The following is a 72,089-nucleotide window of genomic DNA, read 5'->3' as shown; positions in this document are numbered from 1 at the left end:
AGGATTAAAAGAGTAGAAAGTGGATAGAGTATAATAGTATGAGGTCAGGTAAGAAATTGTGGGGACTGAAAATACATAAGAAAAAGAAAACCTGTATTAGCAAGTTACTGCACCAAGAAGACTTATCTATATGATGCTATCACATAAAACAGGTATCAAGACATACCATGTCTATTCTGTCCACCCAGGGAAGGACAGAACAGAATAAGATGTCAATATTATTTCAGTGAAAGTATTGGTGGTACTTCGTCTTTGTTATTTTTATCGGTTCTGTCCTCTCTTGTTCAATAAAGATAAATTCAGCTTGTATAGGTGAATTGAAATGTATGAGACAATCAGGGAAATGAAGAGTGTATAAAGGAAAGTAAAAGCATTTGGCTAGTTTACTGTAGAAAAACAAAGGCTGAGAGAGAAATAGTTGTTTGTTTTCTATTAATATGGCATAAAAGTTCTCAATAGGGAGAGAAATAATATATCCAAGTTAAACGACAATTTTAGTTCCACAAATAAAGCCCACTATAAATTAGCAACTAATAAGCAAAAACTTAAAACTATATTAAAAAAAAAAAAAAGCTTGAACCACAGAATTATTATAATGTGATAAGATGATAAAAGAGCTTTATTTTAAGTGTTGGGTTCAATGAACTTTTGAGAACATTGAAGTCATGTTCCCATGAATTCCTCAGTATTGAGTAGCTTCAAGGCTAGAGATCCTGAATGTGAGAAAGAACGTGAAGGCTGGCTGGCCATACACACAGTCCTAGGAAAAATAAATCTACAGATCCAGGATCCAAGAAGTCAGGAATACAAAAGTTCTGCTTAGTGTGGTCCTACCTGAAACCATCATAAGTTGATTTCATCAGTTGAAGTGGATATCTACACCGAGATATTCTGTCTTCATTCTCATTCTATTTAGTGGAGATTAATGAACAATGTTGTGGGCTGAATCATGTTGTCCAAACAGATGTCAAAAAATAACATGCCTGAACTGTGCACTAAAAATTATGTTTCCGCTCCCATGATTATAAGGGGATGCTAAAGGAAGAAGCTCAGAAACAGGTATCTCCACTGTAGTCTTCTAAAGTTAGGTAAGATAAATTCCTTCCCAGCAGACAGCTGTCCTCTATCCCATTGCACAGGAATAATAATAGGAAAGGCATACAGTAGGGAAAGAGAACTGGTGTAGTCAAATATATGAAGAATAACTGGAAACAGGGTATAACAGTGGAAAAAACTATATTACAGACAGAAACATGGAGTGAAGAATACAGAGAGGGAAACAGACAGGAAGAAGAGTACAACATTTGGTTATATTACAAAACATTTTTATTTGGTATAAAGACAAGTACAAAATTATAATTACATATGTAAAAATGTTTCATTTCATGCAGATGTCTATGCATATGAGTAACATGTCCAACTCTAACAGCCACACACACATACACAGTCATTATTTAATCAAACGTGCAAATGTAGCTGTGTTCATATGGGTGGGAACAAAACCCCATGAATTTTAATTTATTTTCCATGGTAAGATCATCTTGCCATTGAAAAGAAATCAGTCCTATTGCACTGTGTTAGTTATATATAGAAAGGAAAATAGTGGAGGAAGAGAGTAAAGAGGGCTGACACAATGCACTAGAAATATCACTTTCTGCTAATGCATTCTTTGGCAGTGCACCAAGATTAATAAATATTAGTTCCCAGGTCTGCATAATTATTTGAAATTATATTGGTGTTAATGTGCCTAATTCTCACCTCACTGTTTTCTGCTGGCTTTAAGGCCACTAAAATACAAATGGTTTGCTTTATCTCCCTCCCATAGGAGATGCCTGGTCAGTTCCTACTTCCTGAATTGCATCCAGTTAGGCTGTTTCCCAAGCCCATAATGTTCTATAGCTATGCCTATACAAGCGTGTCCTGAAACTCTTAAAATCATCTCATGATTTTGAACTTGAAACACCTTCAGAACACTTGACCATCCAGCTTGATTGTTCAGCACAGGTGAACTTTAGCACTTGAAAAGTTTAGCACTTTAAAAGCTGCTTCCAATTAGGCATACTTAAATGAAGACACCCAAAATCAATAGTCTCTTTTGAAAATTCAGTACACAATGTCAAATAGAAAGACAGGCTAATTTATTTAATCTCTCTGATATACAAGGTTTTATTTAATTTTCTAGGGTTTTTACCAAGTTATTTTCCCTCTAAAATTAGAAATGATAAAAGCAATAATTTCTATAAAATTGGTCACTTTTAGAGATCAGAAATTGCTCAGCCTCTCACAAGCAGGCTGGGTGCAGTTATGTAAGACAAGCATGTTGATTCATACCAATTATGCTGTGTGTTACTTAGAAGAGCCTGCACAAGTTCTCCCCTCCCCCTCCGAAAACATTGAGATGTGGGAAAGAGGCTTCTGCATGATATGAAATGATCTTCCTGTTGTAAGGCTGGCAAAATTCCCGCTGCTTAAGGAGTGAATGAGCAATCTCTACAAACTTCAGTTCTACCCATTCTCCATTTCTCGCCTACTGAGCATAATACTTACCAACAGAAAGGGTAGTGGGTCATTTTATTTCACTCCATCCTCATGTCTCATGTTATATAACAGCATTAAAATAGATTTGCTTTTGACCATGCTTTGATTTTAAGGGGAGTGATGTATAATTAAATTGTCTGCAATTATCAGGTTTCTTTGGAAATCCTAGAAGAGAATAGTGTTGATAAGTCCTGGAAGTATGATAAAGCCCTGATTTGCTTTCTGAAGGGAAGATTATTATCTGTACTACAGAAGCAGGCAGAGCTGCCTGATTTATTTCTTATAGAACATTGGCTTAATTGAAGTTCCATACTCTCATACCTACCTAAAAATCTCTCTCATTAACTTCTTCAAAGAATCAGGTGTTCATGGTGCTTCTCCTTGTTTCTGCAGTCATCCAGACCCTCTCTCCCCTATCACAATCATTACACTAGCTTCACCTGTTTGCTCACTGATACTGCTTCCTACAAGTCTAACCCCCTGCACATCATTTTCCCCTCACCATTTCATTTTCTCCCACATACTCTTGCTAGTGCTAACACATTGTTTCTGGTCTGCTCAGAAAGGAGCAACTCTAAGTCCACCTGTGGGCCATTCTTCTTTCCTTGTCTGAGACCAAGGGCTCCCAAGCACTGTCTTAGATCTCCACCATCTCCCCATTCCCCCATCACTCCACCTGCAGCCCCTTATAACTCTCTACCACTCTGCTCCCTCCTTATGAATTTCTCTCTGGAAAGACCTCTGAACATTTACCAAACTTCTTTCAGCTTTATCCCCAAGACCCATCTCCCCATCTCTCCCTGATGGCAAATTAAAAGCTGGCCGTTTATTTAAGGTATTTAACTTCATGAAGATTACACAGAAGGGATTCCCTGATGTTTTTCATGGTACTTATCAAAGATGAAGAGATGGTTGTGATAGGGTCAAGTGACATCACATGAGGGATGATCCCAGAAGTAGTTCAATTAGTGTGTATTTGAATTAGGTAATAAGGCCATGTCTTATTTCAAGAGTCTTAGGATGCCATGGAGCACACTGATCATTCTTGAACCTTATTCTCCCAGGCAAACTCTCCCAGTTCAACCCTCCCTCTGCTGAGCTTTGAGCAAATGAAGCTGTTCCAAAAGTCCCTCTTCTGCTCCCCCTCCCTGCCAGGATTTGATGCCAGGGACCAGCCTCCCTCTCCAGCAAGAGCATGAGCACACAATCCTGCTTAGCAGGTGCTCTAGTCACACTGTACTCTGGAGGAATTGGAACCCACTAAAAAAAGAACCGGGAAATTCAAGCCCCCAGTGCCTCCTCCCTTCCGTAAGGAAGCACCCGGTTGTTTAATTAGGTGTGAAGTTGAACAGATACAATGCAGAGCCCCCGTGCACCTGACTTTGCTCAGGCAAGGTTTTGTCACCCAGACCTGCACGCCCATCATGAAACAAGGTCTTTAGGACCTGAAACAGCAGACAGCAGCTGCTTGGTGCTATGAGACCTTGGGCAGGGACAGGGGACAGAATCCCTACCCCACTAGCACCGGGCAGGTGGGTGAACCTGACAAAATAAGGCGGTGGAGGGAAGCAGAAAGTTCAGCACTTAAAACACACGGAACCACATTTCAGAGTATACACACACACAAAAACTATAGACACGAGTGAGAAGAAAGCCACTTTATTTCTGGTTGCAGGGCACTGGGTGAGCAGCCGAGAGGATGGTGTCCCAAGGATGCTGTGAGCTCCCACACCTCACAGCCACGCTTTAACCAACTTCTTTCTTCCTCCCAGACTTTCGGGCACTCTTAGCTTCTGGTATTTTAATATTTTAGCTCCACGAAGACTACATAACGCCTCATTAAAAGCCGCTTAATGACCTGCAACGCCTCCTTAAGTGCCAGGGCACAGCACAGCTGGGCAGGGCTGAGCTCCCTGCGCACGCTGTTTGCCCCGATAGAGGGGAGGCTTTGGGGACCCCTGGGCTCCCGCTGCCCTCTGCCGGGGGCTCGACCCCTTCCTTACCTGAGTTCCTGAGCTTGCGGTTCTTGAAGACGGAGACGATGACCAGCAGGTTGCCCAAGATGTCCACCACCGTGGTGAAGATCAGCACGCTGGAGAGAGCCGACACCACCCAGGCGGGCCGCGGGGAGCCCGCCGCCTCCTCCTCCCGTTCGGCCGAGCCGAAGCGACCCCTCCCGCCCGGGTCGCAGCAGTTCCTCAGGGAGCCATTCTCCAGCATCGCCGCCGCCCGGCGCGCAGAACCCCCACCTGCCCCGTGCCGCCCTCCCTCCGCTAACTGGGCAGGCGGCGGGGCGGCAAGGCTTTTAACGGCCGCGCCGCGCGCACGGCCCCGCCCCGCCCCTCCCCTCACGGGGCTCGGGACAGGCGGGGGGCGGGCACTTCGCTAGGCCACGCCCCCGGCTCCTGAGGGAGGGGAATGGAGGAGAGGGAAGGGAGGGGAGACAGGTATTGGGATGGGAGGTGGTGGAGTCACCACTCCTGGGGGTGTTTGAGGAAAGGTTGGACCAGATTATTTTAGAATCACAGAATCATTAGGGTTGGAAATGATCTCCAAGATCATCTGGTCCAATCATCCCCCTCCACCAATGTCACCCACCGAACCGTGTCCCCAAGCACCACGTCCAACCTCTCCTTAAACACCCCCAGGGACGGTGACTCCACCACCTCCCTGGGAAACCCGTCCCAGTGCCTGACTGCTCTTTCTGAGAAGAAATGTCTCCTCATTTCCAATCTAAACCTCCCCTGGCTCAACTTGAGGCCATTCCCTCTAATCCTATCACTAGTTATCTGCAAGAAGAGGCCGACCCCCAGCTCCCCACACTTTCCTTTCAGGTAGCTGCAGAGAGCAATGAGGTTTCCTCTGAGCCTCGTCTTCTCCATACCAAACAACCCCACTTTCCTTAGCCGCTCCTCACAGGACTTGTGCTCTGAAGGTCTTCTGCAACCTTCATGATTCTATGAGACAACTGCAAAAGTCAGAGACAGGACATGCAACGTAACAGCTCCAAATGTATCAGCTTTGAAAAATACATGCATTTCAGTTTTTCCTTTCAAGCTGCGGGGGTAGACAGTGGAGTGTGAATGAACTTTTTTTTTTTTCAGAAATTAATTTTGAGATGTATAGCTTGGTCTGAGGTCCCACAGTGGCAGGTGACTCTGTGTGATTCTGTAATACAAGGAAAATGCATGGGACAGAGGAGGACAGGCCCTGCATGTCCCTGTGCCTGGCTTCCAGCATGGCAAGCACAGTTACCAGGTGCCACTGATGGTGTATCAGTTAGGTTCACATTGAACATGCTGACAATTAGGGCTGCTCACAGTGGACATAACTCCAAAGGGTCTTGTGCTTTGTATTTTTTTTTCAGGGACAGACCAACTGGGCTACATTGGGTCCTTCTGCTTCAAGGTTTTGCCCCACTTTCCAAAATGATGTTGAAGCTACATCTTCAGAAGAGGTTACCGTGTAGCTATATTCTTCCTCTCTGTGTTTCCTTAACTCAGAGGGAGAGGTATACCCCATCGTTTTTCAGGAATTAGGTCTTGAGTTAACCCGCCTATGTTAAATTAATCTGCAAAAATTGTGGAGCAAGTTTCTATCTATTCTAGCAGCACATATATGGCATATTGCTTCTTTGAGACTTACCTCTACACAAATGTGCACTGGTTTATTTAAAACACTATAAATTATTCTAGGTACTTATTTTTCCAGTTTAAAATGGATGTCAAATTATAATCACTTAGATACACTAAAATAATTTTGGTTGGAATCTTCATAAAAGTGCACATGTAGATTTTTTGCACCAGTCTTATCTGCACCAATTAAAAAAAAAAAAAAAAAAAAGCCATACCTCAGATACATTTTTTTTAATGTAGAAAGGTATGTAAGATATGTGGGGTGTTCTGTTTCTTTTCAAACTACAGATGATTCATGGCTTGAACCAAAGAAGGACTGTCTTCTGAGAAGTATCACTTCTGAATAGTTATTTTGCAGTTCTGTCATTGCCATAGGAAAGTATTTCACATTTGCAGAGCAGACTATTTCTTGATGTAAGCAGAAGTTTACTTGATTTTTCTTTTCCCTCCTCCAGAAATTTAAAAGGAAGTTTATCCAAGGAAATGCCCATTTTCTATATTGATCAGTGCAAAAACATTTTTTTTTCCCAGTGAATAATAATCCACCTGTAAGAAGAGTTTTTGCCCTATAGTGTCTTCCTTTATCTGCCTGTGTTCCAATTTCCCTTTTCAGAAAGTTGTTATCCTCAGTGACCATTATCTATGTACTACTCTAGTCTTATTAATGAGACAGTACAGGCACTGTCTTATTTTGAAGAACATATAAATATTATCATTGGTTTACATGCCTTGGGCTCTTTCTGGGCATCTTTCCAGGGTCTACATAAGTGCTTTTAGGAAAAATGTGCCATTTTGTTGTCCTCGTGTTATTACTGCAGGATTTATCTTTAAATGTTTGTTAAAGGCTTAAACTGTCCCTGAGCATAAATGTGACTTTTGAAGATAGGCTGTACTCCTGGCAATCTCCAGGTTTTATGTTTATCCACCCAAGAGGAGTGCTGTACATCTTTGCCTGCCACACACAATTGTTATATGTCATCACTCATTTTGTTTTATAGCTCCCCAAAGTGTGCCAAGTGATTTAGAGAAAAATTAGAAAGCTACAACCTGGACTTGTCCTGAAGTACAAGCCTGTTGCAAAATATGAGATGAAGTAAGTGTTGCTGGCTTTGTAACAGCAGCCTGTCTTCCATGGTTGCCCTGCAATTTGACAGTGACAAAACAAGTAGATCGGAATCAAAATGGTAGCCCTTCTGCCTCAGCAATCTGTAAAGAGCAGGTTCTTCATCTCATATGAATTCTCACTCTGTTCATTTGTATCAGTAGCATAAGTCAGAATGCTTATTTAGGGTTATCTATACAAGGATATGTTATAAAAGTTAATTGGATTTGCTTTTTTAAATGAGTGATTAAACTGCATTAAAACCCTGTGGAAGTTCTTAGTCAGCATTTTAGTGACCTTATTTCAAATTAATTCAGTTCTTTTCAAAAGTGAAATGTGTGTTTAAACATATTGATTATTACAGTTAATATTATCATAGAATCATAGAATGGCCTGGGTTGAAAAGGACCTTAAAGTTCATCTAGTTTCACCCCCCCTGCCCTGGGCGGGGTTGCCAACCACTAGAGCAGGCTGCCCAGAGCTGCATCCAGACTGGCCTTGAATGCCTTCAGGGATGGGACATCCACAGCCTGTCTGGGCATCCTGTGCCAGTGCCTCACAACCCAATATGATTTATTTCATTGCAGAAAGCATTCCATGTCAAAGAAAGGGGTAGAATTTTAAGACCCTTCTAAGTTTGGGGAGATTTTTGTATAATTCTTTTTCTAGGAAAAGTAACTTTTTTGTGTTTATTTCTGACAGCAATCCCAAAAGTTTCCTAAAGCAAACTGTACTTGTGCTGTAGGCTGAGACTGGGAATTGCCTAGATGGTGGAACAATCAACTATTCCATACATCACTCTGTGGCCAGAGGCTGTGCTCTTATTTACCTTTTTTTTTCCCCCATTCTAAACACAAGTGGTTGCTTCCTAGAGATATGTTCGTGCTCTTTGTTTTCTGGGTTTTGTTGATTTGATTTTTTGAAGAGACTTATCTTTAATTGGTTACAGAAGTCAAAACTCTTCATGAACATGAATGAAATTTCAGAAGACAGAAATTCCTATTGGCATCATCTCTTGAATTTTGAGCAGCAGAAGAAATTACGTCTCTGCTATGCTTATGTTATCACACATTTCAAGAAGACCAAAGGACACTCAGAACTAAAAAAACACATTCTAGAAAGTGATCCTACTCTTAATTTTATCAGCTTGAGTTAACTAATTTTATAGTGTACACCATGGCTGAAGCCGGAGTTTGGTTTCCTGTAACACTTCCATTTCTATCTTTTTTTTTTATTATTTTTTTATTTTTTTTTATTTAATAGTTCTATGTAGAAGTTTGAGTGAATTCAAGCCAAAGTACCATTGTTAAAACAAAACCTGTTTCCCATCCATTGCTGGTTTACTGATTGTGAGCCTGAACAGAAAATTTGTATTTCCTTTAAGAAAGGAGTGGCTGTCTTTGTAGAAACAGAAGATTCACTTGACAACATTTTCCACTCTGAGTTCAATTTCTTTCACTGTGCAATGTTAATATTTTTAGGTAGAAATCTAAGTCTTAGTGGGGCTTATTTTGTTGTCCATAAATTTCCATCCCTTTTTTTCCTGCTAGAAATTTCCTCCTGTAAAATGAGATCTGCCATCTAATTCTCAACAATTTGTTGGTATTTTAGTCAGATTGATTTTCCATTGCCCATAACAGGATCCTTTTGCTATGAAATGTAATAGAAAGAGTCTCCTAGTTTTGAAACTTTCATCTAAATATTTTGGGCAAAAGAAAGATGGGGAGAGTGAAGGGGTTCAGGATGGGTATATCTCATCGCTTCACTTCAGCCACTTAGTAGTAAATTTGTCATCTGTCTTGTCTGTAAGTCAGCTTGGGAGAGTTGTGGGGGTGAGGAGAAAGTAGGAGAGAGAGAGGTGAGGGGGCTAGACAGAGGGACGGGTAGAGAGTGGGGAAGAGAGAGAGACATCCAAAGGGAAGTGCATGTCTGTCACTGTTGGATAGGTGTTGAATGCAGTTGGAATGGAGTGTTGGAGGCACAACCTAGGGCCTGCCTTTCTGCAGAAACTGAAGAGGAGCTCTGATGACCAACTTTAACTAGATACTTCACTGTTAGGTGATTAAAAGTGAGTCTTTCTTTCTGAAGATTACTCTAAGGAGTCTCAGCAAGGCCAAAACAAAAACTTGGTCTCCTGATTCTGATCCAGTGTCATCATTTCAAATATGCTCATCTATTCTGCCTTGCCTATTCTTTAGTGTAAGCATATATATACATAGTGTAAGTATATATATCTATGTATGTATATACACTTCCTCTGTATACCTGTATACAAGCTACTGTTGCTATTTCACTCCCAGGACTCTTCTGCCAGATTGTGTGGTGCTTTTCCAATGTGCAAGCATTAGGCTTGGAATGAAAGAAACTGATTTTCATTTCTGACCCAACCTCATATTCCAATTTATATTTTGTGGGGGTGAAAGGCTTATTCCATAATCCCACAGAACCCTTTGGCTAATCCCATTTAAGATGGAAAATGGAGGCAGAAGAAATTAATTGGTTTATATTATTAAAGTGAGCTACCACAATCCCTTGTTTGTATAGCATTCAGGAGTTGTTATCTCTATCCTTATAGCAGCTTATTTTGCAAGCAGCTGCTAGTTTTTCACAGCCAGCAGGCCAAGATGGGCTGGAGAGAGCTTTGCACCAGCAGCCAGGAGCTTCTGAAGTTGTAGCAGTGAGTGTACCATGGATTTGCCACAGCCATGGCAAATCTGTTTTCATTTCTTTGTCTCTTGTTGCATTAAAATGAGGCTAAGAAAACACTCTAATGTATGTCTCAGAAGGGAATTGAGAGTTAATTAGTTAATTACTTAAAATGTACTTAATTTTGGTGTGCAGCGTATTGTATTTTGCTTAAGTTAATGCAGAGAAGCCATGGATGACCTCTGCTGCATTAAAAATAGGCTGTCTTTCTCTGCCAGTACAAGCAGGAACAGATGATTTGCTTCACAAATTTGACCATGAGTTCAACAACAGCTGAAATTTCCAACCAGGGAAGAACTGGGTTTGGTGATTCAAACTAGGTCACAACTAATATAAGTTTTTTTTATGAGGAGGTGGGTCAAGTTTCATCCTTCACAACCTGTTTCCATCAGTGTTGTCCCAAAGACAGTATGAACTGTGCTGTCTTGAGCTCTGCAATGGTGGCAAGGTATCAGCTGAGAGAATGGAATGAAGCACTCATCCTTTTGGGTGTCTGTGAGACTCCTTTTTATTGGGCAGTGAGTTTACCCCTTCAATTCATGCTGTTGAATATGGGAGAAATAACCATTAGCTAAGGATTAAATGTAGATATGACCTCTGGAGTTATAATAGTAATCAAGCTGGACAATGCTTCGGTCGGGTATTTGATGCCAGATCTCCCTAACAGGAACAAAGAAGAGTAAGAGAAATTTCATGCAAAGTCTTTATCAAATACAGGCTTGGGGAAAACAGTAGCAAGTAACTGTATTCAAGATTTTATTGAACACTAAAGATGTGTTGTTTAGAACATAGAGTGGGCATTTGAATTGTATGCTGATGACACCAAGAAGGACTGAGGTGTAGGAAATTTCCTGGGGCTTAAGGGTCCCTAGGGCTGAATGGGCTCAGTTGCAGCCTGGGACCATTGATTCCTTTTTAATCTCCAAGAAATACTCTGTCCATAATTGCTTATTGCTTTTGTTAACATGTAGGCTGAAAGTTTCATCTTCATTCTTAAAGATAAAATGTTTTAAAAAAAGAAAAACAAAACACAAAAACGTGACATATTGAGTTTTATCTTTGTGTCAGAAAGCCAGGGTGCAGATTTCTTTCATTTGAAGAATATGGGTAGTATCTATGGAACTACTATCCTGTATATTTCCTCGTCAGGACCCTTAATATCATCTTCCAGTATTTTTAAATGCAACTGTTATGCATTGTGCATCAGTTAAGAAAATCAGCAAACGATTAGCTGCTGTATCCGTAGAAAAAGTCATCCACATCACACTTTCTATTGTTAAAACTCAGGATAAAAGGAAATGGGGAGAGGCAAGAATAGAATTACAGATCCCTTTCCTTCTAACCAAGTTTTAATGCAAAACTCCAAGGCTGTTCCACAATCTACTTTCTTACTGTGTCTTTCCCATGTGTTTCTTTATCCCATGGTTTTCTGTTCCATATCCCTAATCTTCTAAGGATAACTCCTTATGTCCACAGATACTTTTCCTGTTCCCTCTCCGCTTGGCATGGCAAACATGACAAGTTCCTATAGGCTTTGTATGTTCAAGTTGGTCTGGCTGTGTGCAATGTAGACTGACCAGGTGGCTGATGCAACAAAAACAAGGCATAGAGTTATAACTGCCTTTTTCTCAAAGGAGTGGAATTTTGGCTCTTTCACTTCTAGCCAGCTCCTGATCTTCACAAAACCACTTGGAATATAATAACCTGGAGTCAAAGCCATGACTCAAATCTGGTGTGCTTTAGCTAATGTTTAAAAGTGATTGGGAAAGACTAACAAAAGAACAGATGTGTTAATAGAAGGCTTGATTATCATAAATCCCATTTCCCTGGGAAATTCAGGTTACATGTGGTTGGTTACTTAGGGTTCTTCTATGCAGATTACCAGGTGCTGTATCCACTTGGTTCTTGTATGCCAGGGAAATAAGGACTGAAATTGGAGTGGGAACATGATGGACTGGTGGGAATAAAAATGAAGCCAGACTTGGCAATTGCTTGATTAGAACAGATCATTTTCTGACAACCAGCTTCACACTGACCAAATAACATGCTTAGCTGGGTTTGTTTTTTCACTGTTACCGTATGAGTCAGAGGCAAGAGTCTGCGCTTTCACTTTGATAAATAACTAGAGTACCAGTGAGTCAGCAATGGATGATCGTACGGTGGTATTCAGTTGAAGTAAAAGATGACAACTCTCAGGGTTGGGAGACAGAACAACAGATTATGTAAATTGAAAATTATTGTCTGGATTAATTACTTTGCTTGAATAACAAAAGCTGACCCACTAAATTATCTGCCACCCTAGTTACGGTTACTGTTTTGGGGAAATGCATTCATGTGACACTTTCCAATGAAAGTTAACATGAAGTCTAAACACTGCTTCAGTTACTATAATAGTGTTTGAGACAGAAACTGAGACTACTAAGGTTTCTCTCTCAAACACTATTATACTGACTGAAGTGGTGTAGTGCTCTTGTGAGCACTTCATTCCAGGTGAATTTCATCTGTTGAAGTGGTTGAGGTGGGGTGTGGTTTTATGGGTATGGGGTCATTCACTAAACTAGACTCTTTCTACTTACTGTTGAAACTATACATCTAGTTTAGGATTTCAGTATGTCAGTTTCAGAAAGGACTGAACAGAATCTCAAACTATTTTTTCATCTAGGGTGCAGAAATAATTATGCATTTCTTCTGGCACTCTCATAGCACAGAGGACAAAATCAAATTAGAGGACAAAGTTATATTTATGGTAGATGTTAACTATTCATGCATTGACTGGAATTCATTAACTGGACAAAAGGCCTGGAGGTATGTTTGCGGAAGTGGTTCAGAATTGTTTTTTAACTCAGTATGATTATTAATTCAATAAGAAATGAAGTACTTCCAGACTTCGTATTCCTGACATGGAGGATATGATTGAAAGCAAAATATCAAATGAAGACAGAACCATAGAATGCAGAATGCATTTGGAACATGGTATAATGGCACTATGTTTAAAACTAACAAAAAGGAAAAAGTCAGAACAGCTAGCTTTATAAAGTGAAGCTTGGCTGGCAGGAGGTGAGGGTTGCATGGGTTACAGAGAAATGGTACAGGATATGGATGAAAGATAGGAAAGGAACAGATGACAAAACTACTTTTCCAGTTTTAAAATTTAATTAGTACATTATTGAAAACAGGATACTTGAAAAATTACAGAATTCTAAAGTGGTTTGGGTTGGAAGAGACCTTTAAAGATCACCCAGTTCCAACTGGGAGTGGGATTGTATCAAAGGTTTTGTACAAATCAAGGTATCTGACATAAGTTGCTCTCCCCTTATCCACCAATTCTGTCACTCCGTCATAGCAGGCCACCAGGTCAGTCAGGCACAATGTGCTCTTAGTGAAGTTATGTTGGCTCTCCCCAGCCACCTTTCAGTCTTCCATATGCCTTAACACAATTTCCAGGAGAGTCTGCTCCATGATCTTACCAGGCACAAGAGGTAAAGCTGGAAGGTCTGTAGTTCCGCAGGTTCCCTTCTTAACCTTTTTAAAAAGTGGGTGTTAAGTCTCCTCTTTTGCAGGCACTGGGGAGTAAGATAAGCTCTTATTCATCAAAATAGGATCTTCTTGTCTTCAGTGAGACTGGAAAGGCTTCAAAAGGAAAGGAAAAATAGCCCTGCAGTACTGTGTCATAGGACTTTCCCATTTTTGTAACTTGAGCAGAAATACTGAATGTTCAGTAAACTTTACTGATGTTGTGATGAGTTTTCAGTTCTTAGAGTGCCCATGACCCATAACTTGTGTTTTGCTGTGTGCTGCCTGCTTCTACTTCTGGTATTTAAAACTGGATTGTTACAAGCTTTATTTGTTTGGAAAAAAAAATAAAATCAAATGTAGTACCGAAATAAAGTATGTCTTTCTAAAATTTGTGTTGTGTCAGCAAAGCCTTTCTGAAATTCATGTTTATATAAAATAAAGGTTTTGTTAAGAAGATTCCACTAATAGTTTAAAATGCTATCTGTAGCTTGAACTATTTTTTTTTTCCATGTTAGTTTTACTGCACTTGTCCAGCTTGTTCTTCAGTTTTAAATGCTCTACCTCTTCTTAGTTTAGGTATTCTCTTTTTCTTCCCAAACCTGCTGGAATGCATTAGGAGGGGCCTCAAAACTGATGCTGCGCTTTTTTTCCTTTTATTTTTTTTTTCTTTCTACTTCTGGGGTTCATATCGTGTGTGGCTCTCCTATGTAAACCCTGCTTTACTCTTATCCCTCTTTTTCAGGTCTGATTGCTGCTGATAGTTATCACTGTAAGTAACTCATGAACTCATTCCTGTGTCTATTATCCTTTTGAGTCTTGTTCATCTCTCAGAATTATCCTTGCTTGTTGGAACCTCTGTGCTAATTCAACCAAAGAAATGGTTACCAATCTGATTCAGTGGCTGCTGCTCAAGCTAGGTTCCCATACTGTTGCTATTGGTTTTCTTTGCGCGGCTGCCTTTATTGCAGAACTGTTTTTTCAATACTGCACTTTGTGGTTCAAAACTCTTCTGTTCCAGATTCCCCAGCATGATCATCATTATCAGTACCCAGTGTGGATGAGTCTGGATCATTCTAAGATGTTGATAAGCTTCAGGCAGCTCTATGCAGTCCTGCCTGCACTTAGTCTCACAGTCAGAACAAGTAAATGCTACTTTCTTGCACTTGCACCCTCTCAAACATTTAGATTTCAGTTTTGCCTCTTAAAAACACATTCCAATAGAAATGGCTATGTGGAAGGTGTGCAAAGAGGAGCTAGCATTTGATCTAAAAGAAATGATGTAAATGTGAGCAAAGGGCTGTTTTTGTCTCCATCAGCCTTCTGACTTGCTTCTTTCCAGTCAGTGAGGTCAGCAGTGGACTCTAAGGATGCGAGTAGGGGGAGAGATTGCCAAGTTTTGGAAACTGATTATAAATGGAATGCTTTCACATATTAATATTAATGCACCCTGCCTACAAATAGCAAAAGAAGGTTAATTTTAGATGACTAAGTCCTATTCAGTGGAATACAGATCTGAAGAGGTGTTGTATAACTTAAGCATCAGAACAGATATGAAAAAATGAGTTTTGTGTCTGACCATTAGGCCAGGAAGTTTTATCATATTAAACCTGTAGGTTTTCATGAATGGCTGAAGGTACATGAATTCCTTCATCAGTTTCACAGCAGTTTCATATCCCTTCCTAATGAATTCCCTCATCAGTTTCACAGCAGTTTCAAATCTGTTGCAACCAGATTTTAGTGAAGTTGGTTACTTTGCTATTAATTATTAAATGAGACTATATTATCCCTAATGGGCTACTGAGCCACAGTTCCGTCACCAAAAAATGTTTTGGCTTCCATTTCAACCATGCTAATAATAGCCTCACCTGTCTTGTTGCGTGCTACAATTACTGTAGTGTTTTACTTGCTGATTACTCTAGAGGCAACAAAACCTATTTTCGTAGCATTGTGGTAGAATAGATACAGTAGCAGTACAATTTTGTTTTTTTACTGCCTTTTCAATGCCATCACATGAAATCTATTAAGTGCTTACAGTGGAAAAAGAATGACATATTCATATGTCTCAGTGACTCAGCGGCAGGTGTATTGATTTCACAGAAAAAATCTAATTTTTAATCCTGCAAACTCAGTTTTGATTGTGATCATTAACTGTGTTCTTGACTTCCCTATTATCTCCATAATTAATAAAGAAAACATTTTGAAGTGAATACACTGCGCTTTGTTCTTTTTGTCACCTACGAAATTGTTCTGACAGCTTCCTATCTTCTCCACAAAGGTAATTCTGAATTGATTGTGAGACTATAATTAGAAGAGGCAAATCTTACATTGATTTCCAGAACCCCTGCTGAATAAACAGGATTTACAATTAACCAACCAACCAACAACAACAACAAAACAACTATGCTTTTTAAAATTTGAGACTCAACAAATTTGATACTGAAATCAGTGAAAGAGTAAATAAAGAACTCCAATTCACCTTGTAGATTTTTAGAATACTTTAGTTGTTTTAGCACCAATTCTGATCCAAAAAAAGAAATATTTAAGTTTGAATGTGTTTTAGTTCAACTGTGTGACTGACTATCTTGACCAAAGGCAAGTGGTAATCTTGGTAGTGATCTCAATTTGTCAAAGCAGAAACAAGAACTCCAAGAGCTCTTCATTCATGAAGTTGTTTCATGCTAAACTTCAAATCACATATTCTGAATTGGTCTCATATATTTCAATAAATTAAAAGGATTTTTTTTTCTTTAATAAGCTAATTACCTTTAAACAAGGGATCAATCAATATTGTTAATAGTAGAATCCTTGCAATACATCTACTTAATCATACCCATTTTCACATAATGATGCATCTACATGCAGTTTGTTTAATAAGACCTTTTCCCTGTCTACTAGATTAAACAGTAGCTGAGTAACAGCTTTGTCAGAGGAAAAGCACTTTTCAATTGCTATTTCTTCAGAAGCTTCCCTTCCACTAAGGATTAGGAGGCTGAACTCTGAACAGCAATGAATTAGATAAAAATTTGGAAAGGGCACTGCATGGTGGTAGAGTTTGCAACAGTGTGACCAGCAGGGCTAGGGAGGTGATCGTCCCCCTGTACTCGGCTCTGGTGAGGCCGCACCTCGAGTACTGTGTTCAGTTTTGGGCCCCTCGCTACAAGAAGGACATCGAGGTGCTTGAGTGGGTCCAGAGAAGGGCGACGAAGCTGGTGAGGGGCCTGGAGAACAAGTCCTACGAGGAGCGGCTGAGGGAGCTGGGCTTGTTCAGCCTGGAGAAGAGGAGGCTCAGGGGCGACCTTATCGCTCTCTATGGGTACCTCAAGGGAGGCTGTAGCGAGGTGGGGGTTGGCCTGTTCTCCCACGTGCCTGGTGACAGGACGAGGGGGAATGGGCTTAAGTTGAGCCAGGGGAGTTTTAGGTTAGATGTTAGGAAGAACTTCTTCACTGAAAGGGTTGTGAGGCATTGGAACAGGCTTCCCAGGGAAGTGGTGGAGTCACCATCCCTGGAAGTCTTCAAAAGACGTTTAGATGTAGAGCTTAGGGAAATGGTTTAGTGGGGACTGTTAGCATTAGGTCAGAGGTTGGACTCGATGATCTTGAGGTCTCTTCCAACCTAGAAAATTCTGTGATTCTGTGATATTACTTCTCCCAAACTAGGAATGCTTTTTTGAGGTTATCTATCAACCTACAGTCTCTTCTCATTCAAATACATCACTAAAAGTTATTTCCATTCTTAAAGAAAGTCAACCAACTAACAGTGAGTGGGAAACACTGAACAGTCACTCCATATAACAAAAAGATTTGTATAAGCAAAAAAGTATTTTGGTCATTCTCCCCTCCCTCTCCATTCCCTTTCCTTACTGTTTTGTTTTTAGAGTAGTAATCACTATGAATTCTTTACAGAGGTTACAGCGAGCAGCTGGACATCCCACCCGTCCACAAGGAAGCCTCAGTAAGAGTGGCTCCTTACAAAGGGAGTGGCATCTTACAAAGGGAGAAGTCACTCGAGGAGAAACATGAGGGCAAGGTCACCTTGAAGAAAGACTTTCAACACTCTATCTTCCATCTTCATTTTCTCTTCCATCCTCATGGAGATGATGGTGAAGTATGGGCTGGATGAGCAGAGAGTGTGGTGGATTGAAAACTGGCTGAATGTCTGAACTCTGAGGGAAGTGATGATGGCAGGAAGTCTAGCTGGAGACCAATAACTACTGGTAATCCCCAGGGCTCAATACTGGATCCAGTCCTGCTCAACATCTTCATTACTGATCTGGATCTGGGCAGAGTGTAATCTCATTGAGTTTGCTCATGACACAGAACTGGGAGAAGTGGTTGATATGCCATGCTGCCATCCAGAAGGACCTCCAGAGGCTGGGAAAATAGACGGACAGGAACCTCATGAAGTTCAACTAAGAGAAGTAAAAAGTCCAGCACTTGAGGAAGAACAACCCTAGGAACTAGGACATGCTGTGAGCCACCTGGATGGAAAGCAGCACAGCAGAAAAGGACCTGGGTGTCCTGATGGACAGCAAGCTGAACATGAGTCTGTAAAGTGCCTTTGATTCTAAGAAGATTAACAGTATTCTTGGCTGCTTTAGGCAAAGTATTGACAGCAGGTCAAGGCAAGTGATCCTCCCCTCTGTTCAGCACTGGTGGAGGCCACACCTGGTGTGGTGTGTCCAGGTCTGGGCTCCTCAGTATAAGAGAGACCTGGGCATGCTGAAGAGAGTCCAGCTCAGGGCCACCAAGATGATGAAAGGACTAGAGCACCTCTTTTATGATGGAAGGCTTAGACAGCTGGGACTCTTAAACAGGACAAGAGGATGCTTGTGGGGAGCTCATCAATGTGTATAAATATCTGAATGAAGGGTGCGAAGAGGATGGATCAGGTCCTTTACAGAAGTGCCTGATGCCAGGATAATAGGCAATGGGCACAGACTGGAACACAGGAGGCTCTTTCTGAACATAAGGAAATACTGCACTGGAACAGGCCACCCTGAGAAATTGTGGAAACCAAGGATGGGGTTTGTTGTAAGTTTTCAGGATTCAGTGGGATAAAGGCCTAAATAACCTAGTCTAATCTTGTAGGTGATGCTGCTTTGAGCAGGAGGTTGGACTAGAAACCTGCTGGAGTCCCTTCCAGCCAACCAACCAACCAAAATAAAACCAAACCACCAAAACAAACAAACAAATCCACCAAGATAGTTTCATTAGAATATTGGAATATTGCTTACAATCCAGGAGAGCTCAGTGTGGTTCCCTGCTCCTTAGCGCACCAGAGCCAATATAACTTGATTAGAAGAGGAACTTGTTTTGCTTAGTTAAGTACTCCGCCATCTCAGAAACATGGGGGGAACAGCACTGAAAAAGAGAAAGTGACATAATAATATATCTGCTTGCCTGATGTTGGTTGCATTTTAAGCATGCTAGAGATGAGATATATGTTTTAGCTGGTTACTGTTTCATTGTGATAACAGAGCTAAATTTCACTTTAAAAGCCTGGGAATGATGCTCTGAGTGTGTCCATGTTATCTGTATTGGTATTTTCCACAGAGTAACAGTGAATTAAAGGACCAATGAAGAGGCACATATAATTGATACTACAAAATAACTGAGGTACACAGTGCTTTGAGTCAATAAAAAAAAAAAGGAATGTTAACTGTGACCAGATACTTAAATGAATTTTAATGAAGAGATAGAGGTGCAGAACAAGATAGAGCAGGGAGGCATTTAAGACCATTTAGATAAATTAAATGGATTAAATTTCTTGAGATCTGCTGAATTTCATTCTGAAGTCAATAAGAATTCAACTATTAAAAACTACCTCCAAGGATTTCCATAAGGGAAGAGATCTGAGCAGGCTGCAGAAAGCAAAATTTAAAATCAACAAGACAAAATTAAATAGAGACTGTTAGGAAGAGGAAATTTAAAAATGTGAATAACTCAGCTGAAGAGCTGCAGCAAGTGATACAATAATTCAGAGACAAACCCAACAAGTTAACATGTCAGAGAAACTGAGGTACACTGCAATGTTGTTTCCAGAAATATAAGTTCTGTGATACATTAGCACAGCCGGATTGTATTGGTCATTGAGCAACTGAAGAGGAGATGCCCCTGCCTACAGCATCTCCTGTGGTGTTGGAACTAGTTGATCTTTAACAGTTCCTTCCAATACAAACCATTCTATGAGTCTATAAACAGAAGACTGTTTCAGACTGTTTTCTCAGAGCTCCCTCCAAGAAAAACAAAAGGATTGGATAACATGATGTGAGATGAAAGGTCTAAAGGAACTGAGTATATTTAGTCAAGTAAAGAAAGCAGGAAAACAAGTATAAAAATAGCATTTTGGAATTTAACAAGTTGTTATAAACAATGAGCAATTGTTCCCCACATTCACCATGATTCTGGAAGACAAGAAGAAGAATTCTTATTAATTGCAATAAAGAAAAATGAGTTTCTATTTTAAGAAAAGTTTTTAACTGGAGGTTGGAAGTAGCTTTTTGTGGGGAGATAATGAGACATCTAGTTTAAGAGAGGAAAACCAAGCTCAGAGAAGAGGCTTAAGGTTTGTTGCCAGAGAGCTAGGTCCTAGGAACAAGGTGAATGTGGACTCTAATACAGAATTTGTGGAAATTCTTGAATACAAGTCAAAGAAAGTCATAACTCATTCATGTCCTCCCATAGACAGACCTATGAAATAGGTAATTAATTACTGAAGTGCCATGCAATGCTATTATTAAAGAGTGTCTGTACAAGACATGGCATACTGTGTGAAATGTGCAGTCTTGATATGGAGCAGAGTACATATTAACGAATGAATGAAAATACAGAATGCAAGACAGTACATCACTTCTGAAAGACAATGAAAATATTTTAACATCACTGCTTCTCATTTATGTATTGTAATTGTGTTCCCATTTGTTCTATTTCCAGTTTACACCAGGAGTCAGCCCTAGAGTAGGAGGGGGAAAAAGGTGGAGGAGCAGGAAGAGAAACTATTGGAGAAGTTGACATTGTAAGGCTACATTCAATGGCAGTGTGTATGCCTGTGAAGGGGTGAAAGACTACAAAGCCATTATAGTGTTCTTTAATTGGAAGTGATAATAATACAGCTGCTGTCAAACTGAACACTCAACCCACCTCTTGTGCCTGTGTATGAATGCCAGTAGGGATGAAATATTACTCCTGAGGAGGTTTGTGTGACAAATGATGTCTGCTTTTATCAAGAAATGCAGGGATGTAGGAGCAAAGAAGAAAGGAATAGGCTCTATGTCTTACCAGCTGTCCACATTTCTATTCTTTAAAGATGGATTATGTAGGTGAAAATGCTAAGGGAGGTGGTGGGTGGGGTGGGGTTATTATCATCTGAAGATGAGGCCTTGTGATCTATGTGGAGGTTTACAATAAGCCACTGTGTTTGTATGTCCAAAAATCTGTATTCCAATGTCAAGCTGCTTGATTGCCCATGCATCTAGAATGGATGAGCAGTACATCTGAGGTCATTATAAGTAATATCTTTCCCTTAATGAACTTTGAGGTTATGAACTCAGAGTTAAGCTGAGGAGCAGAATAATTCTTCAATTATATCAGAGGTGGATGAACTTTCTCCTTTTTTTTTTTTTCCTCATCTGCTTTTACCTTTTACCGATAGAGGCAACAGGTTTTACATGGCATGCTGTACATAAACACAGAGAACAGGCCAGGAGGCATTTTTGTTAATATTTTTGTTAATTCATCACTTCAGCTCAAGATAATTCCTTGATGCCTTTAGGGGCTGTTCTTTCAGAATATCTGCAAGGTGATGTAGAGTGTTTATGAATATTTGCAGAAGGTATCTTGCTCACTGTAATTATTCTTACACTAAACAGCTGAGAGAAGCAGATTAGTCTTCAGTATCATCACTGTGCTGATGAGTCACTCAACTATTATTCCAAAGGAGACTGGGCAATTTATTTTGCTGCCCCATTGTCTTCCAAAGGCTATCAATATTACCTGGTGTCTGTTGAGCATTGATAGTATTTAATGTTTTTTAAGATATAAAGCACAGTTCTTCCTGTTAGAAGTTAAAATCCTACAGGAATCTGGTATTTGGTATGCAATCTCACTGTGAAACTGCAAAATAAAATTGATCGCAATTTTTAATCATTAATTGTTACAGATTTAATTGACCATTTTATTGAGGACAGTATGGAAAAATATAATGAAGCTAGGATAAAGCTTAAGTGAAATGTATAATTCCATACATATATATATATTTATAAGGTCATTCTTAAGCACAACAGGTAAAATCTTCCACAATGAAAAAAAACATATCAGAGAAACAGGGCTGTTTCTTTTGAATGAGTGTGTCGTGGTTCCGCTCGAGTGGGCAGCTGAGCTCCACCACAGCCGCTCTCTCACTCCCCCTCCTCAAACAGGAACGGGGAGAAAATACAATGAAAAGGGCTCAAAGGTTGAGATAAGGACAAGAAGATCACGCAGTAATTATTGTAATGGGCAAAACAGACTCTGCATAGGGAGATAGTAAGATTTATTGCTTATTACTAACAAGCTAGAGAAGTGAGAAACAAAAAGCACCTTCCCCCCCCATCCACCCTCTTCCACCTCCTACCCCCGAGTGGCGCAGGGGAACAGGGGAATGGGAGTTATGGTCAGTCTACAGCACTTTTTCTCTGCCGCTCCTTCTCGGTCACTCTCGTCCCCTGTGCTGTGGGGTCCCACCCACGGGATGCAGTCCTTGATGAACTGATCCAGCGTGGGCTTCCCACAGGCAGCAGCTCTTCCAGAACTGCTCCAGATATGGGTCCATACCACGGGGTCCATCCCTCAGGAGAAAACTGCTCCAACCTGGCTCCCCCACGGGCAGCAGCTCCTGCCAGGTCACCTGCTCCTGCGTGGGCTCCTCTCCACGGGCTACAGGTCTGGCCAGGAATCTGCTCCGGCAGGGGTCTTCCACAGGCGGCAGCCTCCGTCGGTGCAGGGCCACCTGTTCCACCGTGGTCTCCTCCATGGGCTGCAGCATGGAACCCTGCTCCACCGTGGTACTCCATGGGCTGCAGGGGGACATCCTGCTTCACCATGGTCCTCACCACAGCCCGCAGGGGACTTCTGCTCCAGCGCCTGGAGCACCTCTCCTCCTCCTTCTAAACTGACCTTGGTGCCTGCAAGGCCATTCCTCACTCCTCTCACTCTCCCAGCTGCTGTGTGGCACAGCGTTTTTTTTTTCCTGTCTTAAATATGCTCTTACAGAGGTGCAAAACAACATTGCTTATTGACTCAGCTCTGGAAAACAGTGGGGACCTTACCAAACATGGGGCAGCTTCTAGATCTTTCTCACAGAAACCACCCCTACAGCCCCCTGCTACCAAAACCTTGCCACGTAAACCCACTACAGTGTGGGATATTTTCAACTACTTGTTCATAATCCTATTAAATTTAAATTAATGAAGTGGGCATTTCTATGGTAAAACTTCTTTCTTGTTGAAATAGATATTTAAAATAGCTCAAGAGAGCCACAGTTCTTTCACCATAAATACCTATAGTTGAGTTGAATTAGATCCTTGATGAGTTTCTCATTACGACTTCTTGCTTGCTCGGCCTGGGCCAAGAAGAGGTTTTCTGGACAGACCTTCGAAGAAGCAGATAAATGTGAAAATTGAGAAATAGGTTGGCTTTTTAATAAGAGTTACATATGGGATGTTGCTAAAATCAATTATATGCATTTAACTACTTTCAAACTGTTATGGAGATACTATATAAGAATCCAAGAATAGTTGGTCTCTGATAGGGCAGCAATATAGTTTGAAGAACATTTTGCCCAGATTAGCATCTACCATTGAAAATTCACTTTCTCTCTTAAAAGGAAACCTAACCTCACAAGCTCAGAGGTGGATATGTAAAGTTAGACAAGATGAGTGGCTCAGAGTGCACTAAGAGATTACTGCAAATTTGTAAGCTTTGCATGACTGCAATGATTAAATTCAAGTTAGGTAAGGCAGGGCTGAAGTGGAAGTGGTGAGAAAGGCAGCATCTGGAGAAGTCGAGGGGAGAAGCACACCTCCACTGAGTAGAAAAAAATGCATGTACCTTTGCTAGCTTTGCTAGCTTAGTTCAGTATTCTAATTGCAGCACTTCTTGTGTGATCTGAGGACACAGGAAAAACCACTAAGGAGTTTTTTTTCTTTCTTTTTCCTAATGCTTCTTCTTCTGGAAGCATATTACCCCAGACATTTCTTGCTCCAGCACTCCAGCATAAGAAGCACTTTTTTTTTTTTCTTTTTTTTTTTTTTCCACATAGCACACACAGCATGCAAGAATTTATCAGTCTCCACATATTCTTGTTTTCTGAAGTGTGAAAGGAAACAGTGACACAATTCTGTGCAGTTCCCCTCTTCCTGTAAGGCCTACAGCCATGGTCTGGAGGTGGATAATTCTCAACCTTAGACCATCTTAGTCAGATTGATGGCATGGACTCTTGCCTTCAGGCATGCTCACACAGCACCTGTTTTTACTTCTCAACTCTCTCCAGTGGGGTTGAGAATTTTTGGTGCTCTACCTCGTAGACATAGAGAAGAAATTAAAAAAAATATTATGGTCAGAGCCCAAACATTCATCAGTAGATATGCTCAGGCATTGTGTAGGAACACAGAACTGGGGTAATGAAACCCTATCCACGTGTCACTGAGGACAATCATGAATAGAAGTTAAACTGAGAAGTTGCCACAACATGGGTTTGTCCCACAGCATTCCTCTCTCACACTGCAAAGATCTGATAGTAGATCAAATGCTCAGTGTGTCCAGGATAATTCACCAGAACAGGAACAGTTTGCCAATATACACCTGACACAAATCAGTGTTTTCACCATGGTCCATGTGATTTGGCAGTTAGAGCTCCAGTAACATTTACTCCTTGAAACAATGATGAGAAAAACCTCTCACACAACACAACTTGCTTTATCATAAATATGCATTAGCTGAAGTCCATTCTGTCAAATTATAATTATAATTCAAGCTATGTGGAAGACAAAAAGTTATTTTCTTTCAAGACTTACTAATTAACTAAGCAGACAGATATGTACCACAGTGAAGAGGGTATCTGACTTGCAATTTATTCTTGTCAAATAGAAATGTTTCTCACCCTCTTTTTTATTTTTCTTTTCATATCTTTTAGTAGAAATGAATTTTCTAGTCAGAACAACAGCTAAACAATGCAGTTTGCAGTAGATAGTGAATAAAAGCTCATGTACTGTCTTCACCAAGGTCTAATGACTCATACAGGTGTTAACGATGAGTGAGACATGACTCTTAATGCAAGATCACTAGGTCGTTGGGTTCATTTATTTCACATTGTCTTCCTCAGGTTGTCAGGAAGAGTTTGGCCACGAAGTGCAGTCACCATTGCTCATTCCACTGAGTGTCATTGCTCTTCGTTATACCATGTAATGGGTATGAGTGTAACTCATTTTCTCCCTTTTACTTTAAGCATCATTGACTGTTTTGGGTCGCTCCACAGTTTTCTGAAGTTGGCTGATCTCATTTGTGGCATTTGAATACACCAAGCTTGGTAAAATGCCACACCAGAATTACCACAAAACTGTGACGGATTCAGTTTGAAATTAAGATCTTTAAATCAGGGTGTCTTCTGTAACATATGTACTATGTTTATTCCTCTCCATTTCTTAGGAAAAATTGGTTCAGTGATGATGTGCTCCTTATAATTTCTGGTGTGAACTCCACCAGGTCTCACTGACTCATATTCATTATTTGATGTGTCCTTTTTGTGTTCCAGCCTGCATTTGTACCTCCCTGTTGAAGTTCATGTGAATCATTAAGTCTTTTTTTCCAAATAAAAATCTAAGAAGCTACTGAAAACTTGACTATTATCTATATTATCTCTCATTTGCTCTGCAAATAATATCAGGTGTTACTAGACCTGTCCTATCCTTTGTTCTTCTAATTTTCAAACATTATTTGAAGGAATATTTTCTTATTGCTTTTATGTTACCCACTAAGCAAAACTCACTTTTTACCCTTTTATTATTATTATTATTCACATAAGCTTATGGCATTCTTTATATCTTTCCAAGTCATGCTCACTATTTCCCAGTTGTATGATTCTCTATTGATTTTCAAGTCTTTAAAGATCTCTGATGCAGTCACAACAGCCTCTAGCTACATTTTTCTTCTTCAGTAGGATGGTTTGCTATGTTTCATCTATTTCAATAACTTTCAAATCTTCTGCTCTCATATTTCTCTTAGATTATCCCAGGAAGTTTTCCTAGTTCCCAGCTAGTGGTACAAACTTTAAGCTCTTTGAGTTTGACAAACTGTGATTCTCTGAAGTTGACTGTTGATTGCAAGAAAACATGGCAGAATCATTCTGGTTTGGAGGGATGTAAGGAAATATCTTATCCAACCTCTTGGTAAGGCAGGGTCAGCTGTGAGATCAGACCAAGTTATTCTGTTTTGTCCAGCTGGGTCTTGAAAACCTTCAAGGACAGAGATTCTAAACCTTTATGGACCATTAAATTATGATAAGCCCCTTCTTGAAAGAGCATATCTGAGAGCTTCACCACCTGGCAGGAAAACAGTAATGTAAAACCAGAGGATTAGGGGGTCATGTTGTCTGATGGAGTCATGTCCACATCACAGATATCACCTTGAGAGAACTTTTTAAAAAAATAGCTATAAGAACTATATTATTGCAATTCAAATGCATCCAGAATGGGAGGGAAGGGAACTGGAAATTCATCGAGTGATCTCTGATCTTTCTTTTTTTCACGGCTGCTTTAAATGCAAGAGTTGGACACACCCAAGGATGGATCCATGACTTCCAGAAAGGTCTAATTGGTGGAAAGTGACATTAAGGACTGAAGAAGCATGAATCAAAAATGAGAGAAGCTTTAATGCTAGCTACTGGGACCTACTATAGCAGATAGAGAGATCGTAATTTTAGATGCAAAATTAACCCAGTTTTCCCATGTCAAACAACACTGTGCTTCTCTTTAAAACAGCTCTATAGATTCTTGCAAAATATGTTTTCTTGTTTACAAAAAGAAATAAGAAATGATGTATCACAGGGGGCATAAAAAGGATAAACTCTTTTTCTCCCAGATGAGACTCTATAAAAAATGCAACAATCATGATTGAATTTAAACTTTCCACTCACATAGTCCTTAGTGTAGTTGATGCTAAAAAACAGAGTTGGGAAAATGGTAGTAAGGGCACTGAGAAAAGGCAGAGGCATAATACTTGCAAGTGACATTGGCAAGGAAGCAGCTTAGTGGATAGGGAATGTGAAGGTGAAGTGGGATATATACATTTGCCTATATGTCACTCTAAGTGAGAATACAAGTTTTGTGGAAAGAGTATGGGAGACAGACTTTATCTGAACAATGAATAAGGCAATCTGGTGGAGACAGAGTGAGTTTCAAAACCAAGGGAGAAATTTTCATTTTAAAGTTCCTCTCCAAGTGAATAAACTTGCAAGTATGCATCTTGCAAGATACATACTTCACATACTTTGCAGCAAACAGCTCCACAGTAGCAATCATTCTTAAATCTGTGTGTCTCTGTATTTGATAGGTGTTTCATCAAGCCATAATGATTTTGAATAGAATGTAAAAATACATTTTGATAAAACTTGTTCTCGTGTAGTTGCTGGAACATATAGACAATGGGAATGGTGTTAAATCTGAGTTAAGAAAAAGACATGTAACTTCAGACATGTAGGGGTCCACAGAACCACAGAGATGCTCCCATACAGGGTAAGACCCAAATTTGCTTGAGATGCAAAAGTGTTCAGTGAGTTTGTCCATTAATATGGACACTACAACAAGCAAATTGTTCTGAATTATTTTGTGATATTTTGATCAAAGCAGAGGCTATGGCTTTAGCTGAGCTTTGATGTACATTATTATTAGCAAAAAGAAAATTTGTCTGTTACTCTTATATGCAGTAACTTTGGTACACCATCATTTTTTGCATGTAATTTACCGATTTGGGATTAGGATTACAAGGCTTTATTGGGTCAAGTCTGTTGGAATGAATCAAAGTCTTAGACACATGTTCTTTCTTAGTGAAAGAAAGAGGAAATTGACTTTACAAAGCTCTGAAAATCCCAGATAAAAAAACCGAATGACTAAGAAGTTATGAAATATCATTTCTTACAGAATCTTAAAATTTCTTACAGGATTCCTGAGACATGAAAAACCTGTTCCTGACCTTGCTGAACATGCTAAAGAACATGAATGACAGATTTTTCATTGTACAGCCAGGAGGAACAAGAAGCATCGACAAGCTGTTTTTGTCTACTGAGAACTAAAGGAACAGAGCAATGTTCTGTGCAAGCAGGGAGACAGACAAGACGTTAGCATCCTTACGCTTACCTGATGGTCATAGAGTTCACTTCAACAGTAGCCACAAATAGAGTTGCACTCTGATGAATGAAAATACTAAAGCAAACTTTCAAACGAGGGATTTAACTCTATGTGAGATTTAAGAGATTTAACTTTATGTGGTTGTTATGTGGGAACACAGTTTGAATACTCAAGACAAATGTTTGACCTGTTAGAAAAACCTTCTAGAAATGTGAATATAGACTTTATCAGATGAGAAGTACAGCTTTGGGGAATAAATATAAATGAACAGAAATACTTCAATAAATAAATACATTTAAATTTATAAATTTAAAATAAATAAGCAAATAGATAAATACTCTGACAAAATCAGCATTTTTATAATGTCTGGTGAGTCAAAATGTGATGATAGCTTCTAAATTAATTCTCTCCCTTTTTAGATTGCCATTCGTCAGAATAAATGAATGAGCAATAAAGACTGGACTAGATTTATCACTGAAAATGACTGGTTTTCAGTGTGTATATAGTGTTGCTTTGTTTCTTTTGCTTCTTTTAAACCTCATATTAAAAAGAATCACTTATTCTCCCATCTTCTTGTTTCTGTTAAGAAACACAAGAGTCATGCAGTCCTTGGTTATAATGTGTAGTGTCTGCCTTAACCTATTCTATAAAAGAGATGGATTCTTTCACGAGTGCAATTCTAAAAGACTTAACTAAACAATTCCTGTACAATTCCTGCAACTGTAACTCTTGTTAATACATCTGTAGTATATTACTCTGATGAAAAATAGAAGGAATTTTACTTTGTCTAGATCAAATGATACATGCATAAACAGACAGATAGATAACCAAACAGATGTATGATCTTGAAGGCTCTGTTATAATCAAGACTCTGATATTTTGATCTCTCTTCTGTCTTCAGTCACAACAATAAAAAAAAAAAAAAGCGTAACATTAAGAAGTAACTAAGGTGTTAAAGGCATATTAATATCAGACTTTGACATGTATAGCTGATGTTTCTTCCAAGACTCCCAAAACAGACCACCCTTGGTTTTGAACTCTGCACACTTACTTTATCATATGACCCTGGAAAACAAGGGCAGGACCATTCTGTTGTCACAGCAAAACCCACCCAGAGAAGTACCCCAGGGTGAGCTGTTACCTGATACAACTCAGGATAAGAATGTCATATGTGTCTGTACAAGGTATTTTGAGAAGAAATAACAGATTATAAATTAATACTGAGATTACTTAGCCATTTAGTTGTACAAAACCTTTTATTCTCTTGCATAAGCATGTACTAAACAGTTGTTCAAATTATATGCAATAGTCTGTAGTTCAACTTAGTCAAAATACAGCAACTTGTTGAACCTCCAGTTTCTGTGAGTTTGTCAGAAACAGTGGAATGAGGTCTGAGGTGAATAAACCCTGGCATCCCTTCTTCACATGGGTTATAGCACATTGCCCACTGCACTGCAACGTCATTCAGTTCTGCTAAAAGACTGGAGTACTGTAGACAGAAAGGGGCTGCCAGATTTCAACAGCATTTCATTCTTCAATTAATCCCTAGCACAGCCACTTCCTTTCCAGTATTGATAGAATGGTTGGCAGCAATGGAAGAAACAATTGCAGCACATTTAACATTCTCAAAGTCTTTATCAGATTAGGGTTTTTAGCTAAAAGGTGAGAAATAATCTGCTGCTGAGTGGATTGGTGCCCCTAAGCAAAATGCTGAGGTGCATGTATTGCTGCTCAAGATAGCATCTCTTTGGTAGCTGCTCTGGACTTCTGCAGTTTCCTTGTTCTCCAGATGCTGTAGGCAATTTGGAATTCTCTTAATTGAAACCTTAAGGTATTGTGGGAAGATAGCAAACATGTGAAGAACATTGCCAGATATTTTTGTATCATTTTACCCTTAATTAAAGGCATAACACAAAATAATGTCAGTAAGAGAAAAGATCTTTCAATACCTATGAAGTTTAGAAGCAATAAGTAACAGTTTCAAAAGCTTCGTCCAATTGACTATAAACATTAATTTACATAAAATTTTATAATTTATATAAGCTTTCTGTGTAAGTATATTATGTATATGTAATAGTGTTTATTCTTTTTGTTGGATCTACCCACACTATTCTCCAAAAAAAAATTACTTGGAGAACTATCCAATCAAAATAAAAAAATCAGTCTTCTACTCTTTTTAACATATAGAATCTATGAATAATGATTCTATGATTCTAAAAGTAAAAAGAGTAGAAGATTGAATTTTTAAAGCTCACTCTTCTTGCATCTTGCTTTCCTCCTCCCTCTCTTGTTTTTGGGCAAAGAACTTTTATGATACCTACAGTGTAGGGGACATGACATAAATGGAACTCCATGAGCCAGTTTATTGAGTGGAAGAATAGAGTGAAAACAAGTCTAATACTACTCCAAGCAAATGAAAAATTGATTAGACATTCTACAACACAAAGATAATTCCTGAAAATTAAGACAGATCCAGATGATAAGGATATATAAGAAAATCCATATACAGCTTTCAAAAAGTGAACTGGCACTATATGCAGATATAATTATTTATTTGTTCTAGCATTACAAGGTACCAGATCCAGGAAATGTGAAATTCCAGGTTATGGAACAAAATACATTTTATTTATCCCTTCAAGAAAGTGTTGGATACTAATGAGGCTCAGTGAAACCAGAGCAGAGATAATGCAAATCTCTGAATAAGTGATGTGTGTATTCCTAACTCAATAAATGTAGTTTAAAATCTGTGGGTATTAGTTACAGGATCAAAGAAGAGCAGAAGAGCTTAGTCTTGTTTTGCCTTTCTACAATCAAAATAGTTCTCTTAAAGTAGTGTATATTACCAGTAAAAATATTACATGTTCCAGAAGAGTAACTAACAACAGTAATTATCTTGTCAGATATAAAGGTTTCAGAGAAAAGAGTGCCAGTACATATTGATTCTGATGGAAAACCTCCAAAATCTGCCATGCAATTGCTACAACAGGCAGTTCAGAAGCAAGGCACCATAAGCTTATGACTCATCTGTGGCCTTTAAGAGGTCAGAGTGTGTAGGATAGAACTGTCTGTGGGTTTCATTTCTTAGCAGGAATGGAGCCACAGGATATGATCAGCTGACGCAACAATACAAATAATCTCCCAGACTTCGTTAACAATTGCATACTCCAAAGAGACAGTGTCAGAATAGATGAAAACCCACCAAATTCTGCAAAAGACATATTGTCAAAGCTGGCACACGATTTCATGCTACTTTCTGTTTTAGCTTGATTTGCTATATTCCGTTGGTATTACAGCACTTTCAAAAAGGAACATGCCAATGAATAGCTAGACTACAAAACAATCTTTATGACCCTATGCTAATATAGGAAAGATATGCCAATGAAAGAATAAAAGTGGTACAATGAACATTTGTCTAAAAGTATGTTTACAGTCAAAATGTGATGTAATGTAATTTATATGTAGCACATAATTTACACACTTTGCCAAGTGTTAGAACATGACTGGTTCTGTTAACTAGGTGACATTAACTTGTTTTTCCTGACTCTGTGTATGATTATAAAGTGATAAATTCAAGATCTCCTTATTTTTGTCCTATTTCATTCTCCATTGGATGCTCTCTTCATCTTTCTTAGGTGGACCTTATTTCAGTTAAAATCTCTGCTAACTGCAACATTCTTACTGCAAGCCAGCAAGCTTAAATCTGAAAACAGCATGCAGTCTGTATGAAACCATATGACTGCAGTCTGACATAGACTCATCTTTGTGTACATATGGCTTTGTTACATGCTCACCCTTGCAATGTGAAAAGTTTTGTTCCCATTCAATGAAAGAAAAAACACACAAATAAAACAGAATTATCAGACTGTATGGTTCTTTACGTGGTGATTTCTCTCTCTCTTTCTTTCTTTTCTTTACATCCCAAAAAAAAAAAAAAAAAAAAAAAAAAAAAAGAGCTATGAAAATCTGAAGTAGATTGCCTGAGAACCAGTGTAATAAAATTGTCATGTTATTTTAATAATATAAGGAAATAACAAGAGTCTTTCAGCAGAAGATGATGGAAATGCAATTAGGAGGGAAAGTGTTTAATCTCCTCATTATATAAAATTTTCATGTTCTATTTCCTCCTGTAGAGTAAGAACCTTAACCCTGACGTGGTGATAAAAGTAGAAGATCTTTCAGCAAGGAATCATATTGATTTTTTTTATTAACCGTGTGTCCTGAATGATATATATATCATATCACAAGTATATATATATATATATATATATATATATATAAACTTCACTTCTTGAATAATCGAGAAGAAATCTTCCAAACTGCATGCTATTGCATGGAAAACATTATCCAACTGATCACAGCTTGGGGTGGTGTCACAAGTTAGGGTGGTGTGACTGCACTCAGTTCCACAAGGCACCTGGCCAAGTCCTGGAAACTGCAGGAAATTGGAAAGAGGAATTGGACAGTCAGACAGACTGTCTGATCCATCCCCAATCCCATCTATTCCCAAGAAAGGGATTCCAGTGACTTCTGTATGTTACAGACATTTGTAGATTATCTCATCCTATAAAACCTATGAGCACTGCTGAACTTACTGAATACAAGATGCCTAAATTAATTTTGCTCTTCAGCTGCTCAGGGCACTCATGATGCCATGACACCACTACTTCTCATGTATTAATGAACATTTCCCACAGTGCCACTGATAACAGGCAACAATTACTATCTTCATCTGTACTTGGGGAAATGCATCACACAGAAATGAAATAGGATGCAGAGCCAGGGGCAGAGATCTAAACATAGGTGTAGAGGTAAGCTAAGTGTCTGAACTCCTGCAGGAATTGAAACCCGGAGAGCAGTGAAGCTCACCTTACAGCAGGTATCACTAAATTGCACTGTAGCCTCCATTTACAGAACTGTTCATTCACTAATTATAACCATTGCTTAATTTCTTGATTATAATTGGAGCTTAGACACTTAAGCCTGTTCAGTTATTTCAACACAGGTGTCTAGGGTCATCTGAGGTCCCCTTTGACTTCCAGCTACTTCAGCAGAAGCACATGGGTCTGATATGATAACCCTGCATAAATGTGTCAGTTCCCCCAGAAGATGTAATTGGACAAGACTCCTGTCTAGGAGCAGAAGAACAAGGAGCCATGTTCTTCTATCAACACTCTGCAATTAGGTGCCTTAGTCTCCAGATTAATTCCCACATAACCTTCCTGTGATCATAAGGAAAAAGAATCACAGCCAAGAATTAAACCCAGCTATTGAAGAATTGAATCAATTTTAACACTTTAATCAAAAGACCATCTACCTCATTTCATCTACCTCATTGGAGTTTCCTGCAGCAACCACAACCTGTTTTCCCTGTGTGCTTTACCTGAGTACTTAACTTGAGTGATGTCTATCCATCTGTAGTTCATGTCACAACCATAAAGCAGTTCTTCTTTCCCTGAGGAACACTGATAATAAGAAAGAATCGTTTTAAAACCCTGATATACTTTGCACTTTTGACTACTGCGTCATTACTCATGCCACTGCTTCTGATGAGACAAATGAACCAAGCCAAAACTAGGTGCTTGGAAGTCACAGCTGCCCAACATGTGAGAGACACTGAGAGATAAGAAGGACCTCCTGCAGCACATGGGCTAATGCTTCACCATCCTTTTTCCTAACTATCCCCAAGTCTAAGAGAGGGAACCAGGGCACATCATTTGGGGATTCAGTTCTGCTTTTAGCTGTCTGAAAATAAATCACTGCAATGTGATGTATTTGTTTGTAGGAGGAAGCTTCTCTTGTTAAGAATCAATTTAGCTCAACAACAACTATAGTAGCATTTGAGATGCTGTAAGATCTACCTAACTAATGGATGCAGGCATCTTTCAGGTTCTGTGCCAGCCTTGCGTGGCTGCACTGGGTGGGTCACAGGGTGACATCCTGAAATGACATCAGATGTCTCTGTGGGGCATCTGAATCAAGCTTTTCTTGTTGACTAAGACATTAGTGTTTTTTTATTGATAAACACTCTGGCAAGCACATACTGTGTTTGCAAAGCACCAGATCCCTGAGGTTCTGCTCTACACTGCTTGCTCATTAAATACAATTTTATTTTTTTGACTGTAAATATTAAATAATAGCCCATTTGCATTGCTAGTGGTTTTAAGCTAATTCAGTCAGAAGCAGAAACCCTGCACATGCTTTTGATTTTCTTTGGCTGATGCATTTATGCATAACTAGGCTGGCTGAGAAGAGCAAAAGCAACTTCTTTCTGTTTCTGAAATGGCAATGTTGGCATGCTGGGCACTTGGTATTTGAGTCTTGAGAGAAGAAACTAAGAAAGTGAAATGAGTAAATTTATTTTGTCCAGAAGTGAAGTTGTGCCCATTGGCTAGATATGTATGATGCACTCTCCACATTCCTTATAATGCATGCTTTCGTAGGTGATGGGACAAAAATGACTCACTAGCGTGTAGGTGGGCTACCAGCTCAACTGAGATTTCTAACTTTGACAGTGCTTCTTAATTGAATCTGACAAGCCCATATCTATCTTTTATATAATATTTTATAAAGCCCTAAGGTCAAAATGCAAGTTCCATTCCTCTTGCTTATCTTCTCTTCCAGAACACTAAATAAATAAACAAATAAATAAATGGACTAAACCAGCTGGAACTATGTATTATTTAGGATAATACATAGAAGATAAAGTAATATTTTTTTTCCTTCCCAATTAAACTCTGTAAATATCAGCAAACCTGGGTTGTTGTTATTGAATGTAAAGCTAGTCAGATATTATTCCCCCAGTGGCTGGAAGGCTGCATTGATTATTGGCTGGAGAAGTCACTGTGTGTATGCATGTGAAACACCCACAGCTGACGGTATTGCTCTGCAGTGCAGGGTAACTCTCAACTTTATAAAGTACTGTAGCTATAAGGAATGCTAATGCTTAGAGTTAGGGAGTCAACAATAAAATGATGATTTTAAAATAAAATCTTCTTTACGAATATGACTCTGTTCTAAATAACTAGATGAATTGTTTACAAGGAGCTCCTCTATGTATGGTTCTGTTCCTCTACCAACAAGAGAAAACTGATTATCAGGAGTCCTCTCTCTTTATATTGGATTACAGAAAACACAAAATTTGGCAGATACAACATTATACAAATATTAACTACTGAATGCTAAGGATGCCAGATGCCTAGGCCCTTGAAATAGTGTTTGTCTATCTAATTTTACCCATTTTGGTCTCAAGTGTTCAGGCTAGTCATCTATTATCCATAGGGAAAGAGAGGGACCTATGTGGTCCCTCACTGCTGATTCATCTCTCCTCAGCCATCTCTTTCAGAATAGGATTAACTGTCCTCTGGATGCTAATCTCTCTCTTACTATCTTAGTAACCCAGATAGACAGGCTGGTAAGTAGAAAGAAAGATAAAGCAAAACAGAAGAGGTAGAGTTTGTGTTACCGATGTATATTTATCACATGCTTCAGTTGCTGCAGCTCAAAAATGAATTCACTTGTTTTAAAAGTAGTGTGGTAACATCAGCAAAACTGCACCTGAAGAAAATGAAGTCAAAATTGAGTCCAGGAAAACCACAGCAATTTATAAGTTTGAATGAGAGGTAAAGAGAATTGCTTTCAAGGAGTCTCCCAGTGGCTTAGTGGAAGGCTAGCATGGTGCACTGCAAACAAAGTGAACAGCTGTGTGCTGGAGAATTTATCAGTCATGGTGCTTGCTGTGCCACCCCATCTGTACACCACCATCTGTGAAGATTAGGGGGTATAATTCTACTAAGATACAACATGACCACCCAGCACAGGGAGGAGGATGGGAAGGGACATAAGAGTGTTGGCAATAGGTGTGAGTCAGCAGGAGATATGCCTGCTGCTGGTGGTACTCCTCATTCTTTGGAGTTCTGTCTTGCAGTTCCCATGAGGAAACGAGGGGTTACAACTGTAGGGGAAAAAAAAAAAAAAAAAAAAAAGGAGATGGGGGCAGTATCAAAAACATTGAATCCTGGTGAGAATGCAAGAGGGAGAAGATGAAGCAGTGCAGCCCACAGGCTCAGCAAAGATTCAGCAGTTGGCGGGGAGCATGAAGAATCTCATCACACAAATAAAAATTGCCTGCTCTCCATCCACACTCCCTGCCCTATTCCTCTCATTCCCCTAATACACACCTCCAACCACCATTTCCCATCCACTCCTTGACCTATTCACTTTGTCTGACCACACTGATGGGTTTCACTCTTAACTGAATGGGAGGCCTGCACTGCCTTAACCATATCTCCCTATTGAAGGGTTTACTATGTTACTCAGCTTCAATGAGTAATTAGTTTTCTACAGCAATTTACTACTTCCAATGGGGAATGGAGGATTTCTAGCTACCTCCTAGGCCCCCTAAGTGGTTAACTCATGGCTCCTAACACTACTGTGAGTTGCTGTGATAACACCAGTGAGGAGCAGGAGGCAGGCTCAGAAATCCTCGTGCTGAGAGCTGTCACCAAAACCAGGACCTCAGACAACAGAGCACCTGGTACTATAAATCCATCTATCTGTGAAAAATATGAAAGTAACATAGTTCATTGGCCAAAACCCCAAAACCGTGAGTTTTTTTGTTTGTTTTATTTTGTTTTGTTTTCATAACTAGTATTAGGGTCTGAAGACAAATCAGTGATAGATGAGGTCTCTTGTTCAGGAAGCTCCTCTAGTATGAACCTGACTTCCCCTAACTGAGCGCCCCTTCTTGGGGAAAAAAAAAATTGCTCTAGGTTAAAACTTACAATTTCTCTTGTCTAATTTAAGAATCCTAATTGCAAGCAGAGAATTAACACTCTTTAAGGAAACTATTTTATATAGAGACTGTCTCTCTATATTGGCATACATGAACAGTCTTTGTAATTTGAATAACTGACGTCTTAATACAGACTTCAGAATAATTTTAAATCTCAAGTTGATGACAGTCATCAGGTAATAAAAGTACTGTTCTGTTTTTTAATACATCTGGTAATCAAACATTAAAAATTCCCAGCCAAGCTGTGAGGCCCGGGAGAACATGACAGTAGGCAGTCTGAGAGGTACTGGAAACATCAGATGAGTGTATGAGACAAGTAGACTTGTGTGGGCTGGCAAGTTTTTAATAAGCATCACAGTACTCTGTAAGTTTCCACACTCGCTAGCAGTTTCTTTCTCACATATCCAGGAGGGTCTGTCGTGATGCCGAAGTACACATTTGTTTCAATCTTCTTCCATTCAATTTGTACGTTTTCCTGTTCTAAGTGCTCTGAAATCCACACTCTTAAAACTTGCCTCTTTCTGAAGATCCCAGATCATTGCATGTTCATCAATCTTACCCTGGTAATTTATGGTCTGCTACAATCAGAAAGTTGTTTCCAAATTTGCTAGGAATTAGTGTGTGTTTATTTTTATTTTATTTTATTTTTTTCTAATACATATAATCAAAACTACCTATGTGGTCTGATTATTTGCATTTTTAAAAATCAACAGCAGCAATAACAACAAATGTCCTTGCAATTTTCCTTAGATTCTAAATATGCATTAAGTTAGTGGCTGTCCAGCAAAGTATGAGATAATTCTTCACCTAGATTTTATCTGAAGTCTCACTTCCATGTGACTGCAGCAGATAAGAGGAAGAAGAATCTTGGAGTTTCACTGATAAGGAAAAGCTGGATTTACAGCTACATTTAATATATTCTCCATCTTGAGGGAATTGCAAAACTGTGGAGAATCTGCAGCATGTATGAACTTTGCAGAAATAATTATTGGAAAGAGGAATGTCCATGCCCCTTATAAATTACATGGAAACAAATGCACCCCAGAACCAGATATAATTAATTAAATCTAGAATTTACATTACCCTTACTAGATATCTTTGTGCCTTCCACTATTCAGCCACTTCTTGGAAACCAAACCTCCTCAGCGATGAAGAAAATAAATACCGGTAATGCTGACAGTGATTTCAGTAGGTGCATTATGAATACAGCCCTGCACTTTGCAATTACAGCCCTGCACTTTGCAATTACAGAGTGACAATTAATTCTAGGTATTTTTATTATGGCATTAAAACAGTCACTTCAGAGATGTTGGGAACTTGATTGCCCTAAGCAGACACTACATATTGTTGTCCAGGAACGTTTATTTACATGAATAGGCATTTAACTCTCACTTGCCTTCATTCATGATGAAATGCTCTGTTTCTTTAGCCTAATCTCTGCTGTAACTGTAGTACTTTAGACTTAAGCGAATTAATAAGGATCTTCTGACCAGAATAACTGTACAAGAAATAGAATGGACTAAATAGAGGGTTTGAAAAAAAGACTGTCCACAACCAGTATTATGCATTTGTTGCCAAGAATGAAGATAAAGATAGGTTTTTTTACTCTTGTAACTGTTAATGCTTAAAATTCTGTTTATGATCAAAGATGCACAGCTTATGTAAATACATATATATATATCCAAGAATTTATTTTTAGTATGCTTGAAACATTATTGGTAAAATCATTATTAGTTCAGGTATAATTGTTACAGAAAAAGAGAGAATAATAATGCAGTTACACCAAAAGCACGTCTGAGTCCACAAGACCCAGAAACCACAGTTGGAAGCTTCTCCATCACTTTGTGTTTGTGAGTCAATGTTGCACAATTTTCTAAAACTGTTCTGCAGGAAGGAAGGAAGAAAGGAAGGATGCAATAATAGCTGCTATCAAACATGACAGGGTAAAATCATAAAAGTTAAAGTTCTGCAGGAGGACAAACAAAATTGTCTATCAAAATTATGTTGTCACCCAAAGCAGAAGCAGTTCTTTGACATCAGCAGTGAGAGGAAGCTGTCCTCAGCTGCTCCCTAAGAAAGATCCTTTGACATCCATTTTCTTCAGAGAAGAGGTGGGACAGGCATGCGGAGCCTTACTGACATCTTTTGTTTCCTCATGCCTCCCTTAAAAAGCAAATGTACCTGAGAACCCGCACCATGTACTGGCCACTTTCCCTCATCCCCACCTCAACCCCATCCATATCTGCTTTTCTTGCCTCATTTTTCAACCACAGCATCCTACACTTCTCTTCCAAATCTTCCCCCCCCTCCCCAAACACCCGTGGTCTCTGCCCTCCATATGCAGACTTCCCAGGGACAGGGCTCCCATCCTGCCCAGGGAAGAACAATTTCTGACTGTGTCATTTGAAGCCTAGATGAAGTCCTGGATTTAGCCATTACTGCTGATATTGGGAGATATCCTGTATCTCTACCCACTTTGTCACCATTTTCTATGTACCCTATAATACACCTATAGGCCTGTCACACTGTTGGCTTCAGGAGCAGACCATGGAACAACAGGAGAGGCCATGTGATGTCCTGGTTCAGTTGTAGCTAGCTTATTTGGAGTCCTTGGTACTTAAGCAATTTGTTACATTGCATTACTAGAAACTAGTATATTTCAACTAAATATAAACTTTAAAACTAGCACCACAGAGCAAAATTTCAAGCATGGGATAGTATCCATGGGATGCAATAAATGGAGTTAAACAGATCTTTTTTTTTTTTTTTTATTTAAAATTCCTCTGAAATCTGTGAAGGGAAAGGAGCTCATAGCATACCATAAAGTTTTATAAAGAAAAATAATGAGAAAACTTTCCACTGTAGAAAAGGGAAAGAAAACCTAGTCCCTATAAAATGATGTAATTGACAAAAAGTGTTTGCTTTTTACTGTTGTTTCACTAACGTATTTATAGACCCTTTGATTGCTAATCTTTCCTGTGGGTCTGGGATGTTTCATATATCCCACTGAGTGGTAAAACCAGGCGTTAATGCTGTGGGCTTAACTATCCCTCTTGGTCAATCAGCCTTGGTCAATCCTGGCATTTCTGAGTGGTATTCTCCCAGATTATGTAGCATTTTCTCTACTCTCTTGCAATTTGGACCCGTTTTGAAATTATCCGCTTCCACAGCTCAGAATCTCATTTGAATCTCTCCAGTCCTTGGGGTTTCATAGATGAACACACAGCTGGTATAAATCTCGAAGAACATTCTGTCTACAAATGAGTTTCTGTGCAGTGAATGTCTGCAATAACAGCAAACTGGACTAAGGACTGAAAATGTCTCTTGCTGCCACATTCATGTTGGTAGGAACCATTATAAACAAAACATTAAATTCACCCTAACAAGTTACTGTCTGTCAGCTCAGCCAAAGTTGCTTGTTACAATTGGTATAGTGGTACAAACCCAAATCCGAACAGATCAGCTTAAAATGACACAAAACATGAGCCTCTGTCCATAGTTTAGCTACTCTCTGACCTATGAACACCCCATGTGTCATTAAAATCACTTGAATACTGGCACACAAGTTTACTGTGCTGAAACTCTTCTCACTATACTCATGAGTTTTGCTATTTTACTAAAATACCTAGGTCTTGGGGTCAGGTAAATGCCAACAGCATCTTAGTTCCCTTATCAGAATGCTTTGAAGTCATTATGTGAAAACAAGAAAGTAAACGAAAATCTTTCAACTCATAACCCAATTATTTTCAAAAGCAGGAAATCAGGTAAATAAAATTTAGACTATATTATTTTTAAGTACAAAAATTTTGGTAAATTCTCAAGACTTTGCAATGCTCTACTTAGATATTTTGAAGTCTCATTGCCATGGCTATTTCTAGTTTGGAAAATGTTAAAATTGAAGCAGTGAAGTCATGTTCTATGCTAACTATCAATCCCATCAGTCAGGTATGTTGGGTTCATTTATGCCACTCTGTTAGAACAAGTTCATCCTGCCCAGGAGCACACACTGAAGGAATACCAGCCAGCCCCAGAGATAAGCTTTGAAGACCTGGTTGCAGGGCAAATGGCAAAGAGCCACGAGAGATCTGCATCTACACAAAAGCACGCAGACACGGTTGGACTTGATGGCATTAGGGGTCTTTTCGAACATAAACAATTCTATAATTCTGTGGTAGACTGGTTGGAAAAGGAACTTTGGAGTCCGCATCTGAATAGCAAGGAGGGAAAACCATCCCCCGAGGTAGGGTGCAAAGGGGTACAGTTCTTGGGAGACAGCCATGGTGGTGGGTCAAGCCTTGCTAAAGGCATTTTTTGTAACTGTTGAGCTACTGGCTGTGCTTCAACTGCCCTGAGCCCAACCAATCCCCCTTCATTTAGGCAAGCAAAGGGTCAGTCATCTCCAGGTGTGTGTTTGGGATGTGTCTTTGGGACTTTTGTCATAAGGAAGAAACTGCTCTGACCACTGCCGCTGACTGCTGCCCCCCAGAAGAAAGATTTGCCAGAGGAAAGGAGGGCAGGATGGGCTTAGCTGGGGACACACATAGTGGACACATTAGGTCTGCTCATAGTTGTTCAGCAGGCAGTGTGGTGGCAGTTTAAATTTCTTTTTTCATTCATATTTTACTGCAAAATCTTCCCTCTCATCAGAATGGCACAGAAAGCTCTATGCCTATGAGATTCCCTGTTTAAAGATTATTTTCTTTACAAACCACAATGTCACAGTGTACTTTATGCTCTCTGCCTGCCCTTACTCTCATACAGCCCTCTCATCCTGCCAGCACTTCCTTCACCATAGCTACAAATCCCATTAGGTGAGGTTACCAGCTTGAATTAAGAAAAATGTTATCTTTTCTACATTTCTCAGTGTCACTTCAAGCAAAGAATTATTATGGCAACCATCTAGGTGGTCTCCAGGAAAAGAAACTACGTCAATTTTGAGTAATTTTTGCAAAAAAGAAAAAAAAAAATAGCAAAACATTACAGGCCATGGAGCTGTACTCCACTGTTACTGAAAAGCTATTGTGTTATAACAGAAGCCATCAGCTGCTGCTGCTTAAATTCAACTTAATGTTCACCTGGCCATGGGAAGCTGATCATTTTTTTTTTGAGCCAGAAGCAAGTTTTGAGCAGGCATCACAAGAAGAAAGGTAAAGCTTTAGTGTTAATATTATTATTTTACTTAAGGAACACACCTTGTTGTGAATTAGAGGCAATAAAGTAATTTTCACTGAAAGAAACGTCTCTTAAAAAAAAAATAAAATAAAATAGAGGCCTTACTTAATAAGATAGCTTTTTGAAATGTAATAAAACTTATCCTCTCTTCACCTCCTCCTGATGAAAGCAGTGATTCAGAACCTGACTGAACAATCACTCTTTGAACAGTGACACATCTTGCCCACTGCTGACATTTGCAACATCTAGCTTTCGGATTCCTTCCTGTCCTTTGAAAGCAACATGCAACTAGAAAGCCTCCCTAATATCTATCCATTTAGTAGCAGGGATGCCTTTTGGTTTTAACAGTAATTATTGGCCAGGCTTATGAGTTTGCTCTGCATAAATGTATCTGCATCCTTTTTCTTTGCTTATGTGCAAAGTTGTCTAAGACATTAAATGCTAATTACACTGAAACATCAGTGTGTTCTTATGTGACCTTAAATGTTTGCACACTTGGATGCAATGCTGCTAATAATGTCTTTCATAGACAGTAGATTCACTCTCACTTGATTTTTTTTCCTTAGCGTTTTTGCAGTGTCCATTTGTATTATTTTCTTTTTTTCGGTAGACTTCAGCAAGGAACTTTTCCTAGAACCAGAGGACAGAAGCAGAATAACTCTCTAAGGTGTTGCGTAGCAGGAATTTTCCAAGAAGAATGAGCAGTAATGCGTCAAACTGGAAAGCTACATTGCACATAAAGTGGAATAGTAGCGTATTCCCTTTGATTCTAGTTGTATTTGCTTGATAATCCATTACCGTCTGGATATTCCAGTCCCCTAAGCATTATCAAACCCACATATTTTTAAAATCTTCCATCAGAAAGATGTATTCTGTTTGTCCTCATAGATACAGGAGTTTTGCATACACTAAATTATTTCTTAGATTAACTTCACTGCAGGATGATCAAGATTCGTTTCTGAGCCAGGAACATGTTTCCAGTATACAAATTTCAATAACTGAAATCTCATCATCCCATATGGACAGAGATTGCATTGCATTATAGGGAAGCACAGACTCTGACTTTCCTAAGGGGACATATTTGAAGGTATCAGACTATCATTCCTTATAGAGGGGTCAGTTTGGAGGAGCTTTTATGAATTATTTTACACTTAACTTTTAGGGTTAATGATAGCCAAGGTATCTAGTAGCATGTGTGAAAGGTTAGAAAAATAACTTGAATATTTGAAGAATGAAAAATACCTGTAAAACATCTAAAGTAGTATTTCCTATGTAGCATATGTGCAACAACTTAAAGGTTATTTGGCAGGCTGAGATTTTCTCCATAGGCTTTAAATCTTTGTTTCCAAAATGTCTGAAGGTGGAATTTCTTGGTGTGAACTTATTCAGCAAAATTCTGGAAGACTTCAACTATCATCTTCCATGAGAAAACACTAGTGGATTTTACCTGACATATATGAAGTTCTTCATGCAAAGAAAGTAAGACAAGAAAACAATGAAAAGCAAACCCATTGGGCAGGTATTTTCAGACATCATTTATGTGTAATATTTGCTTTACTCTAAGTTTTTTAGGTAAAAAATATCAGTTGCCCACACAGAAAATAATGTACAGTATATGAGTGACAAGTAGGCTAAAACTGCCTCGTAATTTGTGTTCATACTTGTGCACTTCAGGCTTTTTATCAGGACAATCCTCTTAAACTCAGATGATTACTATTTTCATATTTTGTTATTTTTAAATATAGATAAAGTTTTTCAGGTGTTCATCTTTGCCATACATTTTCTACACAAGAGGGACTTTAGGCCCAAGGAAAGTGCTAGTAATTATGCCTGTCTACATCACATTGTGAGGAAAACAGATATTGGTAGAACTCAAACTAAGATTTATGACTTCATAAAACACAGCATTTAGGTGACTAGATGTTCTAGGAAGACATAGGTATAAAATTTGCAACCAATTGTGGCTATCTGCAGGCAGCACATCACTGATGAGATCTCATGGAACAAAAGTTCTATAATTGAATGGATTTCACTGCAAATGCGTTTTCCCAATATATTTTCTGCTGAATCATCTCATGCACTGTAAATTGAAATAAATGCAATGCATGGGCCTCCTCAGTCACAGCAATTCAGTATCAGAAGCTATCTGTGCTTTATAAAGGCAAGAAGTGAAATGCCTTAACTGTACAAACTGCATCTGTTTTCTTTTCAGCTGAGGTTTACAGGAAGGAAAAAAAAAAAAAAAAAAGTATTCAGATAAATACAGTCTTTTACAACTCAAAGGCATGAAAACATACAAAATTTGGAAGAGCAGTTTGGGATATATCCATACCTTCATGTAACCAAGATAAGGAAGAACCTGGAAGTTAAACAGTTTAAATGCTTATCAAGAAACAAGAGTTTTAAAGCCAGCTTTGCTGTACATTATATGAACTGGGGACATGTGGGAACCTGGAGTGTAGCTGGCTTTCAGCAAGCTGAGTGTGGCTCTACATAAGCAATGAGCTGGGAAGCTGTCCAGGGAATATTGACTTCTGGTCTTCTGGATCCAGGAAATAATACTGTGAAGTCCTGAGGGGCAAAATTAATCCTTATTTAATTAAGAATTTTGAATAACTGAGTTTGGATAAACAGAGTGGTAACGTAACCAAAATATCTTCAAAGCAAAATAAGGGAACTGAGAGGCATGTCCTTGTTCAGCCACTCATCAGTAAGGATACCTTCTTTGCCTTCCTGCCTTTGCACATGCTGTGGATAAAATGGCAGGCTGTGATGGGATCGGTGGAAGCAGAGCTGTAAGCAGGCTTTGGTGGATTCATGAAAGGCATCTATCAGCAGTGTCTTTATAGGATTTACTGTGCTACCATTTGTGTTAGAAGAAAAAATGAACCTTTGTCTTGGGTCTGTTTGGGATGGAGTTAATGCTCTCCACAGCATCCAGTATGGCATTGTGCTTTGGATTTGTGACCAAAACTGTGTTGATAACACATCAGTGTTTTAGCAACTGCTGAACAGTGTCCGCACAGTGTCAAGGTCCTTTCTTTTACCCACTCTTTCTTTTACCCTTCTGTATGCTAGAGGTGCACAAGAGATTGAGAGGAGATACAGACAAACTGACCAAAGGGCTATTGCAGACTATATGATATCATGTTCAGCTACAAAAGCTGGGAAAAAGAAGGAGCGGGAGATGTTCAGAGTAATGGAATTTGACTACCCAAGTAACTGTTATGCATGATACTAGAATCATAGAATGATTCAGGTTGGAAAAGAACTCTGAGATCATCCAGTCCAACCTTAACCTAATACTGACAAATCTACCACTAAACCATGCTACTAAATTCTACATCTACATGTTTCTTGAAGACCTCCAAGAATGGTGACTAAACCGCTTCCCTGTGCAGCCTATTCTAATGCCACATAACCCTTTCAGTAAAGAAATTTTTCCTAATATCCAACCTAAACCTCCCCTGGCACAACTTAAGGTTATTTCCCCTCATCCTATCACTTGAAACTTGGGAGAAGAGCCCAATCCTCACCTTGTTACAACCTCCTTTAAGGTCCTTTACTATTATCTGTAGCAAGGTAATAGTAAAGGTAAACTGTGTAATTGTCAAGTATAATAAGGTCTCCCCTGAGCCTTCTTTCCTCCAAACTAAACAACCCCACTTCCCTCCAGCCCCCAGCCTTCATTTTTACATGCTTTTCACTTTTAACTTACTCAAAATACGCTCAAGAGACTATAATTGACCTAAGGGAGAAATATGTAAACACACAGTTACACGCTTAATTCTTTTGCACAATTGTGCACAATTGCAAGGACACATGCAAAAGAGGCATGAAGTCAGCTGCTCATTTGATTCTGGACCAATCATTTTCCAAGTTATTTAATATGAGTGATGTAACTGCTCTGTTTCTGTGACTGACCTCTAGTTTAAGTCCCCTCAGAACACCACGCCAAAGGCTGTCCTCATTTGTAGCTGCACAACTGCATTGATTTCAGTGATGTTGCACAGGAATGGCTGCAGACAGGAGCTCGCCTGGGTCACATACCTTCCTCCACTGCACAATCAGTCATTGTTTAGATCTTATTTTTGCCATCTTATTTACTAGCCACTTGCATTACTAATGCAACAGTGTATGGGTGATTATTTTACAGTTCTCCAGCCTCTATACTGCTGCATGCCAGGTCATCCTTGCCTGGGCAGGACTCCCTCCTTTGCTTCCTCACCCACTAGTTTATCAGCATCTTCTTTGCAAGTTATCAGATAAAATTTGATTTTCCTGCTTTACAGCAGTGTGAGAAGAATTAATTTAGTGGGGCAATGATGGAGAAATGCTTGAGGCACTACTAAAGTTTTCTATTAAAATTTAAGGTAGATTTCCAGAAAAGCTTGGAGTTCAGATGATTCCAGTCCCACAGTTACTCTCTCACTCATTCAACATATTTTGTGTTCATATAAGACCATTATGGTACATGCAGATCCCCAAACTTTGTTAGCCAATTTGCTTCAAGCATTAACTACTATTGTCACTGTTAAGAACTGCTATTTTAGTTCTAGTCAGGATATATCTGTCTTCAGCTTTCAACTGCTGGATTCTGTCAGAGGCCTGAGAGCTTGAAAACCTACTTTTTTTTTTTTAGGCCATGTTATCTTAGCATGGTAACACAAAAATCCAGCATCTTCCCTTTTTCTTTTGACTAAATTGGTTTCACAGTTATGTAATAAATTACCACTTTTTTTCCCCCCTCAGCTGTTTACAGGATAAAGTTTTCATCCATCCACATGAGTTCAGCCCCCAGGTGCCTGTTCTGGAGGGACTGAAACCATTTGCATCCATTTATAGAATAGGACAGGTTTTGCTTTTTTTCAGACCAAACTGGGTGATATGGGATAGATACCATGTACATGAAGACAGCTCAGACCATGTGCCATCAGTAGCAGCACCCAGAAGCTAGCACAGCCACTAGGAGCTTTGTAATGTCCAGCCAGCAAGGGGAAGAGCTGGCATCTGTTGCATCAGTATCTCAACAGCAGTCCTTTCTCCACACCATGTTTGAGTACCAAGCTTGGAAGAAAGATATGTTGGTGCTTATAAGGAAGCACAACCAAAATTCATACATTTGTCCCCCTTTTTTTTTTTTCAAAAGCAGACCCAAATCCAAGGAAAGACACACAATAATTCATAGAGAGGGTTGCATAGGCCCCTGCTCTAACAGTAGATGTGCATTAATTTCTTGAGAGGGCTAAGTAAGTCACTCTTCAAGTCCCTGTACACATTAATGCCCAGGGAAGACCAACTCTATTAAGGGTATGTTACTTTAAGGGTACTTGGTCAAGAATTCAAATTAAAGGGAAAAAAAAAAAAAAGGTTTGTAAGGAAAGCAGGAAGTCGTAAACAAGAACCTATTGGGACACAAACCTGAACAAAAAATGATAAGGGAGGCAATGATGAGAACCAAATCTGGTGATTGAAGAAGGGACATGGGAGTGTGAGAATGTTCATTGCAGCAAGGTTATAGGATCAGTGGTCTTGTCAACCGGGAAGCTAAGGAAAAAGGGGGAAACCAGAAAAAAAGAGAGACAAGCATGGCAAAATAGATATAGACACAGTAACAAGAAACACACCTTGCCAGTCATACTAACTGATGGGCTATCAAGAAACCATGGGCACTACTTCCAAGAAGATTTATCTGGGTTTTACAACTGGCAAGACTGTAAATCAGGGGAGGCCTCAGACAACAGGCTGCAAGGGGTGCAGGGATTAACAGAACTATACAAACCCATGAGGAAACACGCAAGGGGAAGGGGAAGCAGGGAGAAGCAACTCCAGCCTTCTAAAATGAGGCCTAGGAGGATGGTAAAGTGAACAACATAACTGAGGAGCAAGGTAAGTTTGAAAGGTGTTTAAAAAATGTTTGCAGTCAAGTTTATATGCCTTTGCATGTTGTTATCAGAGTGTGCCACTGGTCTCAAACCTATGTCTGTTTCTCTGCCTATATTTTTCTTGTCTCATTGCCTCCTTACACCATAACAATGCAATCTTATTTTCTGCTCCCTTGGATTCCTGGTGCAGTCAGTCATCCATGTGAGGTGCAATGCCATTGTATTTTTCATCTCTTTCCCTTGTTTCCTTTTCAAATCCTTTCAATTGAGTAAGGACCCTATTACAGAAACTTTATTTCTTGGAAAGTAATGTGTGCCATTATTATACAAAGCCATAACCTCAAAATGTCATTTCAAAGTAAACATGAATGGTTTAGTGCAGAGTCTACCAATGAAGGACCAATTTCATAAATACCTTGATTTTTTAAAGTCTTTATCTCTCACACCGTACGTCCTCAGAAGCTTTAATGGCCTGTTAGAGGCAGAAGTCAGAAGGATGAAAAACTACAGTGAAGAGAGAAGTTTAGTAAATACACAATTCAAAGCCCATTTCATCCAAAGTCTTACATTAGCATCTATAGCTTACCACCCACGAGACACAATTTAAATGATGGATACTGCTATCTAGAACTTCATGGCATTCAGTTATGCAGAATAGCAGAGACCATTGTCCTCAAGAAGCTACTTCATAGCATCTTGATAATTTTTAATCTGGGACATACAGTGGAGCAGGCTGGAGGCTCCTTTAATAAACCACCAATATGTTGTGCCTACACAAGATCAGCTGCCTCAGCCCCTTCGCAGCCCTGACCATTTGCTCCAAGATGTTTCAGGGACAGATGTTTATTGGTCCTGGCAATGCTGCCTGCACCAGTGCCACCAGCACCAGGTTCAGAGCCTGTTTTCATGCCAGAGAAGAGCCAGGTGATCCTCTCTATAAAAGTGTCTTAAAGATAAGATTTTGCAATTCTAAGTCATTTTGACTGTTTGTTTTGTTTTGTTGTTGTAGTTAATTTTTTTAAAAAAGTTTTTTTGACTGTGTTACTGCCTGCAGGATTGCCCAAGGTCACTCACCTTTTCTCTCTGCCACCACAGGGGCAAACTTGGTTTTCCATGAACCTAGCTTAAATCCTGAAGAAATCAGGTGCTGACTTGCAGTAAAAGTCACTGTAGACTAGGCCCCAGAGACCTTTACCAATCTTATTCTCAGAAAACAAAGTGAATCAAGGGTTCACTCATTTATGAGAGTGTTAGGAGGGAGATGAAATAAGCTTCCATGGGAAGCAGAGGACAAAAATAATAATTCAATTGTGTTTTTTTTTTGTTGTTCAAAAAGACTTGATGACTTAAGTCAATTTAATCAATTTCAACTGCCTGAAATCTGGGTATCTATTTTTATTAAAACACCTTTGTTATATATTTAAAGTAGGTATCTATCATTTCACTTTTCAGCAGACCACAGATGACTCAATGAGACTAGATGCATTGTTTTTAGGAAGCAGCTGTAAAATGGAATGAAACCTGTCCTTGGGGACAATAACTCCAGGAAAAGCTTAGAGAGCCTAGTCCATACAAGCTGGAATAGAAAAAGAAATCTTTTTAGGTAAAAGTCAGGTGGCAGATACTGTCTGTGTTTCATTCATACTGTGCTTTGCACCTTTGGATAATGGGCAAGAAAACTCCAAACTGTTCCAAGCTAAATCATGTCAGCAAATGAACCACTGGCATCCTGCATAATCCGAAGGATTGGATCTCTGAAGGTAGTGCTCTGAACTAGTTACTGGCTCCTGCTGTCAGCTTTCACCCATCAAGGTATGTTTACCTGTCCTCCTTTGCCTTTCCCTCCCTATTATCAGAGGTTACAAATCTCTCCTTCCTGTGGATTTACTTTCTCATAAACCTGTGCCTTCATTCAGAAGCATGAAATAATCCAGATTTTAAAAATATGTTTGAAAAAGAAGTATTTTTCAAAACCAAGACAGAAGCAGGAATGAATAGGTGGGTTGGGTGTGGGAACCACCCACGCTAGGTGCAATAAACAGAGTTTATTTTTTCTGTGCTGTCTCATTTCTTTAACTGAGACCTTGCTGCGGTGTGCATCTGTCTCTCTGTAAGAACACAGTCTTGTTTGAGATTGCTGAAGAAGACCATTTACTTAGGGAAAACAAAAGAAAAAGGACGAAATAAAAAGTAGCTCTTCTCTACTTACTATCCACATTATACCACTGGGTGTATAAGAACAGCAAAATGACAAGTTCCTGTTCCATAAAAAGAATTTGCAAGATCAAGGCCAAAGTAATGCTGAGAGATACATTGATAAGTAGACAAATGAAGCTACATATCACATTCCTGTGACTATTGCCTAAGTAGGTGTTGGGGAACATTTTAGTCACAGTAGACAATTCTACCTTCCAGCTGCCCACCTGGGCAAGCATAGACCTTATGTAGGACCTATGCTATAGTTGCATAGAGATATCCTATAACATCCTGATAAACCGCAGCATCTCAAGTGGATCTAGTCACTTCTTTTTAGACAGCTAATTTTGTTCCTCTCCATCTGCTTATATTTTTGGTGGGAGAAGTGTCTTAACAATAATTTTAGTCATGGAAGAGGTAGGAACACTGGAAAGAAAGGCAAAGGGAAAATACAGATTTAAGGACATTTGAAAGGACTGGAGTATCTGTGGGTGGAGTGATACAGATGTTTTCTGTGGATGCATACGATGTGGTTTCCATCATACCTCAGGTAGATCCCTTCTTACACGTTGCACACTCCAGATGCCCCTCCACTCTGTGCAGCCACACAGAGGAAAAACAGCAACCAGCTTCATTAGTTGCATACATGGAGCAATAAGCTGTGCCTTATAGGCAAGAAACAGTGACTTGAGCAGAAACTTTGTTTTATCCATGTCCCTGGAGAAAAACCTGTGAGAGATTTCTGTAGCTGAGCTCAGAAACTAGAAATCCTCCATCCCAAAGATGGACTTGTGTGCATGTTGTCACTGTGTTCAAGAAAAAGGGTTATTTATGAACGACCTGATGGGAAGGGTAAATTAACTTGCAAGGTGAAATCCTTTTATTTGCTGTCTCAATAAGGCCAGCAGTCCAGGGCTTAGAGTGAGCCCTCATACCTCTCAGTGCTCTCTCATACAGGCATTTCACTGCTATTAATTACATGTAAATGTTTCTTTGCCCAACATAAACTTGCAGCTGTCAATACAGCCAACACTAACTACCAGGAAATCATTTGTCTGAGAAGGAAATGTTGCAAGCTATCAAGTCCCTGTAGTGTGCTAAAACATCCGTAGAGGCAGACTGCCAGTGGTTTATTATAAACTATGGACCATATGTTCTCTTGGCTTCTATAGTTTTGAGCAAGGAAATGTGTCACTAAATAATCCTGAAGGGAAGGGATAATGCCCTGTGAAGAGTCATAATGACATTCTATTGGAATGGTACACCAACAACTACTTTCTGGAAGACTATGAGGACTAAAAAGACCAATAGAGTATAAAAACTGGGTTGTTATTAGTGTGCATAGGAAGAATGAACTTGGCAGGAACTGCACCGTATGGCAGCTTTAGGAAATTTGATAGATGTCTGAGGAATATCTGTTGTTATTCATGCTGATACAAGAAGCAATAGTCTAATGCATGTATCCTTCTCAGCGGTAGTCAAGACAGGTAAGTCAAGACAGTCAGGACAAGTATGTTTCACAAGACTCAAGGTGAAGCAGGCACATATCCTTACTAACGGTCTTACTAACCGTGCTGTTGAACCAGCTTCATAGGATGCAGTGTATATACGATTGGTGTTGAACGAGAACTGAATCTGGCAAGGCAAGTTCCACAAAGGAAGCAGACTGAACTGAGGCTACATCAGCCTTTATCATCCTAACCTGGTAACATTTCTTTACAGGTTAATGTAAAGCTGCTATCACTAGTACCCAGAATGACTCTCACAGTTTGGTGCAGAGTCCTTTAGAGCTTGAAAATATGTTGACAAATCAGGCACTGAGTGAGGTAAAGAAGAGTGAATTGGCAGTGCCTAAGGTGTAGAGACAAACCAGTTCACTAGAAATGAAACTGAAGTACATGACAGATAGCTTCAAGAATGTGCTTCTCACTGGGCTAGATTAGGGGAGAAGTCAAGTTTATTCTTGCAAAGTATGAGTTTGGCCACTTGATTACAAAATTACTTAGTTATGAAAAACACCTAAACCAAAATCATAGATCACTGTAGCGCAACCTATCTGAAGTCATTGGGGTATATACATTGGGTGTCAGTGGCAAGGTTATGGATTTATGGTAGCAGATGAGCAGTACAGAAAAGAGGTCAGGGGCTGCCCTTGCCAGACACTCTGCAACAGACACATCCAGCCACAACTGAGCTCATCAGCCAAGGTGGTGGCACCTTTGTGAAAAAAATATTTCAGAAAGGTCAGAAAATGATGGATGAACAGAGTAACAGGCAAAAAGAAGTTAGAAACAACCAAGGGAACACCAAGGTGAGAGGAGGAGGTGCTCAAAACTTTTTACAAAGTCAATTAGTCTGTTGACTACAGGTCAGTGTGAAGGACCACATGCCAGAGCAGATTTTCCTGACAACACTGTTGCTGATGAAGAACCCATGCAGAAGCAGAAAAGTGTGAGAATAAAGGAGCAACAGAGTAAAAATGTTATGTATTGACCATGATCCTCCTCCACTCCATGCCATTTATGCCAAGGGATTCTGGAGTGAAGGAGTGAAGCTGAGCCTGGGAAAGGGTGGAGAAATGGTGATGCTTTAGTGCTTCTTTGTTCCTCACTACCCAAATCTATTTTAGTTGGCAATAAATTAAGTTTATTTTTCCCCAAATGAAGCCTGTTTCACCCACAGTAGTGACTGGTAAGCAAGCTTCCTGTCTTTATCTTGAGCCAGGAGCCTTCTCATTCCCGTTCTTTTTGTTTTCCCTGCTCTCCTGCCCTCGTCTCAATGATGGGGGAGTGAATGGACTGCTAGGTGGGAGTCTGGTTGTTAGCCAAGGCCAACCTACCACAGTATAGCATCCATACACACTACATAGACAACAGACTTAGCAAATAGTGTGTTTTTATACCACATCTTACTGCCACAGCTTTCGTCATTTTTGGAGCCTATTATGTACAGGCTTTTAGATGCTTAAAATGATGTCAAACAAATCCCCAGACAGAAAACTGCAGTTCCATGTGTTTGCCTCTGGCATTTCAAAATAAACTTCAGGAGATCTAATTAAAAATAAATAAGTAAATAAATAACAAAAATGTCAAGCTTTAATATACACATTCTTAAAATTCATTCATTAAGGTCTAGCATTTCTATCCTTTGAGAAAGTATCAAATTCAGTTGACAATCTCAAAACAAAGTTGTGTTTTTTGACATGTCTCTGAATCGCTCTTAAACTTTGTCCAGTTACAAAGTTTTAGAGCATCATTTTGCATGTGCTGTAGAGATTGGCCTAACTGATTGCAGCTTGTTTCTCTGACTACTGCATGTGCATCCATAGGGTTCATGCATATAGTAACATGCTGCCACCTCAACGTGGGATGTTCAGCTGACAGTCAGGTATTATTTCAGCTTATAAGGTTCCTCTTACACTCACTCAGTTCATACGCGCAGAAAGCATACATAAATGCTGTGTGACGACAGTCCAACCTTATGCTTGACTTCAACCTTAATGACACAAATTACTTATCTCAAAAAAGCATGGCATGCCAAGGAATTCCATCCTGTGTCTTGACTCCCAAAATATTTTTGCCTATGTAAAATGTTTTTTTTTCTTCTTTTTTTTTTTTTCTTCCCATTTTTCTGAATTGGAACTAATAAAACCCACATGGTGCAGCTGTGGGAGTGACTCAGCAGTATGGCTTGGCATCTTCATGCATATGACATCCTGTGACATAAAGCAACACATTTTCAAGATAAAATTCTTAGTTAAATTATTTTCTTCCTCAAGGGCAGTTAAAATTATTTTGAAGGAGAAGCAGTAAAATTGAGATTCCAGTACACCAATCTCTCAAGATGGTAAGCATGAAAATGATATCAAGAATGTATTCTACTTCAAATTTTATTTCATTCATAATTATTTTCATGTTTTCCAGGCAGAATTTAGGAGTATTTGAAGCAAGGCTTCTAATAAGAAGCACATGGCAGATGTAGTCATGCTGATAACAATGGGGAGTAATGAGAGGAGAAATGTTTTGCTAACAAGTACATTTTACATTGTAGATTTTTCCCCAGGATTAAGGAAGGAACCTGGAATTTAATAGCTAAAAGAGAAAAAGGGTAGATTTCCACTGGACTTTGAATTAGACCTCTCAGAGTTCATAGTGAATGCTATCATTTCTCATTTAATAGAAAAACAAACAAACAAACAAACAAACAAAACAATAATTGATGAATTCATCTGTTTTGATTTTTTTTTTCTCCAGATCAGAGATGGTTCTGCAAGGCCTTGCAGTATAAATAAGATTCACCTGCTTGAGGTTAAAGTGGCTCTTATTGGTTAAGTTTCCATCTGCAACTTTTTTCCTCTTTCAGCATCTGTATCTAATGTACAAAGGTTTATAAATGTCTAACAGACGTCTCTCACATATTCACACTCACATCACCTCAAAGAAAGACACCTAACACACTCTCAATTATCTAGCACCAACATTCCTAATGTCAAGATATTCTACTTCTGTTCTAACCATGACAGTTCAAAAAGACAGCCTGCAAATAACCTCTGATACAACACATACTCATCGTTTTCTGTGGTAAGCTAACAAACTATGCTGCAAGGAAGACAATATCAAGAACAGGAGTTTCACTGCAGCCTTTAGTTACCGTGGCTGGTTAAGAGAGTGTTACTGGTTAAGTTACTGGTTAAGAGAGTGCTCATTGGCCTTGGCCAGAACAATGCTGGAGGCATCAAAACAATCCAGACTCCAGGGCCCCAGAAGATTCCATAATAGTGTTTACATCACTAATATGGCCATACCCAGTGTGTTCACCTTGGTGCATGCCCTTGCCTCTCACCATTCAGAATAGGCACTGAAGGGAGTCTAGGAGGTTAACTCTATGTGTGTAATGACTTCTCATCTTCCATTCATACTCCTACTTCATGGGCAAACTGCACCAAACTCCAGGCAAAAGACAAACACCATTCAATTTTTATGTGAACTCCTTACCTCTGAACAGTCCAGCCAAAGCCACCATTGTCCTGGATGCCAACACTGAGCCACAAGCTCCTTCTAGCACCAACTGCCTAGTCAATGACTTCTGGGGAATCTCATCAGGATTTGTGAACTTACATTTCTTCTACCTTTGAACTTCTATTCCAGCACGTATCAATACTTGGAAGCTGTTCTTTCACAGCATTACCACATAAGGGCCATATAGAGTTACTGTAATTGGATCCACATGATTAATTCCATGGCTATTTGTAGCAACCCATCCCTACATCTCTGCCAGACTCAGTGGGTTTGTCCACAATGAAACAAATACTTGTTCTTTGGGAGACTGTACTTTGGACAACTGGTCTATTACCCAAAACGTATGACCATAGAATCATGATGGAAAAACTTGCTTAAGATTTCTGAGCATATGCTGAAGGAGCCTATCTTTTGCTTTCAAAGACATAAATGTATTATTCAGTAGTCCTCTGTTCTATACTGAGGTGGGGGTTGAGCTTAAGAGAGAGAGAAAGAGATGGTAGCTTAATAAGATAACTGCTTTATTCAGACAGAATAATAAGAGGAATATAGATAGCAAATAAATCTTGGATATCAACATCTAAGTTCTATCAGATGTTGGATACATGCAGCATTGAAGGGAGCCTGGCAGTATTTTCCCATGGCACACTGTGCAGAGTAGATCCTGTCCACAGAGAGAGGTTCTCCCCTTTGGTCATTTGATATATAATTTGTAATATCTAATTTCCTTAAAAGAAAATAACCTAGTTCCTAAAGGATGTTCACAAGACAACTTCTTGCTCCACTTTTAGATAAAGGCAAAGCCATGCAGGTAGTGTAATCACGGGTACTGAGTCCCAGTGCTTGAACTGCTCCTCAGCTACAACCAGCTGGCTATGTTTTTTGTGCAGCCATGGAGTTTGTACAGCACAACACAGGCCTGAAAGCCTGTCTTTCATTAAAGGGGGTGAATCCTAGTGAAGAGAACAAGAGTTTTCAGGAGTCAGAGATTGCACAGCATGCTGTATCAGCTGTTGTTTGCAGTGTGCTCAGTGCAGACTCACTTGCACATGTCTGTATGGAAGCACTCTAGAATTATAGATATATTATCTAGCAGATGAAGGACTGGTTCTGTGTATCCTCACAGTGAAAGCTGAGGATAGCCTGAAGTGAAAGCACTTGCTTTGTGTGGGAGGAATCTTAGGCCACTGATACACAATTACCTCCTACACTTTGGCTGGTATGTGTCACACTTTGAAAAGGGTATTAAACATTAGACAAGACAACAGAAAAACATTCAGTCAACTGGTATTTTGTTCTGCTCTGTCTGCACTCCCTATACTCCTCTGAATGCCATCCTAGTATACCCCTTTCAGCAAAATTATAGATTTTTAGAATCTTCCTTTTATCCAGTGGAGCTCCTGCAGGTCTCTTTGTTTTGCAGGTGACGCCTGGATCACTCTAACAGTGTCCTGTGAGACCACTGGTCTTCCCATCCCACCAACTTCCTTCCAGGGCCTGGCCACCACCTTACCAATAGACAACTTAGCTGGTCTCCCACACGTATACCAAGCTCTTGCAGTTATAAACCTTAGCTAAGACTGCAGGGGAGTTCAGCTTTCAGAGCGAAGTGTGATCCTTAAGGTACGGCGTGTAAGGAGAAATAGACATGCTGTACCTTGCCCTGCAGTGCATCTGGGCTAATACTGCATCTGAAGTAGTGGCTGTGAAAGATGATAATTAGGGAGAGACTGTGAACCTGCCCTATGCAGTCAGTAGCTTAAGGGTGTTGAGGTCAAGTCCCTGTGTTGCCCTGTCACTTATCTGTTCATGTACCTGCTTTCCAAGAATTTATCAATACCTTTTTGGACCTGCTGTAATTTTAACTGCAGAGTACATAGGCATAAAGCCTAACACCTGAATAATTTTCTGGTCACCCAATTCACAAAAGGTGATTGAAGTCCACGCACATTCCTCACCTCCTTGTTAAGTCCAAAGATGTAACTTACAATAAGCTACTTCATTTCTCATATAACCGAACTGTATCCCATCCCACAAGGAGAAAATGCACCCACCCATCATCCCTGCTTCTAAAATGACAAACTGTATAAACTCTTATCAGAGTATTTGCCACACTGGTTTCGCCACATATGGTTTCCTTTTTCTGGCTTTGGCTGGTATTTGGTTAGTAAAAGAAAATCAACAAAAAGAAATTCAGGGTCTTGGCAGGGAAAAATAAATAAATAAATAAATAAATTATGCTGGTCTAACTGAAAAGCAAAATTTAGATATATCTGTTTCTTTCTTCCACTTTTTTTCTTTTTTTTTCTTTTTTTTTTTTTTTTTTTTTTTTTTTTCCAAGTAGTCTCCCACTTCTGTTGCATTATTCACCCTCTTCCTCCTCCCACAAGGTTTCCCTTAAGTCATATTTCCCTCAAGGCTCTGTTACATGTCTTTTCCAAGAACATTCTGTTTTTGAACTCCTCTGATACATTATACCTGTCAGAATGAGGTAGAGCATTTGCCAGGGCAGGAGTCCTGACTTATAACTTGATGTGGAGTGTTAGGGAGATTTACAATGCTACAGGGGTTATCAACAAGTCTAAGCTCTGCTTCATTTTTTCTCCCATAAATATCATTTTTGCTCTCATCAATGTTGAGAGGTAAAGTTACAAACAGTTACTGTGCCTTCTGGTTACAGCTGCATGGCATCTCTTCTAAGCCAAGGATCTCAACAGGTTTGCAGTCCTGTGGCATTCTGTTTAAGAGACAAGTGGAGTTTATTATTGCTTGTTGACACATTGAACTTCAGTGATTTGATCAAGACCATATTTGTCAACTGCATGGCTAAAACCTCACCCAAACTTCCAGCATTTATTTCTCTGATGTGAACAACTTTTAGTAAGATTCAGTTCATCTAACGCTAGCAATCTCACAATGCAATGTGGCTTTTGTTACTTAGTATAATGAGATACTGGCTTAGACCAAAGCCTGGCATGTAGATAATAGAAAATCAAGTGAATCCCAGTGTAGGTTGCCTTATCATTATTGAAACCTAGGAATTCTCTTAAGTCAGAAATAAAAAAAAAAAAAAGCAAAAAAAAAAAGCATAACAGTCTGAAGGTAAAAACAAAATTTCACTGTCATGTTTATATTGCCAAAAAGGCACTGGACCAGTGCTGTGCTGCTAGTGTGCTTGCAGGCTGGGCTGGGGCTCTGCTCTCTGACACTGCCCAGGCACTGTGCAGGCACAGCAGATGGTCTAACCAACTCTGGTTAAGCCAAATGAGCAAGATTGCATCAATTTTGCCTCCTTCTGCAGCACATAGCCCTCCAACAGTATCTCAGTAGTCCTTACAACCCAAACACTCCCCAGTGTCTCTAAGACTGTCGTGGTTCCGCTCGAGTGGGCAGCCGAGCTTCACCACAGCCGCTCTCTCACTCCCCCTCCTCAAAGAGGAATGGGGAGAAAATATGTGAAAAGGGCTCAAGGATTGAGATAAGGACGAGAAAATCACGCAATAATTATTGTAACGGGCAAAACAGACTCGGCATAAGGAGATAGTAAGATTTATTGCCTACAACTAACAAGCGAGAGAAGTGAGAAAACAAAGGAAAAAAAACAAAAGCACCTTCCCCCCCATCCACCCTCTTCCACCTCCTCCCCCCGAGCGGCGCAGGGGAACGGGGAATGGGGGTTATGGTCAGTCTACAGCACTTCTTCTCTGCCGCTCCTTCTCGGTCACTCTCGTCCCCTGTGCTGTGGGGTCCCACCCACGGGATGCAGTCCTTGATGAACTGATCCGGCGTGGGCTTCCCACAGGCAGCAGCTCTTCCAGAACTGCTCCAGATATGGGTCCGTACCACGGGGTCCATCCCTCAGGAGAAAACTGCTCCAACCTGGCTCCCCTACGGGCAGCAGCTCCTGCCAGATCACCTGCTCCTGCGTGGGCTCCTCTCCACGGGCTACAGGTCCGGCCCGGAATCTGCTCCGGCAGGGGTCTTCCACAGGCGGCAGCCTCCGTCAGTGCAGGACCACCTGCTCCACCGTGGTCTCCTCCACGGGCTGCAGCGTGGAACCCTGCTCCACCGTGGTACTCCATGGGCTGCAGGGGGACATCCTGCTTCACCATGGTCCTCACCACAGGCCGCAGGGGACTTCTGCTCCGGCGCCTGGAGCACCTCTCCCCCTCCTTCCACACTGACCTTGGTGCAAGGCTGTTCTCCCACTCCCTTGACTCTCCCGGCTGCTGTGTGGCGCAGCGTTTTTTCCCTGTCTTAAATATGCTCTCACAGAGGCGCAAAACAACATCGCTTATTGGCTCGGATCTGGAAAACAATGGGGCCCTTCCCAAACATGGGGCAGCTTCTAGATCTTTCTCACAGAAACCACCCCTATGGCTCCCTGCTACCAAAACCTTGCCACGTAAACCCACTACATTCCACCCCTCGCCTCTGTTAAAAGCATATTTAAGACTACTCACAACATACTATCACTTTACAATTATCACAACAACCTTCACAAACTTCACTTACATCAAAAAGAAAAAGAATTCACCACACCAAAATAAACATAACATCATCACAGCACCGACAGGGTGGACATTTTACACACACACCACCCCTCGTCCCTTCACCACACTAACATCTCACAGTTACTGCTTTCTTAAATTCTTCACAACTTGTACATTCCTAACAATCATCCTGCACATATTTTTGCCCGTTACTTCTACTAACTATCATACTTATCTCAAATTCCTTGAGCCCCACGTTGGGCGCCAAAAAAGACTGTCGTGGTTCCGCTCGAGTGGGCAGCCGAGCTCCACCACAGCCGCTCTCTCACTCCCCCTCCTCAAAGAGGAATGGGGAGAAAATATGTGAAAAGGGCTCAAGGATTGAGATAAGGACGAGAAAATCACGCAATAATTATTGTAACGGGCAAAACAGACTCGGCATAAGGAGATAGTAAGATTTATTGCCTACAACTAACAAGCGAGAGAAGTGAGAAAACAAAGGAAAAAAAACAAAAGCACCTTCCCCCCCATCCACCCTCTTCCACCTCCTCCCCCCGAGCGGCGCAGGGGAACGGGGAATGGGGGTTATGGTCAGTCTACAGCACTTCTTCTCTGCCGCTCCTTCTCGGTCACTCTCGTCCCCTGTGCTGTGGGGTCCCACCCACGGGATGCAGTCCTTGATGAACTGATCCGGCGTGGGCTTCCCACAGGCAGCAGCTCTTCCAGAACTGCTCCAGATATGGGTCCGTACCACGGGGTCCATCCCTCAGGAGAAAACTGCTCCAACCACCCCTATGGCTCCCTGCTACCAAAACCTTGCCACGTAAACCCACTACAAGGACTCCCTTTTTCGGGTAAGCAGCGCATATCTTGAGCTCCTCACTGTGAAAACATCTTCCTGCTCAGCTGGGGCACAGCCCCACATCATGGATCTGAACTTGTAAAAAAAAGCCCACACGGGAGCTAAGTAGTAATTATGGTTTAAGGGATACAAAAGACACACAACGCTGCACTGAGAGAAGACCAAGGGCTTAGGGTTTGCAGCCTTTCTTCCTGGCCTCATGGCAAGATGCCCCCCAAATTCAGGTTTATTTAGCATGATAGGTGTAGTCTTTGATTCAGATGCAGTCTCTGATATAGTCAAGACTATATAAGCAAAGCATAGAATTATGTGTAGTGATTCAAATATCCTGAACATAGGATTAAATAGCTTTAGATAGGGACCATATTAGGATTATCTGACCCAACTCCACTCTGCTATGATCCTAAAAGGTTGAAATGACCATTATTTAATCATATGAAATAGCAAAAATAATGGGACCAGAAGAAAAATATTCTCATACTTTTAGAAGAGTAAAAACACTATTTAAATGGAAATAATCCTATTACCTCAAGCTTTCAGTGCTTTTCCTACAATTTAGAAGACATTTTCAGACTTTGCAAAAGTGATACAGACACTTAACCAAGAGTTGAATTCTCAGTAGTATGAACTGGCATAGTTCCAGCTAAGCTAGTGGCCTTAGAGCAATTAAATTCAAGCATGAATCTAGCCCGAGAACCACAGAAATTATCTTCAAATTGTGACTGAAATTGTGTGGACTGCTAACTCATTAAATAGCATTTCAGTTTCTCAGGCCAGCATCAGTTGTAATGCAAATGAAATTGCACGGCTCTTTTGAAATCACATTAATGAACAAGGGATGTTCTTATCTCACATGCAAATGATAATTCTATGGCGAGGGAAACCTGCACATTCTCTCCCTCTGCCTCACACTGACAGCTAATCACAGGCGACAAAGGACACCCGGGGATTCCCAAGTGCTGGAGAGCAGCCGGCAGCAGGATAATGCAGATGAACTTGAATGGAAGGACAGGATTCGGGACATTTCAGGAGGATTTCTATGCTCAGCTAAATGTCAGAACCCATTGAAACTCACGCAGGTGAAACCATGTTCTCTAATGAGCCAAAAGCAGATTGCTGCCATCGCCACAGCAGCGCAGTGCTATCCAGGACTGTCCTTTGCTCCACATGGGATATTGAGTGAAAGACAGGCTCAATAAATCATTAACGTATTCACTCTGCAGGCAGGTCAAATGGTAATTAACCTCGTGCTCGTCCCTGCTGCTTTGAGAGCTAACTCAGTATCTACCATGCAGCTATAATTTGATCTGATAACTGCTATAATGGGGAGGAGATAAAGGGAAGCAGAGCATCACAGGAGCCATGAAAGGAAGGGACAGGCTGACCAGGCACTTCTTTGACTAGGGTGGACCAAGCCATAGGGACCATTGTGTTCAGAGGCTGCTGTAGGCAGTGGGACAGCCTAGATGGGGCAGTCTCCAACAGTGCCTATGCTCCCTCAAGCTCCAGGGCTTGCCGTGTCAGCCGTCCCTCCTCAGGCCTGATGTGCAGGTCCAACCTTGCCTAATGGCTGAGATGTTCAGAGGCAGCTCTGCTAATGGATGTAGCCTTCTCAGGCAAAGACCTTCATTACTCCCATGGCAGCAGTTTTTCTTTTAGAGAAGGAAAGGTTGGACCTGCCAGTGTGTTTTCTGCAATGCTGCTTCTCTCTGGCAGACACAAGAAGCTTCATCAGCAATAAAAATAGGCTTAGTGCCATGTCTTGGAAGCACTCTTGATACTGCAATGTACAAATAGAGAAGGGAAGGCAAAGGTGCTTTCTCTATCCCTTTCTCCTGTGAAAGGTTTTCTGCTTTTGTGCTAATGGCAACTTCTATTTGTGGAACAACTGGAGACACCAAGAATATATAGCTCTCCTGCTCCATGCAAAACAGTTTTGCCTCTAAAAGACTATGGTATCTTAGAGACTGAGGGAGAGGAATTTGCAGCCCCACCAAAGGCTGGCAGACCTAATGCTCCTCTGACTTTTTAATGCCTTCTGAAAGGCTGCTTTTCAATCCTGACTCATTTTTGGGTAGATTAAAACTGGAAGTTAAAACTGTCCAGAGAGATAAAAACCACTGAACAGAGAGCTTTTCCTAAAGTGTTACACAGGTCAGATTGTCTCAGCAAGACTGGCTTGGCTGATTTTTCTACTGGCATACTAGACATGTGAAGAGGCATTGCACTCCTCCCTAGAACTGATCAATCACCTTTTTAAAATGAGGATGTGTTAAAGATATAAATGCTTCTCTTCAGAGCATCACAGAAAGGCACAGGTCAGCCTAGTTAAAGTGCTGGCTTTTGAAAGTACTTTATTTGTTCCCTACCTAAACACAATGACACGTGGGTTCACAAGAAGGGCAGGGTCATTGAGCCTGCTCAATGTAATTTAATGTAAGGGAACACACATGCGTTACCCAAATTAGATGACAGGAGATTACTGAGGTGGGATGAGTCCACATGATGATACTGCTTGGAGAAATGTCTCTAAGCCCACATTGACATAATTTTTAAGTATTGTCACTGAGCTTGCTTGCTTTTTTGATCAAAGTAGCAACTGTGGGGTAGAGGTCTTTTTCAGTCTAAAGGATTCTATGATTCTATGACTGAATGATAAATACTCTTTCACAATGGTGGTTAGGGTGGAGAGTGGAGCACAAGGCCCAGAAGGTTGGAAAGTAGGAGAATTTTTTTTCTCAGAAAGAGTGGTTGGGCATTGGAATGGGCTGCCCAGGGAGGTGGTGGAGTCACCATCCCTGGAGGTGTTTAAGGAAAGGTTGGACGTGATGCTTAGGGACATAGTTTAATGGGTGATAGTGGAGGGGGGGGGAAGCGGGAAGAGGAGGGTATGGTTGGACCAGATTATCTTAGAGGTCTTTTCCAACCCTAATGATTCTATGAATCTATGATTTCATAATTCTATGATTCTGCGAGGGGAGCAGCTCCTTAGGAGCTGGGGGAGCACAGGGAGGTGTTCCTTACAGAGCTGGTGCACGGGTGGCTGTTGCTTTGATCCCAGTTTTGCTTCTGGTTCCTTCTGCCACCCACAGCACAGCCAAAGAAATGAATCATCTCCCACCTCAGGCTCCATAGCACTTAAAAGACACTGTGAAAAACATTATTCTTTGTGGTAAAACTTTTTTTTTTTTTTTTTTTTTTTTTTTTTCTCCTCCACTGATGAATGAATTAATGACCACAAAGTGCATGCACATTTTAGGATGGTGGGTGCTCCATGACATGTGCACAGTGTCTTTTATGTCAAAATCCGCTACCTCTACTTCCCAGCACCCAGGCAGCACAGGGATAATGTTGGCCCCAGGTAGGAAGGAGCTACCACAACCTGCTACACCTTCCAGTTGACAATGGACCAAGAAGTCCATTCCCCGTCAGTCTGGGAGGCAGCCATTTTGTGTCAGTCACCATTTTGATGGCAGGGAGCTGTGGCTGGCTGTGGCAACTCACAACCGCGCTGTGCAGTCAGCAGCAGGTGAGAAGAGGTGGCCCCTCTCACCATGCTCAGGGACACCACCACTTTTGGTCCCCAGCATTTTGTCCATCTGCCTGAAAATAGTGGCTAATAGGTAATAGTTGAGGCCCACAAACTCCCTCTTTCCTGTGGCTTGAAGAGCCCCTTGCTCTGCAATCTCTACAGATCCTCACTGAATTGAAGATAGGCAGCTTGATTTTAACTGATAAAGCGTTTTTTGTGGTGACACACTGGTGTTCAACTTGGGAAAAAAAAAAAAAGGAAAACAGGAATGATACTTGTTACACATTCATTCTCCTTGTCTCGGTGTGGATTAGAACAGTTGCATTCTCCTTAGTACACAAAGATTCTGTTTATTTGTTTAACTTTACTCTTCTCTTTCTTTTTTTTTTTTTTTTTTTTTTTTTTTCCTTTTCCAAACCTAAGTAGTCAGCAATGAAAAAAATCAATAGTAGATTCAATAACAGCTTCCCTCTCCCTGGTGTTGAAATGATCCAGTAGTCTGAAGGAGCACTGATGGAACAAATTAGGCAATTGCAAATTGATGTTCATCATGGACTCTGCAACCCACGATTCTCCTGAAACAGAAGGCTCAGGTTTAGATGCTGAGGATTGAACTTGAATTTGCAGAGGACCAACACTTGACCAAGGCTGAAAACTGACTCTCAGGGTCCTGAGGCTCACAGGCTTGGTTTGGATTTTTTATGACCCACAGTAACTTCTCTAGAGAAGACAGACCAACTTTTGGAATGGTTCATGGTGGTTAGTCATTCATCATCTCCAAACCCACCAGAACAGAATATTTCAAGTTGTAAGGGACCCACAATGATCATTGAGTCCAACTCCTTGCACCACATAGGACTACCTAAATATTAACCATCTGTATAAGAGTCTTGTACAAATACTTCTTGAACTCCAGCAGGATTGGTACCATGACCACTTCCCTTGGGAGCTTATTCCAGTGCTTGACAACCCTCTTGGTGAAGAGCCTTTTTGTAATAGCCAATCTGAAATTCCCTTGACTCAGTTTTATGCCAGTCCCTTGCATTGTATCGCTGGTCACCAGAGAGAAGAGATCAGCACTTCCCCCTCCACTCCTGCTTACGAGGAAGTTGTAGACCACAATAAGACCACTCCTCAGCCTTGTCTTTTCTATCTGAAGAAACTGAGTTATCTTAGCTGCTTACCATCGGTCTTGTTCTCCAGACCTTTCACCGTATTTTTTGCCCTCCTTTGGATGCACTCCAATATTATATCCTTATGTTGCAGCACCCAAAACTACACTTAGTACTCAAGATGATGCTGCACCAGTGCAGAGTAGAACAGGACAGTCACTTCCCTCGACCTGTTAGCTATACTGTGTTTAATGGACCCCAGAATACAGTTGGCACTTTTGGCTTCGAGAGCACACCGTTGACCCATATTGGTCTTACCATTGATGAAAAACAAAACAAAACAAAACAAAACAAAACACACCTTTCCTTTCTGTGGGGCTGCTCTCCAGACTCTCAACCCTGAATCTGTACAAACATACATAGAACTACCCTATCCAAGGTGCAGAATTCAGCACTTGCTCTTGTTAAATTCACAGGGTTGGTGATTGCTTAACACCCTAATCTATCAAAATCTCTCTGCAAGGCCTCTGCAAGGCCAAGAGATGTAATTAATCAAGATCTTTCTACTCTCAAGGGAGTAGACAGCTCCTCCTAATTTAGTATCATCTGAAAACTTAGTGTGCAAATGATCAGATGTCATTTTATTGTGCAACACAGATATTACCTGTTGACAATAGTCACAATGTGTTTGAAACACCAAGGAAAATTAGATTACCTGAGCTTATATTAAGGTGTTCCTATGTGAAGCCAATAGCTCTAGGCTGCAGAATGCATCTCAGCATGCTTCATACAATTAGGGAAGGCGCTGTACTCAACCACAAAGAGTCAAGAAGGCTCCTGCCTTCACTTTACGTTCCAGTGAAGAGCAATACTAATGTTCTGAGGCCACCTACTGTTTACTTTTTACACCTACATGTTAATGTATAGGATGTTCTCCAAGAGAGCAGTCTTAATGACTGGAAAGTACTCCTGATAGTCCTTAAGGAAGTCAAGGTGCATCAGAAATAGGCTTGTACTACTTTAATTAGTAATACGATTTTTTCATGGAAAATAAGTATTACCATCTTGATAGTTTTTTACTTCATTATCATTTTATGTAATCTCCATAAGAATACCATTAAAAGACACAGATTCTCCCAGAGCATCCACTTTCAAGTACTCAGGAGGAGTCGAGATACACAGAGTGAAATCCTAGCTTCACTGACTCACAAGCAATTACTCCCCTTTGCCTCAGTAGAGATAAGTTAGGGTTTTTCGCTCTCACATTTCATCATAACAGGAATTTTCTGATCCCATGCTGTTAAATCCATCTACTGCCTCAAGGTTTGGCTTGAAGCACAATGAATAAAAGAGAGAGAGAAAAGGAGGAGGAGAAACAGAGGCTGTTATCCACAAGAAAGTATCCCAGACTGAAAACCTCAAGCCAAGCCTTTCAAGACCAACCATTGCAGTACAAATTGAATGAAAGCTGAAACTCCAGCCACTGCTAACTATTAGTAGTGCAGAAATAAGTTAACCATATTATACAGGGGCTACTTTTCATTTACAAATTTATTACACATTCTCAGCTGCTATTGGGCATGAGTGTTATAACATAGGTCCCACTTGTCTTCTCATTAAACAGAGTCAATTGGATGTTCAGCCCTTCTCTTTCAGTGTCAGGTAGTGAGCTGCAGGATGTTCAGGTCTGTTAATACCAGGCCCTCTCTCCAACATCTGGCTTATCAAGGCTTCAGTGCATCAATCACTCAGTCAATCATCAGTCAATCAACTAATCATTGACTTATTCCCTTCTGTCAATTCTACTCCTCTAAAGCTCTCTTTTACCTATATGTCAAAACCATATTCTTCAGGATTTTTTTATTCTTCAACAAAAATCTGTTTTTCCAAAGTCATTTCTCCTTAGTTTGCTGTACCTCACTGGCTAAAAAAGCTTATTTAGACTGGATAGCAGGTCTAGTTGTGCAGAACCATTGCTGCTGAGTACAGTCCACAAATCCAATGGGAGAAGTTACATAGCATGTTCCATAGAGGCGCCATCATCCACCTACAAGGAATATGAACACAAGCTGAAGCATGTGTAAAGCCTTGTATTCTATTTAACATTCTTGTTTAGGTTTAGGGGGGAAAGCAAAAACTAGATATGTTTGCTACCCATAAACACTTAAAAAAAAAAAGTAAACACTAAGGAAAAACAGAAGAATAAGCTGAAAAAAAAAAAAAAAAAAAAAAAAAAAAACAAGAAAAAAGAAAAAAAAACAACCACAACACACTAGCCATAAGTCACCCATAGGTAAAATTTGAAATGTTATAAGAATAATATCCTTAACAGTTTAGTTAGAGTGGAAAAAAATTGAAATAGATGAGCTTTGAAAATGCAGCTTATTAAAAATAATAATAATAATAAAAGAAATTAGATGATGTAACATTTCCAAAACAAAAGATGTGACACAGTGACTTGAGATGTGTCCATCCCCCCATTTGGTTTTATATTTGTGAAGCTGTTGCTATCTAAACACATCTCATTGCAGCTTTGCAGGCTCCAGAAACTAGGTGAGAGAAAAGGACTACTTCCCCCAGTCCTGCTGTTCTTTGCAATCGCTCCAGGGTTTAACAGACTGATCCTGGAAAAAAAAAAAAAAAAAAAGTCTTTTGAAGTTACTTATACCAACACTGACTAATGATAGAAGCTGGGAATTCTGGCTAATGGGAAGGAAGGTTATATAATTATCATTGCTGAATGTGGGGAGATAATTCTCATGATTCGAAGTGGAAGAATAGAGTTCTTCCACTGTGAGCACCAAATTAAAAAATATGTCTTCAAGGCCATGTATGGGCATAATACATGTATATCAGTCAGCACTAATCTTGCACAGTGCTGCCATGTGCAGTACACGAGAATCTTTAGTCAAAATAATAAAAATTAAAAATATGTTGGGCTTTAGTCCCTTCTTTGGAAGAGAAAGGAGATCAGCGAGTGGAAATTAACAAAGACACTGGTGGAAAGTAAAAGTGGGAAATCAAGGAAATAATAATCTATGCAAAATGTAAATTGTGCATAAAATAAAGGAAATGAAAGGGAAAAAATGTAATAGTGTTAGCAATAAAAACACTCTAGCAATGACAGACTCCCATTATTAGGTGCAGATGGTGTAATGCCCACATACAGTAGAAAAAAATAAAATAATATTTCCATTCTAATCTTGGTTTCCATTCTACTGCTAAAGGCAATGATACCTATTACTTGAAGTCTTTAGAGGATTTAGCTTATTTAGGCATTCCTGTTAAAACTCAGTACTGTGCCACAGAAAACATACTGAACGGAACAAGATCTTGGTAAGTGGTTACATCCATGTCATATTTGCAGAGCCAGGACAATTAAAACTGCTAGACACCATTCCACTCACTTTTCCTTTCCCACACAGCTGTAGTGCCACTTACAGGCAGTGTGTGAGCCACATGTCCAGTATCTATGCTGATTAAAGGCAGTCTGAGAAGAACCTGTGGAGTCCAATCAGGACTAGCAGTATGTCCCAAGATTTATCTCATGAACACCCTTGACTTGGATCTAAGCAGGAGAGAAGGTTGCAGTTCAGGATCAAGAACAGCTTTAGCCCACACACTGTGAAAAGGTCTGAGATATAAGAGATGATAGGAAACATAAATGGCCGATGTGAAACATTGGTATTATCAAGTGTAAGCCTGTTTAAGCCATTAAATCTCATCATCAGGTCTCCAAAATCACAGCAGACTGTAAAACTGCAGATTAAGAGAGTCATGGTGAACAAGCAGGTGCAGACAGAATAATTAATCAGTAGTGCTTAGTATCCTTAGTTCATCCAAGTGGTGCTTTAATGAAGTTATGCATATATGCACAAAGTGGTAACACTGTATATAGAACACGTAGAATGGAAGAGTGGATCTGGTTATGAAAATGTTTTACAGACTACATTGAACAAACAGATGTTATGGTACAAAGAGCTAGTATCACCTCTGAATATGATCAGGTCAATAATTATTAGACATAGACTGCTTTTACCAGGGAGTATTTGGCATAAATAAACCTAACGCTGGCGTACTGCATCCTATCAGGGTTGCTTCTTAAAAACTGGAGGTCATCAATAAAGAGCCACAGAAATATGAGGGGTGAAATAAATTCTTGTTTTGGACCAAATTAATGAGCTTAATGTATTTAGTTTTTTAAAATCAAAATGGGCAAATGACTTGTTTCCCACCCATAAGACCGCAGCGGAACACCAAACTTTAAAGAATTAGAAAGGAATAAGAAGAATCAATGCCAGAAGATGGAAACAATCATTAAAAAAATAAGGAATTAGGCACAACTTTTTCTACTGGAAGTTATTAACAAAGGAACAAACCAGCAAGGAATGAATGGGCTGTTCCTTATGTCTTCATATTTGGCTAGATGTCAGTTTGGAAGGTTTCCTTCAGACTAGAACAAGACTTAGTCCATGTATGCCTGGGTGAAATGCAGTGGTCAGTGTTATGCCAGGCTTTGTGAATCACTGAGTATTTTACCTTCCCCCTACTGTTGTGTCTTCTGTTGCCTCCCATCTCCAGCTTGCCTGCATAAACACTGAGTATAGGAAACCTGAACACTTCAGACCTTTTATTATTATTTACCCAGTCCACAGGCCATCTCCTTGAGTGCAGGTTGAAATGATCTCTTCAAACATCAGAACACAGACTCACAACTATCCATGTATTAATCATAAAGTTCTGTAATCATGGGTTCCGTGCTTTGAAAACCATCTAGTGACTCATGGATGTTGTCAAGTTATGCAATGTTCACAAGACAGTCTACTCAGTGATTTGTTTTTAAATTTTTAGCAGGCTGCTTACAAAGATTTTTTATATCAAGCATTGACATAGAAACAAGTGATATTAACGAAAGATAACCAGCATCTCTTCATAATTAATACTACCTAGTCATCAGCAATAGCATAACAAAGAATCAGGTTGACATTTGTTTCAAACCATTTCCAAAATAATTTTGCCTACTATAATTACATCTGCAGAGCAAGTCTACTTTCCATATATGGTGTGTGCTCTATTTTACTCAAGATATTACCAAACTAAAGAAAAATAAATCAGTTTAGTGTTAGTTGTCAGTTTACCATGCCTTTGTTTATTTCTTCAGACTTTTAGTCTCTGCTATAATATGCCTACAATTAAATTTGAGCAACCTGATTTAGTGGCAGGTGTCCCTTCCCATTGCAGGGGACTTGGAACAAGATGATTTTAAGGTCCCTTCCAACCCAAACCATTCTATGATTCTATGAAAATAAGTTTTGATGACAGCTCTTCCCTAATGTGGAATACTAACAAGAAATCTTACTTGTTTCTCAATCAATTTGCTTCTTTTTCAGAACATTTCATAGCAAGCTTTCATATATAGTTTTCATGATGTAAATTTGGGAAAGAGAATGAGGACATAACTGTGTGTATGAATAAAATGATCAAAATAATTAAATGCATAATTAAGAGACAGTCATGCATTATTCCCTCTATGAATAGGACAGTGTCTATAAATGTGGGAGTGGTTAGGTGTGACCATCGATTTGTGACTCTCTTTAGTTTCCTTGTATGTTTATTTACTCTTGAAAGATGTGTTATTCTTAGAGTGAGAGGAAGTTCCCTTGAAGGTGAGGTGGCCAATTTGTATTCTGTGGCGATCATTAAATTAATTTCTTGCCCACTGCTGGTATTTCAGCAGAAGCCAAAACTGCTACCTATTACATCCTGTGCAACTCCTGTGACTTCTGTAAGATTGTATGAACTATAAATTAGTGCAAAAATTGGTCCAATCTTTATAATATTCTTTTAGGAACTTATAGCACCATTTCCCAGTAAAAGAAAAAACGTGTTTATTTGATAGAAGAGCTACCACCTAGACTCCTTAATAGCATATGGACAGAGTAAACCACTTGGAAAAGAAGTGTCCTTGAATTTTCTTGCACAATCAAAAGTGCCATTTTAAATGGCATGATTCATAACTTCGCAAATTCTATAGTTTTGCAAAGAGCATTTATACATTAACTTAGAATACAGGGTGTTTAAAATGAGTAAGTAGTGCTTAGGGTTATTTCTATTAGAATAGATCACATTAATTAGCCCTGGTATGGAGGGAGGAGAATTTTCTCTTGAATGCTGTACTTTGCAGTGCATTATTAATTTTCTCTTTCATTCCTTTTTAGCTCATTAGCTTTTAAATGTTATAGCTTGATGCTGAGGTGAAGCTGGAAGTATCTGTTCACTCTGCCAGCCATTTCACACCATCTTACAGTTGTTTTCATTAGTATTCATTTATAATGTGGTAGTGCCCAATCTAGGTTAAGAGTGCAAACAGCTCATAGGGATGACCATTATGAACTCTTAATGAGAGATTTCTTTCTATGCCATGTTAACAACATTTTAGGGTCAAAATAAATTAATGGAAGTAATGAATTAGAACCCAAATAACTTTCAGGTTCTAAATGCAAATGGCATAGAGGGAGAACAGAAATATGCAGTGGTGAGATTATGGCATACAATGACTAGGATCTGGAAAAAGAACTGAAGACTGGAAGATTTCCCCTCCAGGTGGAGTGTTGCACTGTGTAACCACATCACTTAACACTGTCTTTGGGCTCTGACTCATGGCCAAACAGCTAACATTTAACAACTGAACTATTCTTGGGAAAAAGTTGGTAAAAATATATAAAAGCCTCATAAAATGTAACCAGCCTTATTGACAATGTAATTTGGATGCATAGGGGAAAAAACAATATGCTTACACACTCCAGTAGTCTCACCTTATGAGACTGAAGAGTCTGACATTCCTTTCCTGTGACAGAGGGAAGGAATAGCTAGTTATTATAGCATCAGGACATTGAACCTCATGCAGTGTTTTAGTCAACAAACATGCAACCAACTGTGGTACAGTGGAGTTTTAAATTCAGTTGTTAAAGGAATGCGTAAGTAAAGGGAGAGCCAGACTGTAAACATCTTTGCTATCCAAATGCTGATACTTTATTTGGAAATTTCACACCATAGTTCCATATTGCCTATGGAAAATACATGTTAGCAGATAGTGCTAAGCAACTGCATCTTCCCTCTCTTTATAGACAGCAAGTGCAAGAAGGAAGCCTTG

The 72,089-nt window shown here is 39.8% G+C and overlaps 1 protein-coding gene and 1 long non-coding RNA gene across 2 annotated transcripts in view; both read right to left on the bottom strand.

Annotated features, from left to right (window-relative positions):
- MTNR1B (melatonin receptor 1B) overlaps positions 1 to 4,758 on the bottom strand; it is a gene marked incomplete at its 5' end in the record, with an annotated part of 26,050 nt that extends 21,292 nt beyond the window's left edge. Inside the window, one exon of the mRNA XM_084512377.1 lies at positions 4,542 to 4,758. Within this exon, the coding sequence (XP_084368503.1) occupies positions 4,542 to 4,758 (217 nt within the window). The remainder of the gene's footprint in view (positions 1 to 4,541) is intronic.
- A 19,032-nt stretch (positions 4,759 to 23,790) lies between these two features.
- LOC311429632 lies at positions 23,791 to 55,401 on the bottom strand. The gene is made up of 2 exons (XR_014688308.1): positions 54,914 to 55,401; positions 23,791 to 26,072 (listed from the first exon to the last, which is right to left on the bottom strand). It is a non-coding gene; the product is annotated as an uncharacterized lncRNA (long non-coding RNA).
- Positions 55,402 to 72,089: the final 16,688 nt, after the last annotated feature.

The sequence above is a fragment of the Aythya ferina genome, assembly GCF_964211825.1.
Source record: "Aythya ferina genome assembly, chromosome: 1".
NCBI classification, from domain to species: domain Eukaryota; kingdom Metazoa; phylum Chordata; class Aves; order Anseriformes; family Anatidae; genus Aythya; species Aythya ferina.
The sequence above is the reverse complement of the archived record's forward strand: the minus strand, read 5'-3'. Positions and strand labels throughout refer to the sequence as shown.